Source organism: Pseudorca crassidens, chromosome 9, assembly GCF_039906515.1.
Source record: "Pseudorca crassidens isolate mPseCra1 chromosome 9, mPseCra1.hap1, whole genome shotgun sequence".
Taxonomy (NCBI): domain Eukaryota; kingdom Metazoa; phylum Chordata; class Mammalia; order Artiodactyla; family Delphinidae; genus Pseudorca; species Pseudorca crassidens.
Genome location: NC_090304.1, coordinates 70,853,602 through 70,909,758, shown reverse-complemented (window position 1 = coordinate 70,909,758; position 56,157 = coordinate 70,853,602). Strand labels below are relative to the sequence as shown.

The 56,157-nt window shown below is 44.8% G+C and overlaps 1 protein-coding gene and 1 pseudogene across 2 annotated transcripts; one reads left to right on the top strand and one right to left on the bottom strand.

Annotated features, from left to right (window-relative positions):
- Positions 1-8,113: 8,113 nt before the first annotated feature.
- On the bottom strand, positions 8,114-10,464 carry LOC137231153 (thioredoxin domain-containing protein 3 homolog; annotated as a pseudogene).
- A 9,943-nt stretch (positions 10,465-20,407) lies between these two features.
- On the top strand, positions 20,408-33,258 carry GPR83 (G protein-coupled receptor 83). 2 transcript variants are annotated; one of them, XM_067750726.1, is made up of 4 exons: positions 20,408-20,949; positions 25,573-25,698; positions 28,036-28,169; positions 31,666-33,258. In XM_067750726.1, the coding sequence occupies exons 1-4, from the start codon at positions 20,584-20,586 to the stop codon at positions 32,288-32,290; spliced, it is 1,251 nt and encodes a 416-aa protein (XP_067606827.1). In that variant the 5' UTR covers positions 20,408-20,583; the 3' UTR covers positions 32,291-33,258. The 2 variants fall into 2 exon arrangements, with proteins under 2 accessions (XP_067606827.1, XP_067606828.1); XM_067750727.1 differs by lacking the exon at positions 25,573-25,698.
- Positions 33,259-56,157: the final 22,899 nt, after the last annotated feature.

Sequence of the window (56,157 nt, the reverse complement as noted above, 5' to 3'; positions counted from 1 at the left end):
ATGTGTAAATTGCTTGACATATTTCACCTGGCTCAGCCTGGTGAAATTGCCAGGAAATTGCCCGTAAAATTGATAAATTTTACATGTAAAGGGTCAAGAAGAAAACGTTTTATGTTTTAATAAACAAAGAGGAAAAACTTTATTAGAAAAATGGAATAAAGTCCCCCATTGTAAAAGTTTTCTGTTGAAATGTACTATATTTAAAAATAACGGGACTTCCCTGGTGGCACAGTGGTTAAGAATACGCCTGCCCATGAAGGGGACATGGGTTCGATCCCTGGTCCGCGAAGATCCCACATACTGCGGAGCAACTAAGCCTGTGTGCCACAACTACTGAGCCCACGTGCCACAACTGAAGCCTGCAGTGCCTAGAGCCTGTGCTCCGCAACAAGAGAAGCCACTGCAGTGAGAAGCCCTCGCACCACAGCGAAGAGTAGCCCCCGCTCCACACAACTAGAGAAAGCCCACGCACAGCAACGAAGACCCAACATGGCCAAAAATAAATAAATTAATTAAATTTAATAAAAATAACCATCCCCCAATGTAATCTGATGTCCTCTTTTGTATCTCATACATTTAATTCACAGTATTTTGTGGCTTTTTAAAGCTAACTACCATTAAGGTTATTATAAAAGATTTTATAGAATGAAGAGTTGTTTTTTTGAGTCCAAAGAGCTTCCATATTTTGAATGAAAAATGTCCACATTTCATCATTTGCTTATCTCATTTTCTTTTAATAGTCTGAACTTAATGTTTAATAGCTAGGTCTGAAAATACTAGTGATTTAGCGTAGCCTCTTAAGAAGTCAGTTCACGTAGCTTGCTATTGCCATGACTGATAACTAGATCTGATTTTAACTGTTTAAATTGTAAAGGAAATGCATATTTATTCTTCAAAATTCACACATTGAAATTTTATCAAAACGTGTGTATTTCCCTGTAATCCTCTCCCCAGACACAACCTCTCAACAATGATGTATATATTTCTCCAGTTACTTTCGGCATGACTACTAACAAAAATTGTTGAATTAGAACCCCAAATTGTATAGTCAAATATTTTAGTCTTTGTATCAAGGTATATGTTCACCTTGATACTTTTCTTGACATCCTGATTTTTCCATATCTTCTTTATCAAACTTTTAATTAAACCATCATTGCCTGTTTTAAGAGGTAATTGTACTGCTTTCTGATGTGTAATTTAAATGTTATCACTCAATAATAATTTGGGTCAAATAAAAGAATATTTAATCTGTGTGCCTTGATGTCATAAGTGGTAAAGTGAGATTCAAAGGGCTCTTGGCTGGTGATTGCACATAATAGTTGATTAAATGAAAGAAGCACAATGGATATTAGGCTGGTTGGCCCAGGCCACACTCTTGTGCCTGTCAGAGCCACTAGGCAGTGCTGATGATTCATGTACAGCTACCTAACACTAGTGCTTGAGTACCCTTGATCACAGTGCCTGTTTAATTTCAAGAGTTTCATGTTCGTTTTGTTTAATAATCAGTATTTTCTCCACTGTAAGCTTATAAAACTAACTTCAGCCTACCTATGATTGCATTTGAACTGTTTGCGGGGTGTATCTGGACTTTGCGCAAATGCTGCTAGAGGCAAAAAGCCATTGCCTAATGGAATAAGAGGTGCAATTGCACATCTGTTGGTTTTTTGTGGGGTTTGTTTTGTCTATTGGTCTTAATAGTCCGGAAATAGGACTTGTGAAATGACATGTATCCATTCATCATAGACATATCTGAAAACGCCCAGTGGTTGATCATCCCAGTCTTGATTTCTGAGCTTTTTAGTAGTGCCTTAAAACCAGGTCATGTTTTTTAAACTTTTAATTTTGAAATAATAACAAATTTATGGAAAATGTGTAAGAATAATAGAGTACTTTTTACCTTTTACGCAGATTCACCAATTTTTACCATTTCGTCACTCTATGTGTGTATGTACCACACATATATATTCATATACAAGCATGAACATGCACACTTACATATACTTTTTTTCAATCTTTTGAGAGTAGGTTGCAAGGGGTAATGCTCCTTTACCCCTTATTATTTTCTTCAGTGTATATTCATGTGTCCTCAAATCTTACTCCCTTCCCTGTTGCCCCATCCCTTTCTCCTCTTTCTGCTCTATCCATTGTAGGTAAACAGTTTCATTCTTGTTTATCCTTTCTGCATTTCTTTTTGCTAAAAGTGGATATGTGTATTTTTAATTTCCCCATTTTTCTTATATAAAAATTTGTATGCTATATATATTCTCACTCTGAACAATATATCCTAGAAATTATTCCTTACAATTTTATAAAGGTCTTTTCTGTTTTTCATAGCTACACAGTCCTCCATTGAATTTAAATACCATGGTTTATTCTATCATTCTCCTACATATGGGTATTTAAGTAGTTCCAATATTTACAATATATAAATAACGCTGCAATATTAACCTTATTAGTATTTTCATATTTTTGGAAGTTTATCTTCAGAGTAAATTCCTAGAAGGTGGGATTGCTTAGTAAAAGGGTGAATGCATATGTAGTTTTGCTAAATACTGCCAAATTCCCTCCAGAGAGTTTGCATCGTTTTGTATTTCTGCCAACAATGTGTAAGACTGCCTATTTCTCCATATCCTCACCATCAGAATTTATTGTCAAGCTTTTGATTTTTTGCCAATCTAGTGGATGATAATCTCCATGTAGTTTTAGTTTTCATTTCTGTTATGAATGAAGTTGAACTTGTAAATGTATATGTAAGGGCCATTTTTGGTGCATTGCTTGTTCGTGTATTTTGTCCATTTTTCTAGGATTTTCAGTTCCTTCCCCCCAAATTAATTCTTTAAAAACTTTTATATTAAGGATATTGGCCCCTTGTCTATAATGTATTGCAAAATTTGTTTTCTTGCTTTCCTTTTGTGCTCTTATAGTTTCATTTCTTTCACATTTACATCTCTGATCCATTTAGAGTTTACTCTTGTGTAAAGTTGTGAGAAATGGATTTAATTTTATCTTTTACAAATGACTATCCAGTTGTCTGTGCATCATTTATTAAAGCGGCCTCTTTGCCCCAGCAATGTGCTAGATTTTCATATGTAGTGTGGTCTATTTCTGGACTTTCTGTTCCATTCCATTGGTCTGTCTCTTCATGCACTGATAGCACAAAGTTTAAATATGAAGGCTGTGTAGTATGGTATAATGTCTGATAGGGCTAATCACCCCTCATAGCTTTTCATTTTCAATGTTTTCTTAGCTATTCTTTTATGTTTGTTTTTCCAAATGAATATAAGTATCAATTTTGTAGCTTCAGCAACAAAAAAATTTTTTGGTTCTTTTTTGGAGAAATTGCATTAAGTTTATAAATTAGGAAGAACTGACATCTTGTATGGATGTCAAGTCTATTTTATATATTTCAGAAATGTTCTAAATGTTCTTCATAGAGGTTTTGAACACTTCTAAAATTTAATCTTAAGTATTTTGTCCTTTGCGCTGCTATTGTGATTATAGTTCTTCTCTTCCATTATATCTTTTTTTAAAATTTTATTTATTTTATTTATTTTTGGCTGCATTGAGTCCTCATTGCTGTGCGTGGGCTTTCTCTAATTGCAGTGAGCGGGGGCTACTCTTCGTTGCGGTGGCTTCTCTTGTTGCGGAGCATGGGCTCTAGGCACGCGCATTTCAGTAGTTGTGGCATGCAGGCTCAGTAGTTGTGGCTTGTGGACTCTAGAATGTGGGTTCAGTAGTTGTGGTGCACGGGCTTAGTTGCTCCAGAGCATGTGGAATCTTCCCCGAACAGGGCTTGAAACTGTGTCCCCTGCATTGGCAGGAGGATTCTTAACCACTGTGCCACCAGGAAAGCCCTTCCATTATATCTTATAACTGGTTATTTTTATATATGAAAGCTATTCATTTTTGCATGATAATTTTATATCCTGCTAACTTGCTGAATTCTATCGTTAAAATTTGTTTTATCTTTGATGCGCTAGGATTTTCCAGGTGTAATTTTATGTGACTCACCAATAAAGATATTTTTGCTTCTTGTTTCAATTCTTATGCCTTTAATTTTTTCTCTTATCTAAGTGCATTGGCCTCCACCTCCATGTTAATATATCAAAAAAACTGGCAAACTGCAGACAGGGAATGTAAAGTTTTTTCTATACACTTTGGTGGAATGTTACCGAAGTTAAAAAAACTGTAACTAAAAATAGCTCGGAAAATTCTTCTCCAGGCAAATTTTATAAATTTACCAAATAATAACTTCATTCAAGTGGAATTATACGATGTGTACCTTATTGTGTATGACTTCTTTCTCACAGTGTGGTGTCTGAGATCATTCATGTTACAGCATGACTCTGTACTTTTTCATTGCTTATAGCGGATTCCACTCTCACCAGTCCATATCCTTGCAAAATATTTGGCATTTTCAGCCTTTTTAATTTTAGTCATACTGATGGATATGTAATAGTATATTCTTGTGGTTTTATTTTCATTTCTCTGATGACTAATGATGTTAAGGAACATTTCGTATTTTTTGTGCAAATTTTGATGTCATCTTTTGGGATATAAGTATTCAGATATTTTGCCCATTTTTGAATGGGTTGTCTGCCTTTTTCTTACCGATTTCTGGGAGATATATTTTATACAATTCCTTTGTTGAGTATATGTATTGCAAAATCTTCCCCAGTGGCTTACCTTTTTGTTCTGTAAATGATGTGTTGTTGAACAGAAGTTTTTAATTTCAACAAAGGTCAATTTGTCAATGATTAATGTTTCTGTGTCCTGTTTGAGAAAACCATTCTCTATCCTAAGATCATAAAGAGATTCTTCTGTGTTATGTCCCAGAAACTTATCTGATTTGCCTTTCACATTTAACTCTACAGTCCAGCTGGGAGTTGATTTTTATGTGTGGTCTGAGATAGGAATCATGTTTCATTCTATTCCACATGGAGATTCACTGGCCTCAGCACCATTTGTTGAAATGACAGTCCTTTACCCCTGCTCCGCAGAGCTATCTTAGTCATTAATTAACAGACCATATATATACAGATCAATTTCTGAAATCTTTATTCTGTTCCATTGCTCTATTTGGAATTAACTGCTATAGTTTTATAATGAGTTTTTTTATTTTTTTTATTTTTTATTTTTTTTGCGGTACGCAGGCCTCTCACTGTTGTGGCCTCTCCCGTTGCGGAGCACAGGTTCCAGACGCGCAGGCTCAGCGGCCATGGCTCACAGGCCCAGCTGCTCCGCGGCATGTGGGATCTTCCCGGACCGGGGCACGAACCCGTGTCCCCTGCATCGGCAGGCGGACTCTCAACCGCTGCGCCACCAGGGAAGCCCATGAGTTTTATAATAAGAACAAGTCTTCCATCTTTGTTTTTTTTCCCCAAGGTTTTCTTGGTAATTCTTGGCTCTAAAAATTTTCAAGTAAATTTTGTAATTATATATACTGCTTGTGAGCTAATATAAGGTCTTAACAAAAATACCTGTGTGGTTTCAGTTTGGTTAAAATTTTTTTTTATTGAAGTATAGTTGATTTACAGTGTTGTGTTAATTTCTGCTGTACAGCAAAGTGATTCAGCTATGTATGTGTATGTGTGTGTGTGTATATATATATATATACACACTTTTTTTAATATAAATTTATTTATTTATTTATTTTTGGCTGTGTTGGGTCTTTGTTGCTGTGCGTGGGCTTTCTCTAGTTGCAGCAAGTGAGGGCTACTCTTCATTGCGGTGTGTGGGCTTCTCATTATGGTGGCTTCTCTCGTTGAGGAGCACGGGCTCTAGGCACGGAGGTTTCAGTAGTTGTGGCATGTGGGCTCAGTAGTTGTGGCTCGCGGGCTCTAGAGTGCAAGCTCAGTAGTTGTGGCACACAGGCTTAGTTGCTCCAAGGCATGAGGGATCTTCCTGGACCAGGGCTCAAACCCGTGTCCCCTGCATTGGCAGGCGGATTCTTAACCACTGTGCCACCAGGGAAGTCTCTACATTCTTTTTTAATATTTTTTTCCATTATGGTTTATCTCAAGATATTGAGTATAGTTCCCTGTGCTATATAGTTGGTTATAATTCTTAACTGTTGTTAATTGCAGTTGATTTAATTTAAACCTTGATCTTATTCCCAGGCTTGACTAGATATTTCCTTTGATAGTCAAAGAAACCGATTTTGGTTGCCAAAGCTAAAGTTTGCTGACTGAGATTAGGAAAATACCCTGTTCTTGCTGGTATCTTCCTGTTTCCTACCTGAAATGTTATCAACCTCATTTACCTGGCCTAATGTTCCTTTGCCCAATGGTGGCATAGCCCAGTCAAGAGAGGGTAATAATGTTTCTTATGCCCCCACCTCACCCACCTTCTTTTCCTCCAACTTGTTTAAAGCATGTGCTGTTTTTCCCTCCTCTCCTGAAACGCTTCCTACATTTACAAAACAGTCAATCCGGGCTTTCTTCCAGTTCTGATCTTCACTACCCAAACCCCTCTGCCACTCCACCCACTAGTTTCCTTCCATCTTCATTTCCACCTCCTAATACGCATCTCCTTATATTCTGCAGGGGTCCCTTCTCCTCATCAGATGCAGCAGGTGCTACGAAGGGAAAGAGGAAAGGAAGAAAATGAGGCAGAGAACTGTTTATTGAGTTGCTCTTCCATGCCAGGCCCAGGTGTATATACACATTGTCATTATTTAATTCTCATAACACTACATAGTAGGCATTATTACCCTTTTTTAAATAGCTTAAGATCACACAGCTAATAAATGTAGGGCTGAGATTTAAATCTAATTCTATCTGAATCCAAATCTCGTTCTTTCCACATGATCACACTGCCTCCCATGAACTGAGGCATGTACTGACTTGCAGCTTAAAACAGTCTCAAATCCTAATGCATCTTTGAACAGAGACTATACAGAAAAGAAGGGCAAAGTCCAAAGTAGAATTTGAGCTAGATCTCAAGTTGGTGACTGGCCCAGATGGGGCGAACACCCAGAGGAGAGCTTTCCCTTGGAGAGAGACATTTCAGGTGGTTACAGGGATTCATATTAAACAATGAGCAGTAAATATGGGTGACTCACTGACCAAGTTCTTATGAATATTGAAAAGTAAATGGTTTCCAGTTGGTCCAGATAAAATCTGTAATAGATGATAGACAGAGAGACAGAGAACGGGTGACCTCTGGGATTCTCGGTATTGATTCAGTTAGGTCTAATGTGTCCATCAACTAAAAACTTGTTTAACAGTAATTTCCCACAGGAAGTTTTTCTATTTTGGGGTTTTTTCTCCAAATCATATTTATTATTTTTTCTCTGATTATTTAAAAGAAACTATAGGAAAACTAAAAAGTACTAAACAACACAATGAAAAAAATATATATATATAATTAATATAGTATATGTATTTGTGAATATAGCTGCTTTGTTTCTTTAAGATAAATTCTTAGATGTGAACTTTTTGGACGTAAAGTGTGGGTCATATTTTAAACACTTGGTAAAAACCTACAAATTCCCTTGTTGAATGGCCAGAGGACATGAATTTTAAAATGACAGACTGGAAATGCAAATAGCTAATAAGCCCAGGACTTTATTAGTAATTAAATTAACTTAAGGGACATATCATTTTTAACTATTGAAATAGAAGCTTTTCATTCATGTGATTTTTTTTTTTTTTTGACTTCAGGACAGGTTTAATTGCTCCAGTTAAGGATAGAGAGATAGCACCTAGAGTAGTGCTCCCAGCCTTGAGGTTTCAGTAGAACACTGACTTTCATTAAGGAAAATAGACCAAATATTGCTAATACAGAGCCACTGTGTTTTTCAGGCAAGTCAATTAGGAAAGCTCCTCCTTGAAAACGATTGAATAGTTCTCAGAAAAAAGAGAAGCCGTTGTTCCTCTGAACCACCCATGGACATTCCAGAGAAGAGGCAGATAGAGAGTTAGGTTCTAGAAGAGACGGCAGCAAGGAGCTAGGCCCTTACGCAGGTGGCGGTGGCCAGCAGAGAGGGTGCAATGAGCCCTAGGCCTCCCTGGTCCTAGGAGAACGCTCTGGACCAGAGGTCTGCGAGAAGAGGCTGGGTAATGCCAGCAGTCTTCACAGACAGACAGGCCTCCTCTGGACTGTAGCGCAGCTAAGGCTCCTCTTCCTCATACCAGCACTGTTCACTGAAGTCAAGGGAAAAGGCTGCAATCTCTCTAGTGGCTGAAACCACAGTCTGAGCCATGGGTTGTGTTACAGGTGTTGGTGAGGCCAAAACTCCCACGAATTGAATCTGGGGCCATGTGGCATGCTCAAAACACTCGGGTGGGTCCCATCCCTCTGGGTCCTCCAGATCTGGATGGCATCCTTGTGGGAGAATTTAGGCTCAGACTGGCCCACTGGCCATGAACTCCACCAGCTGCTGAGAGAAGAAATGCCCTCCACGTTCTTGGTACGACTTCAGGCAATCTTCGTTTCTCCACAGAAATTCTCTCATTCGTACAGTGAGGAACTTGTTGCTCTGAATCTGCTGATGAACAGCCTCCAGAATCAGTGGGTGAACAACTGCAGGCTTGATCGGGGCCAGAGTGAGGTGGAGAGCATGACGGCTCCGCAAGATCGAGGTCATCTGTCTCCTGCCATCAGAGAGCCTGATAAGAGACCCATCAGGGCTGCACTCCCCACCCTTCCTACTCTGGAGCCCTCATTCATTCGATATTGAGTGCCAGCGGTGCATCGGACACTGAGCAAAGGCAAAAAACAAAAAACAAAAACAAACAAAAAGCAAAAAAACCCCAAATAAAAACAACCCACCATAGACATGACCTCATGGGACATTTAGTCTAAAATACGTATACCATTTATTGAATTCTGTTTGCCAGGACTGTGCTAAGCACTTTATAAACATTACATCTAATCACCACAAAACTCTGTGGTAGTTATTGTTACCGACTGAATGAGGAAACAGATGTTCAGAGACTGACTCACATGTCACATGGCTACACAGGCTGAGGATTGAATCTCAACCTTGACTGACTCCAAAGAGCTCACCATCAGCTTCTGGATGAAGAGGATTCTTTCAGAATGCATTTCAAAAAATCAGTTCAGGGCTTCCCTGGTGGCGCAGTGGTTGAGAGTCCGCCTGCCGATGCAGGGGACACGAGTTCGTGCCCCGGTCTGGGAAGATCCCACATACCACGGAGCGGCTGGGTCCATGAGCCAAGGCCGCTGAGCCTGCACGTCCGGAGCCTGTGCTCCGCAGCGGGAGAGGCCACAACAGTGAGAGGCCCGTGTACCGCAAAAAAAAAAAAAAAAAATCAATTCAATGACTGGGTGTTGGTTAGGGTGCAGGGAAGTGGTGTTCTCATGTTGCTCGTGGCAATATAAATGGATATATCTTTCCTGCAAAGCAATCTGGCAAGATTATCATAAGCCTTAAAGAGTTTTCATCTTTACCTGAAATTCCATTTTTTGCATTCTACCCCAAGGAGAGAATCAGAAATGTGATCAAAGATTTATGTACAGACATACCTCAGAAACATTGCAGATTCAGCTCCAGACCACTGCAATAAAACTAATATAATAAAGTGAGTCACATGAATTTTTTTGTTTTCCCAGTGCACGTAAAAGTTATGTTTACACTATACTGTGATCTATTAAGTGTGCAATAGCATTATGTCTAAAAAAGAGTACATTCCTTCATTTTAAAATACTTTATTGTTAAAATATGCTAACCATCATCGGCACCTTCAGCAAGTCATTAATCTTTTTTCTGGTGGAGGGTCTTGCCTCGATGTTGAAGGCTGCTGACTGATCAGGTGGTGGTTGCAGAAGGGTGGGGTGACTGTGGTAATTTCTTAAAATAAGACGACAGTGAATTTTGCCCCATCGATTGACTCTTCCTTTCAGGAACAATTTCTTTTTAGCATGCAGTACTGTTTGATAGCATTTAGCCCACATAGAAGTTCTTTCAAAATTAGAGTCAACCTTTTCAAACCCTGATGCTGCTTTATCAGTTAAGCTGATTTAATATTCTAAATCCTTTGTTGTCATTTCAACAATCTTTCCAGCATCCTCACTGGAAGCAGATTCCATCTCAAAACACTTTCTTTGCTCACCCATAGGAAGCAGCTCCTCATCCGTTAAAGTTGTATCATGAGATTGCAGCAGTTCAGTCACATCTTCAGGCTCCACTTCTAGTTGTCTTGCTATTTCCAACACATCTGTGGTTACATCTGCCACCGAAGTCCTGAATCCCTCAAAGTCATCCATGAAGGTTGGAAACAACTTCTTCCAAACTCCTGTTAATGTTGATATTTTGGCTTCTTCCCATGCATCATGAATGTTCTCAATGGCATCTAGGATGGTGTATCCTTTCCAGAAGGTTTTCAACTGACTTTGCCCAGATCCATCAGAGGAATCACTATCTATGCCAGCTGTAGTTTTACAAAATGTGTTTCTTAAGTAATAAGACTTGAAAGTCGAAATTACTCCTTGATCCATGGGCTGCAGAACGGATGTTGTGTTAGCAGCATGAAAACAACACTTATCTCTTTGTACATCTTCGTCAGAGCTCTTGAGTGGCCAGTGTGCATTGTCAATAAGCAGTAATCTTTTTTTCTAAGCAGTAGGTCTCAACAGTAGGCTTAAAACATTCAGTAAACCATGTTGTAAACAAATGTGCTGTCATCCAGGCCTTGTTCTCCCATTTCTAGAGCACAGGCAGAGTAGATTTAGCATAATTCTTAAGGGCTCTAGGATTTTTGGAATGGTAGATGAGCACTGGCTTCGCCTTCAAGTCACCAGCTGCATTAGCGCCTAACAGAGAGTCAGCCTGTCCTTTGAAGCTTTAAAGCCAGGCATTGACTTCTCCTCTCTAGCTATGAAAGCCCTAGATGGCATCTTCTTCCAATATTAGGCTGTTTCATCTCCATTGAAAATCTGCTATTTAGTGGAGCCGCCTTCAGTAATTATCTCAGCTAGATCTTATGGATAACTTGCTGCTGCTTCTACATCAGCACTTGCTGCTTCACCTTGCACTTTTATATTATGGAGATGACTTCTTTCCTTAAACCTCATGAACCAACCTCTGCTATCAAACTTTTCTTCTACAGCTTCCTCACATCTCTCAGCCTTCAGAGAATGGAAAAGAGTTAGACCTTGCTCTGGATTAGGCTTTGGCTTAAGAGAATGTGGGAGCTGGTTTGATCTTCTATCCAGACCACTAAAACATTCTCCATATCAGCAATAGGCTGTTTCTCTTATCATCTGTGTGTTCACTGGAGTAGCACATTTAATTTCCTTCAAGAACTTTTCCTTTGCAGTCGCCACCTAGCTAACAGTTTGGTGCAGGAGGCCTAGCTTTCAGCCTATCTTGGCTTTCAACATGCCTCCCTCACTAAGCTTAATTATTTCTAGCTTTTAATTTAAAGAAAGACGTGTGACTCTTCCCGCACTTGAACACTTAGAGGCCACTTTAGGGTTATTAATTGGCCTAATTTCAATATTGTTGTATCTCAGGAAATAGGGAGGCCTGAGGAGAGGCAGAAAGATGGGGAATGGCTGGTTGGTGGAGCAGTCAGAACATGCATATTTATCAATAAAGTTTGCCATCTTATGTGGGCATGGTTTGAAGCACCCCAAAACAATGACAATAGTAACATCAAAGATCACTGATCACAGATCACCATAACACGTGTAATAACAATGAAAAAGTTTGAAATGTTGTGAGAGTTACCAAAATGTAACACAGAGACAGAAAGTGAGCAAATGTTATTGGAAAAACCGCGCCGATAGACTTGCTTGACACAGCATTGCTACAAACCTTCAGTTTGTAAAAAACACAGTATCTGCAAAGTGCGATAAATGAAATGCAATAAAATGAGGTATGCTTGTATAACAGCTTGAATATTTGATAATAAAAAATGAATATATATATAATATACTCTAACAATACATATTATTATAATTTATAATAATATATGTAAATATATAGAGAGTATATATATACAATTATATATTATTTAATGTATCAAATTAAATGACATAATGATATAATGTCTGGAATTTGCTCCAAAATAATCTGGACCAGGGGAGGAGAAATAGATTGAAGCTGGGTGATGGATACATTTAAGTTTATTATATCATATTTCTGTATAAAAAGGCTTAAGATATTTATAATGAAAGATGATTCCATCAAGCATTATTTATTACAGTGAAAAATATGCCATGAGACAAAATATACAGCCGTTAAAAGGGATGTTTTTGAGAAAAATTTAGTAACATGGAAAATGCTCTCAGAATGATGTAATCAGGGCACAAAACTGATAAAGTTTCATTTCAACTATGTAAAAAATGTAAAGGAAACGCACCAAAATGTTAATAGCAGGATTATGGTGATATTTATTTTCTTATTTATGTTCTTTTGTATTATTTTACGAATACTATTTATACTCAGAAAAAAAAAAGTAATGTACTGAAGAAAAAAGTCATTCTTTACCTCTAACAGGTCCCTTACTATTGTCACTGTCGGAGATGGGTCACTGGTCTGATTAGCCATCTGAGCCCATGTGACCTGTGTGGTAGTTTTTGGTTATATGTAAAGGAGCTTGTTGGAGAGGAAATAAAACAGCTGGCTTTGTCATTTATACCCTATGTTTCTGCAGGACACAGCCAGTTGTGTTTATGAGAGATATTTCCATTGTCAAGGAGTGACGCTCAAATTAAGAGCTCTGCTTAGTTCTATAAGTGTTTTGGAATTTTTTGTCATTAGAAACATTCCATTGATATTTTCATATATACATTCATTAAGTATTTAGTAAGAGCCTGCTCTGTGCCAGGCACCATGCTAGGTTTGGTTTAAAATATGAAAAGAGCAGAGTGCCCGCACTGAAGGAAGTTCAGTCTAATAGGAGAAACTGGTGGAGACAGTTATATCGTATAGAAAAGGCTGAGGTAGAGGTAAGCTCAGGACGAACCGACAAACCCAGAAGTCACTTGCTGCTAAGATCTTTCACTTAGCAATTAAACTTTTGGTATAGTATAAATGGTATGGTCTTTTTCATCACACAATTTAGATTAGATATTATTACTCTGCCCTTAATTTCAGGCTTTTATGATATTCCTAATGTGACTTTTTTAAATTGTCTGACTGGTTGGCCAGGATCTGACCTTTACATTCCAATCTTACATGTTTACTCCACTGCAAATAGTATTTTTTTCCTCAGAGAAGTATGATCATCATATTTCAAACACCACAACCTTCCTTGGTTCCCTTGCCTGCAAGCTGAATTTTTGACTGTAATTTGTCTTTATTATAGCATGAACTTTATAAAATAGAAGTCAGGGTAAAATTAATATGAGAAAATGTGGCGTTTTTTATTCTGGCACTCAAAACCAATGGCTTCAATTTGTAATTCAAAAAAAAAAAAAAAACTCTTACGGAAGCATTTTTCAAAAGAGTGTAAGATCAGCGAAAGCTATTGCTTATATCCTGCGAAAATGAGCTGCAGATCTGGTGATGCTTTCTAGAAATAGCATTAACAAAATTTTTATTTGGTATTGCTATAAAAAAAACCCACTAATCATCATTCCTCCCTCTATAAAATGCAATATTAATCAAATGGCTTAAATATCATGCTTAATTATCCTCTTTCACTTTCTGAGGATCTGATTTGAAACAAAGCACACAGCAGAAACTAAAGAGGAGGAAAAAATCGCTCAAGAGCAATTAAGAGCATAGAATTAGAGCTGGTGCTAAGAAACATGACTCAACCCGTAGGATTACAGAAAATCTCCTTGTAACATTAGTTCCATGGCTGTACCCATAGAACTATATTTTCTTCTCTTTGCCTCCTCAGAGATTGACTGAAGAAATCATTTTAAGTGGTTAACCAGCAATGGAACCAGAAAATACAGTTATTTTCTCAGAAGGCAGATTTTACGTTGAGTTTAGAGGATGCAGTTTGTATAATTTTAAATGATTAAAATGTAGATATGTCCCTGGACCCTACTAGATAGAAAAAGGAGTATTCAGAAAAATTAAGATTTGCATCCTGGGTTGTCTAATTCCATGTTCAAAGCCTCTGTCACAGTCCTGGCCATTTCCCCTGTCTGGGTACTGGGCTAGGCTCTAGGAGGTAAGAAGATAAGAACAAGATCAATCTTAGCCTGGAAGAGCTGACAGTTTATTTGGAAAGACAGATAAATTGCAAACTGACTACCACAAGGGAAAGGTAACCTCAGAGAACAGCTCACATGGTATGGGAGCAGTTTTATTTATTTATTTTTTCAATCAGATTTTTGCTAGTTTATTTTTTTTTGGTCACTGAAATCATTAAAACAATTTTTTAAACATCTTTATTGGAGTATAATTGCTTTACAATGGTGTGTTAGTTTCTGCTCTATAACAAAGTGAATCAGCTATACACATACATATATCCCCATATCTCCTCCCTCTTGTGTCTCCCTCCCACCCTCCCTATCCCACCCCTCTAGGTGGTCACAAAGCACCGAGCTGATCTCCCTGTGCTATGCTGCTGCTTCCCACCAGCTATCTATTTTGCATTTGGTAGTGTATATATGTCCATGCCACTCTCTCACTTCGTCCCAGCTTACCCTTCCCCCTCCCCTTAAATGAGAGATTTGGGGGCACTGACTCTGCTTGTTCTGGGATTGTGGCCACCAAGGGTGTCTGAGAATATTCACAGGAGAGACAGCAATTGAGCTGGGTCTTGAAGAAGGAAGAGGAGCCTTTCTGGCCTGGGGGGTGGGAGAGAGGATGAGTCTAGACAGAGAAATAACAGCATCTTCAAATAGATAGCACCATAAAATTGCTGGGCTGTGACAAGACCCCAAGATTCTAACCCTAGCAAACAGGTGAACAAGAAAAGGGGCTAATATAAGAAAATGAGGGAAGAATGGGATATGGTGAGTTTAGTTTGTAGCTGGTTGAATTTTAAGTATTCCAGGTGGAAATGTCCAACCGACAGTTGAATATATAACGTTGATCTGGAGCATTCAAAGAGGTAGTAAGTAGGGGTACAATTTGGAGTGATTGGTGAGTGATGATGGTTCAACCAGTAGAGACAGCTGAGATCACCCAGGGGAACATTTAATTCAAGAGGAGGAGATAGTGAAGGATGGCACCCTAGATCACCAACACTAACGAGCAGTCCTGTGGGGGTTACAACAAATGCTACTATTTATCTACATCATGGGTTAAATGGGCTGTTATGAGTTGGTCCAATACCCATGCCACCATTTATAAAGATTCCTATGTAAAAGTGCAGAGTGAGTTCAAGCAACTTACAAATAAATTGGACCACAACCTGTAAGTTGCTTGTGTGTACTTCCTTGTACTTATCCTAAATATACCATTTTACCCCATGGCTCCAGTGTCCTGGAACTTGGAAAGGAATTCCAGCCAACCATTTCCTGGAAACTAATGACCTGCCCACATACTTTATGTCTGTATTCCATTTGACACTATCTTCAGCCATAGCTTATATTTTAGCCCTACTTGGTTCATTTGTAGCTCAAGAAAGATGACATCCAACTTTTGCCATTAAAACAATCTCCGTGTGACTGTCATGTACTGGCCGTGGTGCTACGGGCCCTTTTTTCCCTCTGCCACTGTGATTGTCACCAGAGAAGGACTGTGGGAGTGGCGACTTTTTAAATCAAGTAGGGCTTTTCAGGAAACAATATTGGTGTTCAGTGAGCAATTGCTTGTGGTGCCAGGAATCTTGGTGTGGTGAGACTCTCAGAAACACCTTTCTAAGACCTCTGTGTGATACTGTTATTCTATAATTCTTTGTCTAGTTTTTATTAAAAATACTCGTGAAATGATCTGCTTTTTTAATTTTTTGTTTCAAGTCCATTTGAAAGAGTTAAACACTAAACTCTGCTCTCTGGTTTCTTTAACATGTATGACTATTATTAGGGACAGAAATATAATTACTATTGGCACTGAAGGGGTTCAGAATGAGCATCCCTGAGATATGCCACTTTGGCTTATGGACTAGTTTGAGCTGAAGTCAATTCAGGCCCCAAAGATTCAGGAAGAGCTGTTGCTGTTACTGTTGTTTTACCTCCCCCTGAACTGCCTAAAAGAATTTAGATGGAGGGTCTGGTCCAGGAAGAGAATTATCACCAGAGATAACTACAGAGAGTGTGGGCTACACGTGGAAACCTGGGGGAATCCAGCAGGACCTATCTGTTCAAAATCCTCTCTGTTCCACTCTCTCTGCACGGCGTGGTAAACATTTGTTCACCAGACATTGGCTCTTCCCATTTTCCTGTGAATTGTCTTCCTTCCCTTTGAAGCCACAGACCCCTACTGCCTTCTTCTTAGCTCAGAATACGGCATCTCAGCCTCAACTGCCTGACTTTCAGGGAGCCTCTCACTGTCTGTTGGGATCCCATACGTATGTAATTAAATTTGTTTTTCTTTTGTTAATCTGCCTTTTGTTAATTTAGTTACTAGGCCAGCCGAAAGAACCTAAATGGGTAGAAGAAAATTTTTTCTCCCCAACAGCACATACTGACTATACACAGTGTCTTTGGTTCTGTTCAGAAGGCACAAAAGAAGGAGCTGCTTCGTTCTGGAACCTCTGTGTCTTCCCAAATCTCTTTAGTTACTGCAGTAGTAATGCTACAGAACTGAGGAAGCCTCTGAGGGAGGACTTCTCTTAATAAATTAGTCTTAATGTGAGGGGGTGAGGGGTGAGAGATGTTCTTTCATGAAGCACTAGGCTGTTCCAGGAGTTCAGGGTAAGTCGCGGATGGTGGTGCTTGGCTGGAAACTCAGGAGGCCCAGGCCTGGCTGAGCAGAGAGCCAAATGCCTGGAGAAGAAGAAGAAGATTCTAGAATTTATACCTACCTTTGTATACTGTGAGTACCCCTGACCCCTTCAGGGCATACCAGTCCAACTTCCACCTCCAATCTGAGGGCCTTCTCTGGCCTCTGGAGCCCCCTTCAGCTGCCTACTTGGCAAGCAGGAAGTGAAGGAGAATTGCCACATCCCTGGGAGCAGCGTTCAACCAGTGATTGACAGGAGGTGGTATGTAGATAGCCCAGCTCCCTCACCTGGCTTGGACAGCTGACGTGTATGCTTTATACTGGCTTTCCCAGCAGGATTAAGCTCAGTGGCCCACCGTGGTAGCTGGTCTGACAGTACGTTCTTTGTCAGCCACCTTCCCTTCCTTGTCTCACTTTTCCTCTTTCCCCACTCATGTTTGCTTTCACTTCCCCAATAATCCCTTGCACTGGAAACTTTGGCTCAGGATTTACTTCTGTGGAAAGGTGAGAACTAAAATATGTCACCTTGTCTTTCAGAGAGAAAGTTTCAAGCCCCTGGCACAAATGCCCTCACACCTACAAGGTGGGCATGGTGAGCAGGAAATCAACGTGAAGGCATGAGGTGCTCCGGATTAGTGTGATGTCCAGAGCCCCAAGCAGGGTACTTAGACGACAGAGCTTGGAAGGACGCTGCTTACCCTGGGTTTCTTTCTCTGCGCTTGATGCTGAGTAGCCCTCTTCTGCCCATACATTCTTTCTCAACACTGGGATTAGTTCAACTAACAAGGGTTCCGTTTTCTAAATCACCATCACATTCCAGACTTGCTTCCCTGAGATGCTGCCAAGTCACCCTGATGGAGCATCCTGTCCACCCAATGTCTTGAGTTACATGTTCACGGGCAGTATCTTGGTTTCTTTCCTGTAGCTAAATATCTATTATTTCATGCGCCTGGCACCCTTGTCCCTTCTCCTAGGATCAGTCACACAATCCTCTATTCCAACCACATGATTCTGTGAGACCCACCAGGTCCAGCAGTAGAATCGAAGGACATCTGCTCATCACCTTCTCCTCCCAGACACAGCTGTTTAACAAAGGAATGTAAGGTGATGAACTGGAGACAAGAGTGGACGTCTTTGAACTTCTGATAATGGAGAAAGGTAGGCTAAAAGCTCTGGGAGGGGCTGAGGTCCAAGGAGGATCTTGGGTGTTTTTTAGTGTTTGACTTCGAACACACCGAGAACTTGGCAATCATCCCTGCTTCCTCCCTCCAATCTCTGTCACCCTGCTCCTCCCGTTGTCGACACCTGGATCCAAGTCTCCCCTCTGTTCCTGGATCACTTGAACAGCCTTCAAACCTCCTGCCTCAAGCCCCAGAACCTCTATTCTCCCGTTGCTAGACTGTTCTTTCTAAAATGCAGAGCTGATCTTCTCAGTCTCTACTTATAGCCCTTCTGTGAATTCCTGTTGCTCTCTGGAAATCATTCAAATCTTGATGAGGATTTCAAAACGGATGAGACACTTCTTGTTTGTGTCCCTGTCTACCTCCCCAGCCCTCTCTCTCCACTCAACTCTTTGAACAAAAAAACATGTGTTGCCTGCCATTTCCACAAACAAAGACTGTTGCCCGCCATCAAGCCATCTGCCACTGCAGTGCACCCTGAGGAGAATTCAGGATGGAGAAAAACAGGACACTGGCCCTAGATAGTTAAGATGTATGTCAAAGGAATGATTTCAATGAGCCCAGACTCTTGCATCTTCCCATACATAGAAAAACACTAAATTCATTAACTTGAGATGTGTGGTTTTTTTTATTAGCAGTCATCTTTTGGTGTTTGTTTGTTTTTATTTTAACAAAAACTTCTCTATATTGTGGATCCTCCCTTACCTCTCTGGAACAGTTCCTCAGAGCGATCTGAGAGGCTATCTCCTGGGCTACAATCTTCAGTGTGGTCCCTGAATAAAACATAACTGGCAACTTCTAGGGTGTACGTTTTTCTTCAGTTGACAGCTCTTTGCGTAACACGCTCTAGCTCTTTCCACTCCTGTAGTTGTCGAATGAGCTGTACTCACATTCATCTCGGTAACTTTGCATGTGCCATGATTCCCTCCTTATGGAATTCGCCATCTTCTTCCCTCTGCCTCCTCCTCTGGGACCTAATATCTCTTGCTGGTCCCTTAGGACTGAGCTGAAGTGTCACTTTCTCTGGGAAGACTTCCCTGATTCCCTCTCACCTAGATAAGTGCACCTGGTACTTTAGTATGGTGACACTTATCAAACCATTTTCTAATTGCTTATTGACCTGTGTCCCTGGAGCTCAACGGGGTATAGAAGCTGATGTCTAACTTTCCTGGAAAATTTCCAAAGTGAAAGGTGGCTAGGCTTCCCCTCAAGGCCCAGTGAGAAAAGAGGACTTTGGTGGGAGGGGTCTGTTCTCCAGGGTTTAGGTGGGACAAAGGTGCAGGATTTCTCCTGAACCAAGTACCTCAGAAGGTACCTGGGCTTGAGTCATTTGATGGAGTCCCAGTCTAAGGGCACTGCTCAGCAGGGTGTGATGACAAGAAAGAGTCTACATGGGGTTTGCCAATAGGACGGGTGAGGGGGCAGTTATAAGCAGTCGACCAGTTACTGTATATAGCACCTGAGAGTAAAGTGGTGGGAGATCCCTACCCAGGTCTCTGAAAACCTCACTTACAGGAAAAAGGAAAACTTTCCACCAGGGCCAGAAAAGTTAAATAAACTTGCTCAGGATTTCACAGCGAGGATGTGATAAAACTGGAATTTGACTCTGATTCCATGGGATCTGGTGAGACGGATGGCAGGCCAGGGGTGACTGGGAGAGACATCACAGTGGGGAGTGAAAGAACAGGTCAGCAAGATATCAAGATTTCCTGGAGGAGCAGGTGGGGAACAGAAAACAACATGGGTATCATCCCTTACAGATACAGCTTGAAAAACTCCCAGGGCAGAAAACTCAGGTACCCAGGAAGTGGGCACAGAGCTACTGATCTCCTTTGATTCCTGGATCACGTCAGGAGAACTGCTTTGAAGTGTTTCCTTGAAACACTAAGCCCCCACCCCACCCCCCGCAACACACACACATATTGAGTCTTAGTGAAGGGAAGGAAACAAAACCTGGCCAGCCTCCCAGGACATCTGAAGTCTGATCACTGAAGGCGCTTGGAGAAAGCCTACATCGATTGCCTTGTTCACCTTGTGCCAGAACTGCCAGGCCCCAGTGACCCACCTCAACCTGAAACCTGCCAAGCCTGACGCTCAGACTGGACCAGAGTCTCCCCGCGCGGAACAAGGGGTTGCCTGGAGCGGGGCGGCCCCAGTCCCTGCCGCGCGCCCCTCGAAACCCCAACCGCCCCGGGGCGCCTTCCGCCGGCTCCCTTTCCGATGGCGAGGCTTAAGCAGAAAGCAGGCGGATGAGTGTTTTTAGGGAAACAGCCTTGACGCCTGGCTGGAGTTTTATTTCTAGAGCGAGAGCGGGCTGGGGCCGGGGGTGGGGAAGCCCGCCGAGCCGGAGCGCGTCACGGTCGCCCGGAGAGACGCCGCGCCGCCCGATAGGCAGAGGCACTCGCACGCCCGCAGCCGGGTGGCGCAGCGGAGACACAAAAGTGCGGCCGGCGGCCCGGAGCGCGCCGATCGCGGGCGAGAGGCCGGCGGGGAGTGGGCGCCGGCCGGGCGCTGCGAGGCCGGGAGTCCCTGCGCACACAGCCCCGCGCGCTCCTCTCCCCGCGCCCGAGCGCACGTGCGCGGCCTGGCGGGACGTCCCGCCCGCCCCGTCCCGTCCCGGGCGCGGAGGCTTCTGCAAAGATGATCCCTTGGTGCGTGCTGCTCTTCCTCCTCGCAGTGGCGCGAGCCGCGGACGAGCAGAGCCCGCAGGCGGCCCTGGTGGGGCCCAACGCCTCGCACTTCTTCTCCTGGAACAACTATACCTTCTCCGACTGGCAGAACTTCGTGGGCCGGAGGCGCTACGGAGCCGAGTCCCAGAACCCCACGGTGAAAGCCCTGCTCATCACGGCTTACTCCTTCATCATCATCTTCTCTCTCTTTGGCAACGTCCTGGTCTGTCATGTCATCTTCAAGAACCAGCGGATGCACTCGGCCACCAGCCTTTTCATCGTCAACCTGGCCGTCGCCGACATAATGATCACGCTCCTCAACACCCCCTTCACTTTGGTGAGACCGCGAGGGCTGGGTTGGCGCTCCGCTCTCTCCTCTCTCTGTCCTCCTCTCTCTTGCTGTCTCGATGTCTCTCTTATTTCCGTTTCTGTCTCTCTCTGCGTCCCTCTCCCTCTCTCCACCCGATTTCTCTCCTCATTTCCCTGCCGGTCCCCCTCTTCTGCCTGTCTTCCTGTCTTCATCTTTCTTAGTCTCCTCTCTCTTGCCCTCTCATCTCTCATTTCTCATCTCTCAACACTCTCCTCTGTTGGTCTGTCTCTTAGTGTGTCTGTCTCTGTCATTCTTTGTTTGTCTTTCTGCCTGTCTGTCTCTCGGGGGTCTGTCTCTCTTCTCTCTCTCGGTGTCTTCATCTTTTTTTTCCTCTCTGCGACTCTGTCTTTCTCTGTCTCTGTCTCTCATCATCTTCTAAGCCAGCGCTTCTGCAGCTCATGGCATTGGGGTCAATGAATCGAGTGTCTGCAGCCAGCTGTGAACAAATGACCATTTCCTGTTCAGTGTCACTGAGCATGAATCTGCTTGACGATGGTGCAGTAAATCGAAGCCCCTTGAAATTCCAGCATAGATTGTTAGGTCAATTACCCCCCACCACCCCGCCTCCCAGCCGGAGTACAGCCCATTAAATGCCCCAGCATGGGATGCTGCTTTGCACCAAGCTGAAATATCAAACCGTTGCTAGTTGTTAATGGAACCATGAGTGAATTTTCCTAAACCACTTATTTAAATTGCATTTGCTTTCTGTGGTTTGACGGCAAAGTCTGTGTGTGAAGACTGTGTTGTGGAAGAGATGAGGGTTAGGTGGGCTTGGGCCCCAGAGCTGGGGGCATTCGCACAGGGGTGGTGGGTGAGCCCCCCTTCTCGCTCCCATGACCTCCACCGAGCCCTGACTGCTGGGCCTTAGGGGTGTCACTTCTCTCCCTCCGTGACTTGGGACTGTGATACTCATGGATGCTTGAGACTGGGAGGGCTATGACCAAGTAATCATCGTGACAGTTACACCTTGTATTTCTGCAGCATGAGTTACATTTTTCCAATTTCTGGAATAGTCTTTTTGATACTTGAGTTATTACCAAACCATATCTGTTCATATCTCTTTCTCTCTCTCTCTTTCTCTTTCTTACACACACACACCACACACTTGACCAGAAATAACAGACAAGCAAAAAGAAGAGGGTGAACTCCCACAAGCCTATCCACCTGTGAATGTCCTTCCAACCCTTATGTTTAAAAACTACATTTTCTCTCGTCCTCACTATGAGAACTTCACTCACATTTTGCAGATAAGGAAACTAGGGCACAGAGAGGTTCATTGCCTTGTCCAAGGTCATTTGGCTAGTAATTGGCAGAACCAGGATGAGAATTACTTCCCCTGTCTCAAGTGCAGCCAGAGGTCTGTCCACTAAGCCACTCACCTGGGACCTAGCAGGCAGGGCACCCTCGGACCACTAATCCAAACCATGGACTTCTCCTGCTCTCCTTCCTGCCTACATTTAACAGATTCCTGGTCACTCAGGATGTTCTGACTAGCCAAGGACGAAGGGACTTCCAGATACCCCCGCCCCCCCACACACATACACACACGCTCTCCCCCTGCTGCCTTAAAGCACAGGACAATGCATCTCTGGCTCCTCCTGGATCCCCCTTGGCTTCTGACTTGACAATCTGCAGTGCTGGGGTTGGACTGGGCCACCCGGGATGGGAACTGGGAAGCCCCAGGGTATGGCCCTATGCTGCTGCCCAGAACAGGATGCATGGCTGGATCTGCGGCAGACACAGGGCAGGTGGGGAGGGAGGCCAGGCTGCGGCTGAGAGCTGACAGCCCCTACCCGGAGGATGTCCTGCAAGAGAGGGGATGTCAGCGTCCTGAGAACCCAGCCCCCGCTCCCGGTTGATCCAAAGCAGCTTGGCCTTCAACCTGACCCGTGCAACCACCCCAATCCAAATTCCTGTCAGAGCTTCCAAGGCTCTTGCAACCAGGGGCGGGTCTTCTAAGCCCTCAGCCAGGCTCCTTGAAGGGGTAAGATGTCCTGCCCTTGGGCTGGTTGGTGACGATATCCTTCCTCCCTGGTCTCCCTTTCTGTCCACTTTACACTCTACGTCGGCATGAAGTCCAGGTCTGGTCATCGAGAGAAAAGCAAACAGTTATTCACAACTCCCACGGCAGAGCCGTACACAGAATGTGGTGGAGCCTGGAGAAGGTGATCATTTACTTTGACCTGCCAGAGTCCCACGACAGGGTCAAAGGAGACTTTTCAGGGCACGTGGCATTTCGAAGAGGCCAGGATAAGTAGACATTTCCCAGGCCTAGATGAACGTTCATTGCAACAAAGGCAAGGGTGTCCAGGTTCACGGTGTGTTGAGGGAACGCTGAGCGATTCACTGTAGCTGGAGCAGCGGAGGCAAGAAGGCCAGCGGAGGAGGCAGCAGGGCAGGGGGAAGCAGAGGTGGCCGGAAGGGAAGGCTGGGGCAGGGCTGCGAGCGGGCCTGGGCGCTCGTAAGGCATCTGGCTGTCTCTTGAAGGCCATGATGATTCTAAGCAGGCGTCTGATTTTTGATTAAGAAAATGCTGTCAGCAGCGTGAAGGCTGAATTACAGGGGGACAGACTAGAGGACAAGGAAAGCCGTCTGGAGGCTATCATGGTCCAGGTGAGAGATGATGGGGGATTCCACTCGGGCCACGGCCTTGGGACTGAGGAAGAGGGGGGATGGATTTGGAAACCCTTCGAGGTAGCACTGGTCGGCTTTGGTGATTCATTGATTGTGGGAGGCGAGAAGTAGGAGTAGCTAAGGATTTCCTGTTCTGTCATGTTTCTGGGCCGCTCCGCCCTGCCTATTCCAGAGAGAGTAGTGTCCACGGTCTGCTGTCCCAGGGTCATGATCAGACCAGACTTGTCCCTCGTGACTCTCATCCACACATTCCAGCCAAACAGTTCCAACCCTTGTTCCCCAAACAGGTCCTGGGATTTCTGACCTAGTGCCAAGCCCTTTGTTCTTATCTCCCCATGGGCAAATCCTATCTGTTCTTTAACGTTCATCTCAAATGTCTAGTATGTTATAATAATGCAGTTAATAGTGTTAAGTACTTGCTATGTACTAGGCACTGTCGTACCTGCTTTACCTGTGTTATCTGCCTTACATGTGTTTGAGTGTCATAACAATCATGTGAACAAGGGTTAGCCCCATTTTACAGATGAGGAAAATGAGGCTCATTGGGCCTAAGTGCCTTGCCCAAGGTGGCAGCTATCACTAGCAAATACTCTGCTGTAAATCACTACGCAATATTCTTCCTCTCGAGCTGACCTGCTCTATTTCTTTCGGTGTCTTCTCTCGTTCTCTCTGCCTCAGCGCACTCCCACCCCACCTGGTGGCCCTTTGTCTGGGCCTTCTGTAGGGCACTGACTACTTTCTGTCTTGCATCTGAGATACCCGAATCCTCCTCTGCCCACATTGGAAGCTTCTTGATCAGAATCAAGGCCTGATCTCTCTTGGGCGTGGGGCATTACTCACGGGAGCTCAGGAGCTGAGTGAGTGAGCAAATAGCCATGGAGGATGTGGGGCGAGGCCTAAGTCTGCTCCCTGGACCCCACATGCCCTGGGAGCTTTTCTTCTCTCCCTGCCCAGACCCTGGTCCCTGCTCCCAGCTCTGCAGGCCCCTGGGACTCCTTTCCAGATGACGTGTTGCAGGACTGCTTAGCTAGGGTTCCAGAGCACAGCCCACGTGCTGTGTTGTGACTCTTCAGATGTGTCTCCTCCATGAGTCTGAACTCATATGAGCCTAAAATGAATTTTACTATTACCATAAAAATGCTATTTCTAATCATATCTTTCTAGCAATCTGCCAGACGTGTTACACACTTTGTAGCCTTTTTAAAGTTATTTCATTTTTAAATTTACTTATTTTTTATTAAGTAGTTTTTGTTTTGTTTTGTTTTTTTGTCTTTTGGCTGCGTTGAGTCTTCGTTGCTGCGTGCAGGCTTTCTCTAGTTGGCGGTGAGCCCGGGCTACCCTTTGTTGCTGTGCGCAGGCTTCTCAATGCAGTGGCTTCTCTTTGTTGCACAGCACCGGCTCTAGAGTGCAGGCTCAGTAGTTGTGGCGCACAGGCTTAGTTGCTCCGCGACATGTGGGATCTTCCTGGACCAGGGCTCGAACCCGTGTCCCCTGCATTGGCAGGCGGATTCTTGACCACTGCGCCACCAGGGAAGTCCCTGTAGCCATTTTTTTTTTAAGTTGATTCCTACAATAAGATACAAGGTAGAGATTTTTAAGCCTTTTTTTTTTTTGTAAATGAGTAAACTGAGGTTCAGAGAGGTTACCTACCTTGCCAAAGGTCACACAGCCAGAAAAGATTAGAGGTGGGAAATCTAACTCCAGAGCCCATGTCCTTCCCACACTGTCCTGGCACTGAACAGGGCCCAGCCATAACAGCAGGGTCAGGGTTTGTTGAACTGAATGATAGAGAATGAGTCATGCTGGAGATAAGCACGCGTGACCCACAGTCCAGCAGCACAGAGGAAGAAGGAGGAGGGGGAGAAGGCTCCTGTGGGATGCTCCTCAGAGACCACAGGGAGCGAGGGTCAGTGGCAAGGCCTGTCTGTCTCCTGACTTTTCTGGGCTCGTCTCCAGGTCCGCTTTGTGAACAGCACGTGGGTGTTCGGGAAAGGCATGTGCCATGTCAGCCGCTTCGCCCAGTACTGTTCCCTGCACGTCTCAGCCCTGACGCTGACAGCCATCGCCGTGGACCGCCACCAGGTGAGGGCACCCACCCCCCGATGCCCTGTCCTTCCCTCCGGCTTTGCTCTCCAGGGGGCTGAAGGCAGTGTTTTAGCCCACGTTTCAGTGAGCGTATTTGTCTTCTTATTGACCGCTATGAGCATTAAATTAGGCATATAGCCCCTAAAGTGGGGCTAAAATAGGCATATAGCTCCCTTTGTGCTACGGGCTGCAAAACATTATTCCACGTTTGTTGCTCCAGTGAAGACTCGCTGCTGGCATTTTGTGTGTCAGAAATGAACGAGTTTGTTTTGGGGGGATTGAAAAGCAGATCTGGAAAATCACAGATGAAAAGAGAGTGGCAAATGCAGGTCCGAGGCAAGGCTCCTGGCCGGGATATGAGATGGATATTTCTGGACCCAGGTTGTTGAAGAGGTAAACAAGCTGAAGGGGGATGGGCAGGTGGCAGGCGCAGGTGTCGGGTGGGGTAGGGAGTCCCAGCTCACTGTCCTGCTCCATCGGATTCACATGGGTCGATATGGTGAGGGGAGCTGGAAAGGACCTGAGGGCGCCCATGGCCTCTGACTGAGGCTTATACTCCCTTTATCAACCTGAACCACGATGGCGTGTGAGGGGCAAGGATGGCAAAGTCCAGAATGGAGATGTGCTGGGCAGCTTCTAAAGCCTAGTCCATTCCTCCCATAAAACCTTAAAAAATTGGGAGAAGACTTTGGGAGGACACAGCAGAATGTCCAGTGTGTCCTGGGATGGCATCCTGAGACAATGGTAGCTCTTTATGACCTCTCTTTCTGACCCGACTCACCTATCCCCAAACGGCTTTTTCAAGAAATAATGACTCTAATCTTGCAAGCTAAAAGTGTTCATCAACAGATGAATAGATAAAGAAGATGTGGTATATATGTATAATGGAATACTACTCAGCCATAAAAAAGAATGAAATTTTGCCATGGATGGATTTGGAAGGCATTATACTAAGTGAAATAAATCAGCCGGAGAAAGACAAATACTGTGTGCTACCACTTATATGTGGAATCTAAAAAAATACAGCAGACTAGTGAATATCACAAAAAAGAAGGAGACCCGCAGATACAGGGAACAAACCAGTGGTTACTAGTGGGGAGGGAATGGGGGAGGGGCAATATAGGGGTAGGAGATTAAGAGGTACAAACTATAGCTTATTATAAAATAAGCTACAAGGATATGTTGTCCAACATGGGGAATATAGCCAATATTTTATAACTATAAATGGAGTATAACCTTTAAAATTGTGAATCACTATATTGTACACCTGAAATTTATACATTATACGTCAACTATACTTCAATTTAAAAAAAGAGGAATAATGATTCTAATCTTAAAATCAGGATGCTGTTAAATTCCCAAGTCTTTATTTAAACCTTGTAGGAGAATTGATTGGCATACAGTAGCAATCAATTCCAAGATGCTTTTCAGCCCAAAGCCTCTAACAATGGTTTAATTTGGGGCTTGGGAAAGCTGAAATTGCCCCACTGCAATTTTAGAAATGGCTTTCAGAGACAATGTGGTGAACCCCCAAATAAAGGGCAATGCAGCTTCCCATGATAAGTGGTGAGAGTCTCCTCCCGACCTGTGTCGCCTTCAGACCCCTCGGAGCCCTTTGTAACTTAAAGGATCTGGAATCATGGGCAGATGAGATGAGATCCTGAGGTGCCACGGCTGCTCCTGTGCCAGCCTCGCTGTGGGTGTCATGGGAACAGACCTCCCTCTTCACTGCTCCCCCATCCTCTCACTGCACCCGGCTTCTGCCACGCATGACCTGCAAGAGGCATTTTTTAAAAATTAATTAATTTATTTATTTTTGGCTGCATTGGGTCTTCCTTGCTGCGTGCGGGCTTTCTCTAGTTGCGGCGAGCGGGGGCTTCTTTTCGTTACGGTACACGGGCTCTAGTTGCGCGGGCTTCAGTAGTTGCAGCACGCGGCCTCAGTAGTTGTGGCTCGCAGGCTCTAGAGTGCAGGCTCAGTAGTTGTGGCGCACGGGCTTCGTTGCTCCGCGGCACGTGGGATCTTCCAAGACCAGGGCTCAAACCCGCATCCCCTGCATTGGCAGGTAGATTCTTAACCACTGCGCCACCAGGGAAGTCCTGCAAGGGGCATTTGAACTGCCTGGAGTCTCTGAGTCCAGATGACACCCTCTCTGTACCCCCGTGGGCTGGACAGTGTGGTGGTGCAGCTCAGGGGCTCGAAAATGAGTTAAGGGGTACTTGACTCTAAGTAGGACCTACCTGCCTCATTGTGACAAGTGAGCTGCATCGTCTGTATTTCTTAGTTGCTTCAAACTGTCTTCAGCCAGTGATGCCCAGTTTGCTTGTCTTCCAGGTCATCATGCATCCGTTAAAACCCCGGATCTCAATCACAAAAGGTGTCATCTACATCGCAGTCATCTGGACCATGGCGACCTTCTTTTCACTTCCACACGCTATCTGCCAGAAATTATTTACCTTCAAGTACAGGTGAGATAAACTAGTGGGGAGCAGCCTGGGGATCCGGAGAACCTTGACGGAGGGAAATCTGAGCCCCCTCTGAATCTCAGAGTTACCAGTACCTGCTGCGCTGAGCTGTTCTCTGTCTCCTTCCCATCCTGTTGCTTCTAGGCCCGTGCGTATCCTCTGCACTTTTTCTGCTTTTTCTCATCTTTTCCTCGCAACACTTTTAGCTTCCTCTTTAGTCTCTGTCCCTTTGTCTGTAAGGTCAAGGCGATAGCAATCAGCTTCTGCCACTGAGGACAGGTACTAACCCAGACTGAGATTCAGAATCACCCAGGCCCTGTTTAAAATGGTGATGTTTAAATTCTCTCCCACAGCCTACAAACATGTATATCTCTAAGTGTCTCAGGCAGGATGCTCTACCCCCCTCCCCACTACCTCCCTTCTATCATATGCTTTGTCCTGTGCTCTCACAGAATGGAAAGCACTCAGTGTCTTGAAACTTAAACACTCATGCGTGCTGCCAGTCAGTTAAAGGTGATCTCCCCTGTTAGACTGTGAGGTTGGGGGGAGCTGGCGCCATTTCTGATTTTGCCATCTTGGTGTCCCTAGCGTCTATATTACTGTCTCACATCATGAGCTCTCTGTACGTAGTTACTGAATGAATGAATGAGCTTAGAGTGATCTTCATCAGTTCATTGTTGTTTCAGCTGAAGTTCCATAGAAACAGATCCTGAGATAAAGGAAGGTACATGTGCCTGGGAATTTTAAGAAAGTGCTCCCGGGGTAATGGGTAAGGCAGTGGAGAAGCTGGACAGCAAATGGGGAGAGACCAAGGGAGGGTGTGGTTTGCAGGGGGAGCTCTGGAGCAGACTGCTAACACAGAGTTTGCCTGCTTTGAGCCAAGGGGGCTGGGCTTTTGTATTCCAGGCCTTCCTGGGGGAAATGGAGACACGTGGCCACTTCTGGCTCGTAATGGATCTGTGGAAAGTATCGGGTAGTCCTAGGCCCCTAGAAGATCACGGCTGACAGCTGTGTCTTGTCAGGTGGGCCGGAGCTGGGGGGCCTGGTGCTCCAGACCAGTAAAGGGGATCTAGGGGGTGCACTGCCGGCAGGTCTTACCACGTGCTGCCTCACCTGAGACATACGTTTACGTACACTCCTGTGACATAGCGGGATCCAGAGAACAAGCTCTGAAGGCCAATTTCAACTAATTTATAAAGTCTCTGTCCCCGAATTCTAGGCTATCGAATGAATCACATACCCACCCCTTCCCAGCATTCAGACTCCCCAACTGCCTTCATATATGGAAGGCTATTTCTTTTTTCTGCTAACAAAAGCGAAGAGAGTTTTCTTTCTTTCACTAGTGATGGCCAGCTGCACCTATAACAACATCAACAAGCTACATGGTATGATGGAAAAAAAAGTAGCAATTTTGAGTTGCTGCTCAGAGATGTTACAGTATGAAAACCCTGCTCGCACCCAGAGTCTGGACATTTAGATAAAGACCAGAGCTTAGGATTCCTGCCACAAGTCCCCACCTTGCTTTTCCCGGGGCATCTTTTTTTTTTTTTTAATTATTTTTATTTATTTATTTATTTGGCTGCGTTGGGTCTTCGTTGTGGTGCGCGGGCTTCTCATTGAGGTGGCTTCTCTTGTTGCGGAGCACGGGCTCTAGGCACGCAGGCTTCAGTAGTTGTGGCACGCGGGCTCAGTAGTTGTGACTCACGGACTCTAGAGCGCAGGCTCAGCAGTTGTGGCGCTCGGGCTTAGTTGCTCCGCGGCATGTGGGATCTTCCCAGACCAGGGCTCGAACCTGTGTCCCCTGCATTGGCAGGCGGATTCTCAACCACTGCGCCACCAGGGAAGCCCATCGGGGCATCTTTTAAAATGACCACTTGTGAAAAATTAGTGACCTCTGCCCCAACCACCTTATAAGTAACAGGTGTTTGCTACCCTGGTCTCTCTCTCCTGCTCACCTGTGACCTGGGAGGGAGGACTGCCCTTCTCCTGGCTCATAGTGCCCCCATTCTGGGATGTAAGAAATAGTCTTGTGACTTCCTTTGTGTGAGTGTATTGAAACTGCGCCTTCAATCAAAACAGCCCCTGGGTTTTCGCTTCCCCAAAGTGGAAGGAAGCTGCTGAGGGAGCTCCCTGCCACCTCATTCAGCAAATGATAATCTTCATATTCTTAACCCACCAGCTCTGGGTTTTCCAACATACACAGATGTCCCTAAAAAATTTCAAGAGGACTGGGTACATTCCATAGAAAATAAGTACCTTTTGTCTGAGTGGCTGAAGGTGTATGAGTTCAGGCATTGCCACTCACATTCTCAAGATGCATTTCTTTGCCCCATTCCTTGGATCCGCTCTGGAATGGGAGTAGGTAGTACAATGGGAAATTCCAAGATTTCCTGAATCCATCATGCTCCCAGGATGAGTTAATTCTAAGACTAGGAACACCAGTGTTGCATTCATTCATTGAACAAATATTTATTGGGTGTCTATTCTGGGCTAGGAATAATACAAAGTAAAGAGGACACAGAGTGATCTAGGTGTATTTCTCTTTTTTAAAAATTGAAGTACAGTTGATTTACAATGTTGTGTTAGTTTCAGGTGTACAGCGAAGTGATTCAGTTATATATATATATATATATATATATATATATGAGTGTGTGTGTGTGTGTATATATATATAAATTCTTTTTCAGATTCCTGTTGATTATCTATTTTATATATTGTAGGGTGTATATATTAATCCCAAACTCCCAGCTTATCCCTCCCCCCCGACCTTTCCCCTTTGGTAACCATAAGTTCGTTTTCTATGTCTGCGGGTCTATTTCTATTTTGTATATAAGTTCGTTTGTATCATTTTTTTTTAGATTCTACGTGGAAAGCAATATCATATGATATTTGTCTTTCTCTGTCTGGCTTTCTTCATTTAGTATGATCATCTCTAGGTCCATCCGTGCTGCAAATGGCATTATTTCTTTTTTTTTTTTTTTTTTTTTTTTGCGGTACGTGGGCCTCTCACTGCTGTGGCCTCTCCCGTTGCGGAGCACAGGCTCCGGACACGCAGGCTCAGCGGCCATGGCTCACGGGCCCAGCCGCTCCGTGGCATGTGGGATCTTCCCGGACCGGGGCACGAACCCGTGTCCTCTGCTTCAGCAGGCGGACTCTCAACCACTGCGCCACCAGGGAAGCCCATTATTTCATTTTTTATGGCTAAGTAATATTCCATTGTATATATGTACCATGTCTTCTTTATCCATTCATTTGTCGATGGACATTTAGGTGTATTTCTTACCTATGTAGAACGCCCAGCCTAGTGGGAGAGCTGAAAATGTAATCAGATAATTAGGCTGCTCATCACATGTGCTGTAACAGACGGATGTACCAGGAGCCCAGTGGAGGGAGAGGCCAGTGGTTCCTGGGATGGGGCTTTTCCACGCTGATTTCACACCCTCCTTCTCTATCCCTCTCCCTCTCCCTCTCTCTCTGTCTCTCTCTCCCCTGCCCCCAGTGAGGACACTGTCCGCTCCCTGTGCCTGCCAGACTTCCCTGAGCCAGCTGATCTCTTCTGGAAGTACCTGGACTTGGCCACATTCATCCTGCTTTACATTCTCCCCCTCCTCCTCATCTCCGTGGCCTACGCCCGTGTGGCCAAGAAGCTGTGGTTGTGCAACACCATTGGGGATGTGACCACGGAGCAATACCTGGCCCTGCGACGCAAGAAGAAGAAAACCATCAAGATGCTGATGCTGGTGGTGGTCCTGTTTGCCCTCTGCTGGTTCCCCCTCAACTGCTACGTCCTCCTCCTGTCCAGCAAGGTCATCCACACCAGTAATGCCCTCTACTTTGCCTTCCACTGGATCGCCATGAGCAGCACCTGTTACAACCCCTTCATCTACTGCTGGCTCAACGAGAACTTCAGGGTCGCGCTGAAGGCATTACTGCGCGTGTGCCAGAGGTCGCCCAAGCCTCGGGAGGAGCGGCCACCCTCCCCAGTCCCCTCCTTCAGGGTGGCCTGGACAGAGAAAAGCAGCGGCCGCAGCGCTCCACTAGCCAACAGCCTCCTGCCGTCCTCCCAGCTGCAGTCTGGGAAGACAGACCTGTTGTCCGTGGAGCCTGTCGTGGCAGTGACCTAGAGGAGGAGAGCAGGAAGGGGCGGGGGGCAGGGCTCTGTCTCCAGATGAGGCTGGGAAAGGGCCTGAGGGAGGACAAAGCCTGGAAAACAGCCTGTCCTCACACCCCTTCACATGCTGGAAGCAGTTCCTGAAGAAGCCCAAGGACGTTTGAGTGCCTAGGCAACGCTGCCCAGGCTCCTCGACCCGATAGATGGGAAAACGAAAAGACAGCACCCAGCTTGACACGTGTTTGTGAACTCCTGTCTGAGACATGCTGGTACCCTGAGCCAGGGGACCCAGGACGGCTTCAGCCCCCATGGGGGCTGAGTCGGTCAACTGCCTACACCTGTCAGGCAGCTGCCTTACAGCCCTCCCACCACTGAGCACCCACGAAGGACCCTGGAGTCAGACGTGCGGAGTGGCTGACCCAGATGCACAGCTGTGCTTGAGAGAGGCCCGTCAGCCAGTGAAAGGTCAGTGAACCAGAGCCGGCGTGGAGGTGTGTATGCCTCGCTTTCTGAAGTCGCTGGAGCTGGCTGAGTCCCGGTTCTGTGGCGGCCCAACACGTGACAAGAAAATACCGCGACTGGGTTCCTTAATATAAAGAGGAATTACTGAGTTTCCTTAAAACAAAGAAACACTATTATGGAAACTTTGGAACATTCAGAGAAGCACGAAGAAGAAAATAAAAATCACCCCCTTCTCCCTCCAACTTCTGATAAGTTCTGTCAAAATACTGTGGCTTTCTTTGCAGCTTCTTTTCGTGTGTGTGTGTGTGTGTGTGTGTGTGTGTGTGTGTGTGTCTATGATTTTCATTTCATGCTGAATTACACTTCTCCATTTAGAAGTAAGCAAGAAACTGGGCATAGCCGAGAACTCCTGAACCCCTCTCCCGGGAATAGTGTCCACCAGAAGATTTCGAAGATGAGGTGTGAGAAGAGCCCAAGGGGAACACCGTCCCAGAGCGGACAGACTGCCTTCATCCCGCAGCCAGTGGTGGCAAGGGCCCGGCTGAAGGACCTCTCCTCGGAGGGTGGCCATTGTGATGAACCGGGAATAAAACTCATCCAGGAGGCATAATTCCTCCTCTCCTGCAAGCACACAGAACAAGAGGTGGTGAAATACTGCCCTGCTTTTGCAGGAGATGAGGGAGCAGGCTTTCCAACATGCTGGAAATACCCGTGCTTAGACACCTCATCCTCCCAAGCTGTCTGGTCAGGCCACTTCTCCTCCATGTCATCTGAATAATAAGGCTTCTTCACGCCAGTTCTCATAAGACGACTCACTGTCAACATCACTCTCTCACGTGTCACTTATCAAACCCTATGGCATCGTGATGGTCCTTACTGACTCAACTTGCCAGAGAAATCTCATTCCAGAGACAATGAGTGTTTTCATCACCTTCCATCTGGCCCTGAGTGACTCACTGTGTCATCCAGCAGAGAGACGCATCAGGCAGGAGAGAGCTTCCTTCACCAGCCCTAAACAACTGCCGCTCTCACACTGGTTTGAGGTTTCTTTCTAGCACCAGAGAGATCCTGAAAGCAAAGCATGGTCATGGAGCTAAGAGGGAAACTGAGGCTCAGGGAGAAGGGGTTTGTCTAAGGTTCACTTAGATCTCTTAGCTGTTAATTGAACCTGAACTTGGTCATATCATCTGCTTCTCTGGAAGGAACCATGGGGGTTCATTATCCTATTCTCTCTATTTACGAGGATGTTTGAAAATTTTCAAGACGTAAAGTTTAAAAAATAATCTTCTGAACAGTGGATAGAAAAGTGACTTTCATGGGACACAGAGAGCCTTTTAAGCCCATAGGGATCCCCAGGTGGATTTTTTTTCAGACCAAGTGGCTCCCAGGCCTGTGTGTATTGTCTCTTAATGCTGCCATGGAAATTCTTACCAGAAAGAGAACAGGCGACAGGGTTACAGAAAATTTGTCCTGCTCTGAAATCACGGGGAAGGCTTCACTTTGTTCCTTCCTCTCTGAGGGCATCTAGAAATTCTGCCAAGTTCCAGAGAAGGCTCTTCTCTGGTGGAAGACCCTCCCCACTGATGGCTCATTAAGTCTGGGTCTCCTGTCAGCTCCCTGTCTCCCCCCACCCCACGTTCCCTGTGTGCCTCAGAGCAGAAGTGATTCGTGTTTGTGAATGTGACGTGTGTAAAACTGGAATCTTTCCACTGTGCTGTCATGAGGACTTGACTGTAAATTGCTCCCGTCTCAATAAAACACATAGTGGGTGTGTGGCCTGTGCTTCCCGGATTTGTGATGAGGCCACAGCTGCTGACCTTTCAAATGGGGATCCACGAGGATTAGATGAAGAGAGCGTGGAGAGCCTCGGCCCTCACCTCTACATTTCACAGCTGCGCAAAAGCCCAAACACTGAGCGGGTTGAAAACCTCTGGTTAGTGCCTTCTTCCACAGAGCTGGCTGCCGAGGCCCCTCTTTTGTGAAATCTGTGAAATGAATCTGTGCTGAGTGATTTAAGCCGGGACTCCAGCTGTTCCTTGGTGATTCAGGAGGAGGCGAAGCTGCCGCTCCCACGGGCAGGGGTACCACGTGCCTGTTCACAGGGTTTCTGCCCCCCTGGACCTGGGCTCCCCTTGTCCGACCAGCTAAGCTGGGTAGGAGCCTCTGTAAGCGGCTCCTTGCAGGAAACCGCCCTCAACAGGAAGCCCCTTTTCTTGTCACGTTAGCAAAGCTATATTGTAACTGACTCTTAGACCAGGCATCCGCATGCTCCGCTCATCTCTGGCCCAAGCACGCCTTTCACATCTTTTGATCACACAGTACCTTGCCTAACGTGTGGGTTCTTTTTGTAGATCAGAGAAGTAGAAACGAAGAACAAGTACTTAACAGATGACCAGATCTCTTCCCTAGCTTCCCCTTCAGTAATCTCGTGAACAAGATAACATCTAGAGGAAGGTCAGGAGGAGCTGATGAGCCCGCACGCAGCGGGGAATGTCCACGACTCTGACCCCCTATCTCAATGATTAACTGAGATTACTTCCCTGTTCCCCTTTAAATCTTTCATGGCCAAGCAGAGTCTTTGGAGGTGGTTTCTGGGGACACCGAGTGTACCATCTCCCCAGATTGCCGGCATTCTGATTAAAAGCATCTTTCCTTTCTACCAACAGTTGTCTCTCTCCCTCTCTCTCTCTCTCTCATATTGACTTTTTTTTTTTCTTTTTTGGCGGTATGCGGGCCTCTCGCTGTTGTGGCCTCTCCCGTTGCGGAGCACAGGCTCCGGACGCGCAGGCTCAGTGGCCATGGCTCACGGGCCCAGCCGCTCCGCGGCATGTGGGATCTTCCCGGACCGGGGCACGAACCCGTGTCCCCTGCATCGGCAGGCGGACTCTCAACCACTGCGCCACCAGGGAAGCCCTCATATTGACTTTTGAGTGGTGAGCAGACAGACCTGATTCGGTAACACCTCCACTGCATACATAATTACCCCGATGCCCTCCAGAGCCCAGGAAATCAATGTTAAATAATTACACAGTAGGGAATTTACTGTGCCTTGGGGAACATTTGGAAGAAAATGAAAGGAGATGGAGAAAAGAGGGGAACTAGGATTTGCTGACGTCTCCTACGTGAGACACTGTGCTAAATGTCTCTGAGTCCGTGAGCTCATTCTCCCTCAGTATTTCTCCAAGGTAAGCGTTATTATTTCTACACTGCAGATGAGGAAACTGAGGCTCAGGTAAAGATCCCAGAGCCTAATCTTGAGATTAGGTTCTGAGAAGCCTTGTAGGAAAGAACCTTAATTTGTTTTTAATCTGATGTTCTATGAATTTCCTCGATTATGGGGCACTTTTGGAGGTAAAACCCGTTAACTGTCCCCAGACCAGTGCTTGAGTTACGTGCTTAGGGAAATGCGTGACTACATGGGTTCCAGGGCCCCTCGCAGCTGCATGGTCAGTGAATCCATGCTTCTAGAACAAGTAGAATCTCATGCTGCCTTGTGGGCTCACCTCTGGCTAGAAGCGTCTTCCCAACAAGCTGGTAGCGATGCCTGAGTGGCCAGTGCCCTGCTTGACCAACTATGTCAGGTTGCCAAGGTTAACAGCTGTCTCACAGCTGGCCAGGGCCTCAGGGTCCCCAGACAGCACAGGCAGAACTTGGCTTAACCCTCTGCTCCAAGCTGGTTGGGATGTGCCTCCAGGGCCCCTAGGGAAGCTATGCCAGGGTGCCTGGGGCCAGGAAAGCCTGGCGGTCTTGCAGCATCCACTGGGGAAACATGCTTGTCCTAGAGTGTTGCCCAAAGACGGTAGAAGATGCTCCCAGTGCTGTGGGATCAGGTCGTCAGCATCTTGCTTTGGCATCTCTGTGTACACTCCCCACACCCTCACCCCGGTGCCTCGCCCCTGCCATTCTCTCTCCTTTCAAGGCGTAGTTAGGGAAAGAACAAATACAATACGTGCAATGCTGGAGGCATTTGGGGAAAAGAATAACCAGTGATATTTAATGCGAGAAAGCCCTGGGGTTCAGGTTTTAGAGCCTCTCTTGCTGAGAAAAAGCTATTTGCTGCTTCATGGTGACAAAGTGCTTGATGTTAACAGCTCCTCCTGGCCTCCTGTTTTTAACCTAGCAGGGACCCTGTCCCAGTCCTCAGACTGGTCATGAATTTAAGTTGCTCAGCGTCAATATGAGGAAGGCAAAAGAATCATGAACACAGGGTTCAGGATGTTGATTACGTCATGTGGAGAAGGGGTAGGGGTTGGCACGTAGGGCGATGGGAACTGTTACCACGTCCAAGCTCTCTCTGCTCGCCGCACAACAGACCGATGAATCGGGAGACAAGGTGCTGAGGCAAGGAATACGGCTTTATTTGGAAAGATGGCGGGACTAAAGTCTCAAAATAACCATCTTATCGGGATTTGGATGCCAACTTCTTTTATAGCACAGAGAGGGGGAGGAGATGAGGAAGTAAAGTAAAAAGGCCATACTTTTTGCAAATATCCCCTGGAATGGCCAGCCTCCGGGAGGGGATGTGTTAATTTCTTCTTTCTTGCAGCCATCCACAGGTGGAACAGGGTGGGGATGTTTTCCTGAACAAAGGCACTTTGGTTTGACCTTCAGGCAGAGGGGCAGCGTTCCCTGAGGCAGGCCATTATGTACAGACAGTATCCTTTTAGTGAACAAAAGCAATGGGAAGCAAAGGTTAAAGCAAAAGAAACAGATCCAACATGTAGTCGGATGTGGCTTTTCCCGGTTACAGAACCACTTGGCTGTAAATAATTGTCAAGGTTCTAGCTTTCGTTTTGGGCAGTGGGTTCTTACTACCTGATTAAAAATCATGAATCACATCACTAACCAAATAGCTAAAAGCAGATGGACCAACATTAAGCGTGTGCCACACGCCAAGGATTGTAATTCATCCAATCCTGTGCCTCTGCAGTCTATACACAAACAAGCAGTAAGCCAACAGGAATGGAACCTAGAGGTCCAAGGCTTCACTTTTCTTCCCTGCATCCTTCCAATCTAGTTACATCTGTATTTGTATTATTAGAATATGCAAATGGAGTTCACAGCTGAGACAAGTAGGATATGACAATTATATTTCTTTTTTAAAAACAATCTTTTTTTTTTGGATTTAAAACTTGCCTCTATTTCTTTGCTTTTGCTTTCTATATCACAATCACTACTTCTGTCCCAATTTTTCAAAATAGTTAAAACCCCTTCGTGAGGTGACCACACACATCCTGGTCTGCCAGTACCCCTCTCCCATGCCTCCTGGGCCATCTGAGCTGCTTCTCCTTGGCTAGCTGATCTCTATGTTTACATATCTCTATGGCAGCAGAGGACCTGCTTTCCCAGGACTCCTCTTCTCCTCTCCCTAGTGGTTAGATGTTCCAATTTCCTAGATCCATTTCTTCCTCTTTCTTCGTTTACTCCTTTGGAAGAGCACACCTTCCGGCCATTGCCCAAGAAAAGAAAAATTTCTTTTGAGACCTTTGTACGTCCCGAGATGTTTTTAATTCACATGTAATTAGAACTGCATCTGACTGAATATAGGGTAATAGATTGAAAATCACTTTCTCTCAGAATTTTGAAGGCATTTTTATTAGTTTTCTGTTGCTGCCATGACAAATTATGTCCGCCTTAGTGGGTTAAACAGCACAAGCGTATTATCTTACACTTCCGTGGGTAAGTCAGAAGTCTGACACAGGTCTCATGGGGCTGAAATTAAGGCATCAATCAGCATGGCTGCATTCCTTTCTGTAGGCTCCGGGTCTGATCCGTTTCCTTACCTTTTCCAGCCTCCAGAGGCCACCCATATTCCTGGGCTCGTGGCCCCTTTCCTCCAGCTTCAAAGGCAGCAACATGGCATCTCTCTGACCTTCTTTAGCTTCGTTTCTCCATCTCTTCTGTGCCTCCCCTCCACTTTCAGGACCCTTGTGATGACACTGGGTCCACCTGAGTAATACAGGTTACTGTCCCATCTTAAAGTCAGCTGATTAGCAGCCCCAATTCCATCTGCAACCTTCATTCTCCTTTGCCTGAATATGTTCACAGGTTCTGGGATTAGGAGACAGACGTCCTTGGGAGGCCATTATTCTGCCAACCAGCATTGCTCACCTACCTTCTTACACTTCTGCTGAGAAATTGGATGCTTTTCTGATTCCCAGTTCTATGCATGCAACCCAAGTTTACCTACCTTAGGTAGAGGCCAAACAGGTGAGTCAAAAGACTCTAATAAGAATCACTACTTCTGGGACTTCCCTGGTGGCGCACTGATTAAGAATCCATCGGCCAGTGCAGGGGACACGGGTTCGAGCCCTGGTCCGGGAAGATCCCACATGCCGCGGAGCCACTAAGCCCGTGCGCCACAACTGCTGAGCCCACATGCCCCAACTACTGAAGCCCACGCACCTAGAGCCCGTGCTCCACAAGAGAAGCCACTGCAATGAGAAGCCCGAGCACTGCAATGAAGAGTAGCCCCTGTTTGCTGCAACTAGAGAAAGCCCGCGTGCAGCAATGAAAACCCAAAGCAGGCAAAAATTTTTTAAATGTTTAAAAAAGAATAAGTCTCTTTAAAAAAACAAAAGAACCACTACTGCTGCATCTGTCAAATATTTAATATTGGCACCAACCTGTGTGATTCCCCCAGGGAGGTGATATTGCTTTGAGCTGATATTTTCACTGCAAGGAGGAGCTTCAGGTGCTTCCACTGACACCGCTGTAACTGTCCTCGTGTGTTGATTCTGCCAGTTGCTAAGTATTCTGACTGTTTCTTAGGAACTCAGGATTTAGCCACAGAATAAACTCATGGACCCGGTATGAGTGGGACACAAGCCACAATTCCATTTATCACTGACCTCCACGAGTCCCCACTCTCATCTATGAACCACAGTGTCTTTTTTCATCTCTAAGAATTGATATGACCAAAAAGTCAGTGTCCGGTTATCTCCAAATGTGTACATTGGCCATTGCATAAGCCCCTTTGGAGAAGGGCCAGATAATTGATTAATGAGCTGAACCTGCTGATTGTTATAGTAACCATACTTTCTGTGCCACTAAGAGTGAGTGCTACTGCGTGGCTTCTGCCACCCCAGAATCCAATCCCATGAACCTCACTGGAATCAGGAAGCATCCTCATATTCACTTCTGATGCATGGAAGAAATCCACTCTAGCACTTTTACATATGCCTGCATTTCCCTGGCTGTTGTGTTTCTCTATGTCAAGGATAGGTCTGGGCCCTCTCAGAGGACATATTTAGGGGTGAATGCATGGGTCACACCTGCCAAATCCACTTCAATATTACCATCTCTCACAGTCTCTGCTTTACCCTTTCTAACTTATGTTTTATAATATCTCAAATTCTTTTGGCATAGAACACGATGGAGCCCAGAGACAATAGAAACCTAACAAACAATGAAAACCATTCTCAAGACTCCAAATAGCTAAAATTAGCTTGAAAAATAAGAACAGTTTTGGAGCTCTCACACTTCCTGATTTTAAAACTTATTATAAAGTTACAGAAATCAAAAAAACTGTGATACTGGCATAAAGATAGTCATATAGATCAGTGGAATAGAATAAACCCTCACATATATGGTCAAGCGATTTTCAACCAGGGTGCCAAGACCGAAGAAGGAAAGGAGTCTTTTCAACAAATGGTGTTAAGAAAACTGGATATCCATATGCAAAAGAAAGAAGTTGGACCCTTTCCTCATACAATATGCAAAAATCAATGCAAAATGGATCAATTACCGAAAGAGCTAAAGCTATAAAACTCTTAGAAGAAAAGATAGGGAAAAAATCTTCACAGCATTGGATTTGGCATTGATTTCTTGGATTTGGCACCAAAAGCACAGATGAAAAAAGTTAAAATAGATAAATTAGACTATATCAAAATTAAAAATTTCTGTGTATCAAAGGAAACAACAGAGTAAAAAGGCAACCTTTAGAATGGAAAAATACTTGCAAATCATATATTTGATAAGGCATTAATATCTAGAATATACAAAGAACTTCTACAACTCAACCACAACAATAACAACAAAATCCAATTTAAAAATGGGCAAAGGACTTAAATAGACATAACTCCAAAGAAGATGTACAAATGGCCAAAAAGCATATGAAAAGATTTTCAACATCATTTATCATGAGGGAAATGCAAATCAAAATCACAAAGAGATACCACTGCACACCCATTAGGATGGCTACTATCAAACAAAACAAAACGAAAAACAGTGTTGGTGAGAATGTGGGGATATTGTAACCGTTGGACATGGTTGGTGGGAATGTAAAATGGAACAGCTGTTGTGGAAAACAGTATGGCAATTCCTCAAAAAATTAAAAATAGAATGCCATATGATCCAGCAATTCCACTTCTCGTTATATACCCAAAAGAATTGAAAGTAGGCTTTCAAAGAGATATTTGTACATCCATGTTCATAGCAGCATTTTTCACAAAAGCCAAAAGGTAGAAGCAACCCAAGTGTCCATCAATTGATGACTAGTAAACAAAATGTGGTATATACACACAAAGAAATATTATTCAGCCTTAAAAAGGAAGGAAAGGGCTTCCCTGGTGGCGCAGTGGTTGGGAGTCCGCCTGCCGATGCAGAGGGTGTGGGTTCGTGCCCTGGTCCAGGAGGATCCCACGTCCCATGGAGCGGCTGGACCTGTGAGCCATGGCCGCTGAGCCTGCGCGTCCGGAGCCTGTGCTTCGCAGCGGGAGAGGCCACGGCGGTGAGAGGCCCACATACCACAAAAAAAAAAAAAAAAAAAAAGAAGGAAATTCTGCCACATGCTACAACATGGATGAAACTTGAGGACATTATGCTCTGTGAAATAAGTCAGTAACAAAAAGACAAATCATGTATGATTTCACTTCTATGAGCTATACAGAGTAGTCAAATTCATAGAGACAGAAAGGGCAAAGGAGGTAACCAGAGGCTGGGAAGAGGAGAGAATGTGGAGTTGTTTAACAGGTACAGAGTTTCAGTTTTGCAAGATGGAAAAAAGTTCTGGAGGTTGGTTGTACAACAATATAAATGTATTTAACACGACTTAACTGTATACTTAAAAGTAGTTAAGGCGGTAAATACTATGTTATATGTATTTTAACCACAATTAAAAAAAAAATGTAAGTTGCACATGAAAAACAAAAAGCCATTCTCAGTAGCCCAAGCTTAATCCACTGACTCTAGAATCTCTGGTGTGTGTTCCCATGTTGATAAAGTCAGCCTAATCTACATTTTTATTTCTCCCTACCTCTTCTAGCACTCTGGATTTCAATTATTTAAATCATGCAATTTGTTTGCCATGAAATATTTCCTCTGGGTTTGATGATGTCAGTGGCCCCTTATGGCCCCCTGGGATCTACAGGCAAATGGGAGGTAGTAGGTTTGGGTCTTGAAGAAGCTTGACATTTCATTTCAAGGAATCCTCTGATGAGATTAGTATCGGTCTGTAAGCAGGGGGGACCAGCCTCATAAGATGGAGAGGAGGAACTGCTTCTTCATGCACGAGAGGCTCAGTGAAGTTTGGTGTTATTGGAGTCATCTTAATCCCCCACAAACATTCCTATTCCAATTTCAGGTGCTGCCTTTCCCCAGTAAGCGCCTTAACTTTCACATTAGAGAGCAGATGAGGCTGTGAATTCAATCTATATTGAATTCAACTTACGTTCAACCTATGTCTGATTAACCACTGAATTAGCTACACGAGCTCTGCAGTTTTGAGATATAGGAAATTCTTTTAGGGCAAGCATGGACTATTCCTCATTCTCTGATGTAAAATCTTCATCCTGTCATTTTCTTTTTAAAACTATTATAGCTGAGTTAGAAGCAGCCATACCATCTCACAACTTGTCTATTTCTTATGTCCATTATAATGGTCAATCACTGTGGCCACCAAAGCTTTGCCTTCCATAGGCAATTCATTCCAAGTGACTATGGTGGATTGTTAGACCTCCGCGGTCTCCTAGGAGTTTCGACTCGCCCAGGAAACAACAAGAGTCGGAAGTCGATGCAAAACGCAAGAGGTTTATTGAAGGCCGGTGCACCGGGGTTCCTTGGTCCTCATGCAGGAGGTCGAAGAAGAAACCCTTTTGGGCGCGAATATGTCAGTTTTATAGGTTCCCACTTCCCCGTATGTAAATTAAAGATTTGGTTGTGTTCTCCTGCTGATTGGTCCCGGCTTAGGCTCGGACCAGAGAGGGAACTTGTCCCCAGCTGCCTGATTGGTCTTTGACAGACACCCTTTTTTACATTTTGTTATCTCCCTCCTTCTCGGAAGGGGGCCGGACATCCTGGAAATTCACCCATTGTCTAAGAAGCCCCTATTGTCTGGAGGGTTCTTAATCATTAGCTGGAACAATGTCCCTCGAGTCCCACATTCCCCCCTTTTTCTTGTGACTATTGATTCCAATCATGGAATCTCAACCTTCTGTTCGTAAACTTTGGTACTGTTGTCTTAACATTAGAACTTGTACAGTACTGATACGTTCTCTAATAAATGCTATCAAGCGATTTAGAACACATGGTCCAAAAGTTAAAATCAACAATAAAACAATAAGAGGTCCCAACAGAGTAGAGATTAAGGTGGTAAACCAGGGGGACTTATCAAACCATGATTGAAACCATCCTTTTTCGTTTTCTCTCTCCTTTTGCCTTTTATCTAAGCGTTCCCTTAGTTTATCCATGGTTTTGGTAATGGTTCCTGAATGATCAATATAAAAGCAACATTCTTCTTTTAGAGCGGCGCATAATCCCCCTTCTTTAAGAAACAGCAAATCTAGGCCTCTTCTATTCTGCAACACCATTTCTGAAAGTGAGGTGAGTGATTCCTTTAGTTGAGTTATGGAACTTTCTAATGCTCGAAGGTCGATGTCTACAGCCTGTCTTAAACTTGCATAATACTGGGGTTGTTGTATGAGGGCTGTGGTTCCTGTTCCTATCCCGGCAGATATTCCTAGTCCTAGAAGGACAGCCAATGTGAGGGTTACAGGCTCTCTCTTCCTTCTCGTTTTTCCCTCGTATTCATCTAAGAAGGACGAATCTGAATGATAGATAAGTCTAGGAACTAATTGCACTAGCACACAAAAATCAGCTGAATTGTTGAGAACCTCTAGAGAGACACAAGGGGTTAGCCCCGTGTTACATGCCCACCATCCATCTTGGGGAGGTACAAGATATCCCGAGCCTGAAGGGAGGCTGAAATCATGACAAAGGTGTCGATGGGACTGGGGAGGTGTTCCTATACAAGTACCATTTCCAGAAACCGAGGACAGAGTTAATTTACTGTTCCCTTTCTGTTTCCATCGACAATGGTCCGGGGAGCTGACATTAGTATAATTAGAACTATATCCTACAGCATCATAATAAGGGGGAGGGGCAGCATAACAGAGCCAACATGATTTTGTAGCCTCCGGGTTTGTAGCATTAAGGACCGTAAAGGCTGCCTGCACCAAAGAAAGCATCCTATCCTGAGGAGTCCCAGGCTTAACTGTGGGTTCTTTGGATCCAGAGGTTTCATTAGTCTCATTCTTTGTTGACGTAGTTGAAGGGGCCGGGGGAAGCAAAGGGGGGCCAAGTACGGGATTTGGGCCTATTGATATAGGAGCAGGAGTCTCAATCTTTAGCTTAAGGGTCATTAATATTCCCAAATCATATCCATTCTTGTAAAATCTAATGCCCCATGAGTGGCCATTTACCCATTTTTTATCTCTTTTTCCAGGATTACTAAAGGAAATTTTGAGGGGGTGGCACCATCCTGAACATTCGGGGGCGACGGGTCGGGGACCCCTATAAGAAGTATGAGTGTAGTTGGCTGTTACTGTAATAAAATCCCAAGTTGAGGTGGGTCTCCAATAAGTATCTCCTGTGGTTTCACATCCCCAGTTTTGGCAATATAAATTTTCAGTTCCCCCACATTTATAATTCAGGGATCGGGGGCGATGGAACCCAGGGCATACATAGAAGGAGAGGGTTCTGAGCCAACTTCTTCGGACCTGGTTTTTACAACCCTCTCCGGAGTAATCAGCTTTAGTTAGAAGTTGGGACGGAGCATTATGCTGATCATAATAACTCTCTAGATCCCAATAGGGAGCTCCTATGGCCAGTTTACAGACATCAGGAAAAAGGTCTGGCCACCAGGTCCAGGGAGGGGCAGTATGGCTAATGGACCAGGTTATATCTCCAGTTTGAGAAATTACCTGCCAAGTTAGACGTTGGGGCAGGTGAGGGCTAAAATCACTTACAGTCAGTAAAGGCAGTAAAACCAAAATTATAAGTCTTAGGTTCGTAGAAGCTTGAGTTTGAGCGGGTTGTCGGTTCTTTGGGCCTGCCATCCTGATGATGCCGCCGCTGGTGCAGCTTTCACGTGTGAAGCATGGATCCAGGCAGCGATGCCGTCCACTTTTATGGCCGTTGGGGTGGTTAGGAGGACGGTGTATGGTCCTTTCCATCGAGGTTCCAACGTCTGGGTTCGATGCCGACGGACGTATACGGAGTCTCCGACTTGGAAAGGATGAGTTTCTCTCAGTGTTCCCGGTTGGTAGGCCTCGGCGAGTTGGGACCATATCTCCTTTTGGACCAGTTGGAGTCCCAATAGCCTAGCATACAAGTCAGTGTTATTTTGACAGTCTGGTTTTATTTCTTCTCCTAAGGTGAGAAGGGGAGGTGGGGCCCCGTATAGCACCTCAAAAGGAGTAAGATGGTACCGGGAAGGTGTATTCCTAACCCGGAACAGGGCTAAAGGAAGGAGCACCGTCCAATCTGTACCGCCAGTCTCCAAGGACAATTTGGTTAGGGTCTCTTTTAGAGTTCTATTCATTCTTTCTACCTGACCTGAACTCTGGGGTCTATATGCACAATGTAATTTCCAATCAGTCCCCAAATATCTGGCCACATCCTGACTTACCTGGGCGACGAAGGCTGGACCATTATCAGACCCTATTACCTTTGGTGCTCCAAATCGAGGAAAAATTTCTTCTAAAATCTTCTTGGCTACTACAGCAGCTGTTTCTTTCTTTGTTGGGAAAGCCTCTATCCATCCTGAAAAAGTGTCTACAAAAACTAAAAGGTATTTATTACCGTACCTTCCAGGACGCACTTCGGTAAAGTCCACCTCCCAGTAAGTTCCTGGGCGGTCCCCCCTGAGTCTCTTTCCAGTTTCAAGTTTCCCTTTGTGAGCATTTACCTGTTGACATGGGACGCATTCCTGCACAATTTGTTCAGCTAATTTTGTCATTCCAGGGGTTTCGTACCCAGCTTTTTGTAACAAGGCTACCATCTTTTTAGTCCCCAAATGTGTCCATCTGTGCATCTGTTGTAACATGGATTCTGCTTGCTGAGGGGACAAAGTTCCTTTTGTTGTGGCCGGGATGATTTCTTCGTCGCGGCCTGATTTTTCAGGAACTTTATCTGACAGTCCTAGAATGACTTCTCCCGATGCTATTTCTCGGGCCACTTGGTCAGCCATATTATTTCCCCTAATTATTGGGGTATTTCCTTTTTGATGTCCAGGGCAGTGGATGATACTGACTTTAGTAGGAAGCATAAGTGCAGTCAACAAAGCCATGATTTCGTCTTTGTTTTTAATTTCTTTGCCACCTGAAGTTAGTAGCCCTCTCTGTTGGTAAATGGCACCGTGGATATGAGCGGTAGCAAACGCATATTTACTGTCTGTGTAGATGTTTACTTTTTTATTCTCTGCCATCTCTAATGCCCTCGTCAGGGCAATTAATTCAGCTCGTTGGGCTGAGGTCCCTTGTGGTAGCGCCGCTGCCCATATGACTTGTTTTCCGTCTACCACGGCTGCCCCAGTTCGACGCTTACCTTCCTCCAGGAAACTGCTCCCATCCGTGAACCAGGTGAAATCAGCATCAGGGAGGGGCAGGTCCATCAGATCTGGCCTACTGCCGTGTGCTGCGGCCAGTACTTCCTGACAATCATGTATGATGGTGGAGCCTTCCAAGTCAGGATCAGGTAGCAAGGTGGCTGGATTGAGTCCTGTGGCTGGAGCAAACTTGATGCGATCTGAGTTTAGCAACAGGGTTTGGTAATGGGTCATCCTGGCATTAGTTAGCCACCTATCCGGTGGTTGACGGACTACATTTTCCAGGGCATGAGGAGCTGTTATCGTTAGATTTTGTCCTAAAGTTAGTTTGTCAGCATCTTTGACTAGAACAGCCACTGCAGCGATTATCTTTAAACAGGTGGGCCATCCTGATGCCACAGGGTCCAATTTTTTTGACAAATAAGCAACTGGGCGATTCCAGGGACCCAATTTCTGAGTCAATACTCCTTTTGCAATGCCCTTATTTTCGGCCACATATAAATGAAAAGGTTTGGTTACATCTGGCAGTCCTAGGGCTGGAGCTGAAAGTAAAGCTCGTTTGATTTGGTCAAAAGCCCGTTGTTCCTTATCGCCCCAAACGAAAGGAGTGCTGTTTTTGGTTAGGGGGTACAATGGGGCTGCCAGCTCAGCAAACCCTGGAATCCATAGCCTACAGAATCCGGCCGTCCCCAAAAATTCTCTAACCTGCCTGGCGTTTTTGGGAGCCAGAATTTGGGCCACCGTATCCTTTCTGCTCTCCGTGAGCCATCTTTGCCCCCCTTTTAATAGATACCCCAGGTAACTGACCTGTTGTTGGCATATTTGTGCTTTCTTGGCTGAGGCTCTATATCCCAGGGTTCCAAGTTCCGTTAACAGTTTTTCAGTACCCTTGATACAATCTTCTTGGGTCTCAGCAGCTAATAAAATATCATCAACGTATTGGAGTAATGTTACCTGGGGATTTGATTCTCTATATAATGCCAAATCCTGATGGAGGGCTTCATCAAAGATGGTCGGGGAGTTCTTAAATCCCTGAGGTAGCCGTGTCCATGTCAGCTGACCAGACGTTCCCGATGTTGGATCTTTCCATTCGAAGGCAAAGTAGGGTTGGCTCAGGGGAGAGAGTCTTAAACAAAAAAAAGCATCTTTAAGGTCCAAAACAGTATACCACGTATGTTGAGGTGGAAGAGTGCTCAGGAGGTTGTAAGGGTTTGGAACTGTGGGGTGGAGGTCTGCCACCCGTTTGTTTACCTCTCGTAGATCCTGCACCGGCCGATAATCATTTGTTCCTGGTTTCTTTACCGGCAGGAGAGGGGTGTTCCATGCTGATTGACATCTTATTAAGATGCCCAAGTCTAGTAGCCTCTGTATATGGGGACGGATACCGTCTTTGGCTTCTCTACTCATGGGGTATTGACGTACTGTTATTGGGGTGGCAGTTGCCTTGAGTTCCACTAGCACCGGGGGCCGATTTTTGGCCATCCCCATTCCGGCAGTTTCTGCCCAGGCTTGAGGGAACCGAGTTACCCAATCTGTAACATTAACTCGTGAGGATGAAGGCTGCTCGTATAATTTATATTCATCTTCTAATTTCATAGTCAATATTTGAAGTAACCTTCCTTTATTATCAGTTATGGTGGGACCTTCTGGCTGAAAGTGGATTTGAGCCCCTACTTTGGAGAGTAAATCTCTTCCCAGCAAAGGATAGGGGCATTCCGGAATAATCAAAAATGAATGGGTTACTCGTCCAATCCCAAGATCTACTGTCCTTCGTGTGGTCCATGAATATTGTTTATTCCCAGTGGCTCCTTGTACCCATGACCTTTTAGCTGAGATAGGACCTTTTGAGTGGAGAAGGACGGAGTGCTGGGCTCCGGTATCTACCAAAAATTGAACAGGTTCCCCCTCCACTTTAAGAGTTACCCGGGGCTCAGGGAGAGGGTTCGAGCCCTGACTTTCCTAGTCTTCTTCTTCCAAGGTTAAGATTTTGTTTCTGGTTGGCCTTCCTCCATTCTTTTTCTTAGGGCATTCTCTCGCCCAATGTCCTTTTTCTTTACAGTAGGCACATTGGTCCTTGTCTAATGGTCGCCTTCTGTCTGCCGTTCGCCCTTCCTGCCCATTTCTATCCCCTATATTTCTTCCTCCAACCACAGTGGCCAGTATCTTACTTAAATTCCTCTCTTGTCTCTTATCTCGTCTTCTTTCATGGGCTGCCTGCTCTTTCTGCTTTCTTTCTTCCTTCTCTTCCTCTGTTTCTCTTTTGTTATATACTTTATCTGCCTCTTTTACTAACTCCTGAAGCGAAAATCCCTGCAAGCCATCTAGCCTCTGTAATTTCTTCCTAATATCAGGGGCCGCTTGATCAATGAAAGCCATTGCTACAGTAGCCCTATGTTCCTCCGAAGTTGGATCATAAGGGGTAAAGCGTCTAAAGGCTTCCATTAAACGTTCCAGGAACACAGTTGGCGATTCCTGGGGCCCCTGAGTTACTTCCCTTACCTTAGCCAAATTAGTGGGCCGTCTGGCCGCTCCATGGAGACCCGCCACCAGAGCCTGGCGATACATTTTCAGGCGCTCCCTACCTTCCGGGGCATTGAAATCCCAGTTTGGCCTGACGAGTGGGAAACCAACATCAATCTCATTAGGCAGCTGGGTAGGTTGCCCATTGGCGCCTAATACATTTTTTCTGGCTTCTAAAAGAACCCGTTGCCTCTCCTCAGTCGTTAGGAGAGTCTGAAGCAGCTGCTGACAATCATCCCATGTGGGCTGGTGGGAGAAAACAAGAGATTCTATTAAAGCGGTAAGGGCCTGTGGATTTTCGGAAAAAGTTGGGTTATGCATTTTCCAATTATAAAGATCTGCAGAGGAAAAGGGCCAATATTGGAGAGGTCTATTCCCTTGGCCGTCGGGGGGGCCATACTCTCTAAGAGGTAGGGCAGTGGAGTCCGGGGAGATAGCCCTCCGGCCCCTAGTGCCCGCTGAGGGACCCCTTTCTTCTTCCATCATGGATGGTTCCCTTTGTGCCGAGAGCAGTGGAGCTGGGGGTCCTCTAGGTGGTAGGGGATTTGGGGCCGGAGGATAAGGGGGTGGGGAATCCAAAAGAAGCAAATCGGACTGCGGGTCAGGATAAATCGCCTTCGGTGGATCCGGGGCGTCAGGTAGCTTTTCCGTGTTGGGGTTTTTCTTTAAGGCTAATATCTCCGACGCTGCTGATGTGTGCGCGGACGTACCTGTTGAGGAAACAAAGGGCCGGACCCACGGAGGTGGGGAGAGAATTAAATCTTCCCAGACCAAGACATATGGTACTTGGTCTGGGTGTCCGTGGGGATCTATATTAAATATTTTAGACTTCAGCAGCTTAATCTTGTCTAATAAAAAGGATCCTTCGGGGGGCCATCCTATCTGAAATGTTGGCCATTCAGAGGCACACAAAGTCTGCCACTTTCCTTTCTTCACCTCTACCGAAAAATTATGGGCTCTGGCCCGAACTTCGGTCCAATGGCTTAGGGTAAGGGAAAGAGGAGTCGTCACAGTTTGTCCCATTGTCGTCCGTCAGAGAAGAAGAATAGACCACAATACAGAAACAGTTAAAACTCCATGAAACACATATACGCATGGGCCACCGCGAGCTCGCTTCAAAACCGAAACTTCTTCAGATGGCAGTTATCACCAAGGGAACTGCCGAAACCGAGTGAAGGGGAGACAGAGTTTGCCTCTCCTTCCAGATGAGCCACCAGGGCGTCCCCTAGGGCTCATGGACGCCGGCTATTAGCACGTCTGCCTAGCCAGAGGTCCGATACAGATTCCATAATAAGCCGATTCTTACGGCTTTCCTCCGATAATGGCCCACAAAGAACAAGGGACAAACAGACAATCAAGCTCGAGCTTACCTGGTACCTCCAACTCCCGATGTTCTTGTGGTCCGGGGCGAGTGGAATCCCGGACGAGCCCCCAAATGTTAGACCTGCGCGGTCTCCTAGGAGTTTCGACTCGCCCAGGAAACAACAAGAGTCGGAAGTCGATGCAAAACGCAAGAGGTTTATTGAAGGCCGGTGCACCGGGGTTCCTTGGTCCTCATGCAGGAGGTCGAAGAAGAAACCCTTTTGGGCGCGAATATGTCAGTTTTATAGGTTCCCACTTCCCCGTATGTAAATTATAGATTTGGTTGTGTTCTCCTGCTGATTGGTCCCGGCTTAGGCTCGGACCAGAGAGGGAACTTGTCCCCAGCTGCCTGATTGGTCTTTGACAGACACCCTTTTTTACATTTTGTTATCTCCCTCCTTCTCCCCAGCTGCCTGATTGGTCTTTGACAGACACCTTTTTTACATTTTGTTATCTCCCTCCTTCTCGGAAGGGGGCCGGACATCCTGGAAATTCACCCATTGTCTAAGAAGCCCCTATTGTCTGGAGAGTTCTTAATCATTAGCTGGAACAATGTCCCTCGAGTCCCACACTATATCCTTGATTTAGCTGAGGGATTCAAGAAGAGAAGGTATGGTTTGAGCTCTGTCTCACATTCACTTTGGCATCCATCTGATAGCCATAGAATTGGTTCCTCAGTGAAACTAAAACCAGAAGAGTCCAGCTTTAACAACTTCTCATGTAACATAAGAATCAGAGATTCTAGGAATCAGAGGCTTCTGGCCTTGACAGAGCACAGGTACTCAACCCAGACATAGTCGCTTCAAAGAACGCTCTGTCTAGCGCTAAACCTCAAAAATGCTATATGCGTGTTTAGATCTTACACACTCAAAGTAATTTTACCAGCCAGAGGCTTGGTTTTCTTTCTGAGGGGAGCTGAAATCTCTTCACTCCCTTATTATACAAAGTTTTGCTGATGTGCTTTTTCTCACCTAAATTTTTGTTTTATTAAATTTCCTTACCTCTCCCAGGCCCTAAGGGTATTTGTTAGGTCATCACTTTAGAACTTCTTGTTCCTTCTTGCAGATCCAGGCTATAGAAAACAATTTTTTTAAAACTGAAGTCTCATCCTGCAACCATGTTAAATCAGTAATTCATTCTAGTAGATATTTATATATATGTGTGTGCATGTGTGTGTGTGTATGTGAATATATATATATATTAGATGCTTTAGAATTGTCTATGTACATGATCATGTCACCTGCAAAAAAAGACAGTTTGACTTCTTTCTAATCTATATAACTTTTATATTTTTTCCTTGTCTTATTGTACTAACTAGATTTTCCTGTACAATAGTGAATAGAAGTGGTGAGCATGGATTTCAGATGTTGTATTTTCCAGTTTTCAAATGTTCACTTCTGGATTTTGGCCATCCAAATAGGTGTGTAGTGGTAACTCTCATTGTTGTTTGGATTTGCATTTCCCTGATGACAAATGATTTGGAGCACCTTTTCATATGCTTATTTTCCATCTGCATATCTTCTTCCGTCAGGTGTCTGTTGAGGTCTTTGGCCCAGTTTTTAATCGGGTTGTTTGTTTTCTTATTGTTGAGTTTTAAGAGTTTTAGCAGTCCTTTATCAGATGTCCTTTTCAAATATTTTCTCCCAGTCTGTGGCTTGTCTTCTTATTCTCTTGACATTATCTTTTGCAGAGCAGAAGTTGTTTTAAATAATTTAGTCCCATTTTAATAATTTTTATCTTCAGGAGCAATTGCCTGAACTTTTTATACCACCAGTACAGATATCCCATCCTTCTCCTATTTGATTTTTTTTTCTAATTTCTATTTGTTTGCTGAGATTATCAATATGTTCATTCATTTTGAGTATATTTTCGTATAAAATAATTGAGTAATTATAATAGTGGTGGCTTTAAAGTTCCTTGTCTGCTAATTGGAACATCTAGGTCATCTCAGAACTGGTTTCTATCGCCTGATGTTTCTCTAGCATATGGGTTATATTTTTCTGTTTCTTTGCATTCCTATTGATTTTAGATTGATTGCACACTGGATACCCTGATGCTATGTTGAAAAGACTCTGATTTTATGTTTCTCTGAAGGATATTATTTTTCTTATTTTGGTCTAGCAGGCAGTTAACTTGATATACCCTGTGGTGGGCAGCAGCTGAAATCTTTTCTCAATCCCCCCAACTCCCACCCACTGCTTATCAGCTGAGTTCTCTGGGGCCTCCCTAACACGTGTATAGTTTAGTGGTCTGCCAAGAATTTTGGCTCAGTTTATTTTAAGATTTTGTGGCTCATGCCTTCTGCAGCTTCTTCTCCACAGTTTCTCCCCCTAGCTTTCCAGGCACTCCACAAGCTCTGAGCTTTGTCTTGTGCTATCTCAAGGAGTAAGGCTCTGGCTTTCTGCCACCCCGAGCTTCCTGCATATTGGGGAATTTCTGTAGACAAAAAGCCTCAAGTTTCCAAATCACACCATTTGTAATTGTTGTATTTTAAGAGTGGACCCTTGTCCAGTTTGTACATGCTTTTTGTCCCTTTCCAATGCTTTCATATAGATGTTTCAAAATATTTTCCCAGATTTTTAGTTGTTGCTAAGAGAGATTAATCTAAGCAAGCTATTACTGCCATAGCCAGTCTGAATGAGTCTCTAATGTTGTTTCTCAGCCTAGGCTTTCCATACCCCAAGAGCAGTATGAATGTGGCCCCGTATCCAGGTATAGAGCTGGGTTCGATTTCTAATTTCTTGTAACTCTATTTTCCACCCATGGTCCATAAGTGGGAAGCTTCTATAGCACTTCCCCTGGCCAATCAGTATTCTAGTTCCACTTCTACCATTCAACCTGATAGCAGCCACTTACAGGCTTGCAGCTTTAGGCAGAAAGTTCCAGCCCTGAGCCACCCTCTCCCCTGCTCCATGAATGCGGCCTTCATATTCACAAAGGCAATACAACCTCAGCATTTAAAATGTCTATTCAATCTTTTTCTTTTACTTTTATTTATTTTTTGGTTGCATCGGGTCTTAGTTGCGGCATGCGGGATCTTTCCTTATGGCGCACAGGCTCTTTGTTGTGGCGCGCAGACTTCTCTCTAGTCGTGGCATGTGGGCTTTCTCTCTGTAGTTGCAGAGCGTGGTGCGCAGGCTCCAGGGTGCATGGGCTCTGTAGTTTGAGGCACACGGGCTCAGTAGTTGTGGTGCGCGGGCTTCTCTCTAGTTGTGACACGGGCTTAGTTGCCCGGGGCATATGGGATCTTAGTTCCCGACCAGGGATCGAACCAGCGTCCCCTGCATCGAAAGGTGGATTCTTTACCACTGGACCACCAAGGAAGTCCCTGTAAAATGTATATTCAATCTTGATGTCCCTGTGGGCAGTTCTAAATCAACTCCTACTTACCAGTTTATCTGTTCATTTACCCCTTATTTATGGAATTTAGATTTTTTTCATTTCTCAGTTTTAAGCAACATTCCTATGTGTTGGTAGTAGGCATGGAGCATCTTGCATAAGCCCGGTCACACATTTTCAACAAAAGCCCAATAATTCACTTCGCATAAGGATGTCTTAACGTATTTTTTAAAAATTCAGCTTCTATTATGCATTAACTACTTGAGGGATAGTGTGCAATTTAGTCAACTTCAAGTTAAAAGCTGACTTGAGTCACCAGAAACAGAAAATGCTATGCATGTTTCCAATGAGAATTCTGAGGGAAATTGCAATTTTATAGACAAATGAAAACATTCAGAAATTCTTCAAGTATTTATTGATACAGGCACTATAAGTGCTAGAAATACAGTAGTGCATTCTCACTGCAAACACTGTACTGTGAAGTGTTACTAGCCCTCTTTTATAAATGAGGAAACAGAGACTCAGAAAGGTGAGGCTGAAGTGATTTGTCCAGGTTCACACAGTTGGTAAGAAGTTTTTACTGGCTGTTAGACCCAAGTGTTTCTAGCTGGTGTGGTCATGCTTTTGATCACTATTCTGTGCAGCTGTGGGTCTTGCCAAGAATTACCTAGTAGCATCTTGAAGACCTGGAGTAGATAGCCCAAGGAGGTAGCTGACTTGGGCCTTAAATACCTATCTATGAGACTCTTGGGGCTACTAAATGAATTTGGAGCTACCCGAGGAAGCCCCACATCAAGTAGATTCGTGGCAGTCAGTGAGTTAAATCTGTGTGGTTTCAACAACTCACTAAGGACCCCAGAAGTCCATGATGTGTAGTAACTTACAAGTATGAGGCATCAATTTTTTTCATCCTTCAAAGTTTTTCAATATTATGTTTATAGTTTTAAAAATTATTGAGCATGGAAAATATAAAAATAGGAACAAAAGTCTCTGGACCAACTACCTTTATACATTGTCTCACACCTTAGAAGCAGGTACATTTACCCATCTCAGTAACAGACCTGTACGTGAGGTTAAACAGAATACCATATCCCCTTATCCCTTGCAGCTAAGAGTGACCAGGTTATGACCGTTATGGCCAAAAATATAAGCTAGTCTTCTGGTGCTATCCCTTCTCCCTTACTTTTTATTCCTGCCTAGAATGAGGAATTAATGCCCAGAGCTGCAACATCCAATTTGTGACCATGAAGAAAAGGCCGAGAGAACTGCAGTGATGTTGGCCCTGACAGTGGGTATTTCTGAGCCAATGCCAGCAGCTGTTTACACCTGCACTTCTTGTTGTGGGTGATGGGGCTGGAGGGGAGAAACAACTCTATTTCTTCAAACTACAGCAGTCAGATTTTCTATTAATTGAAGCCTAGAGCATTCTTAAATGGTTCACCTTTTTAACTTTGAATAATGTATTTTAAATTCCCCTTTCTTGAATTAGCAATTCTCTCCAATATCTATTGATTCCCTGCTATAAAGCATGAGTAATTGGGACTTCCTTGGTGGTCCAGTGGTTAAGAGTCCGTCTTCCAATGCAGGGGATGCGGGCTTGGTCCCTGGTTGGGGAACTAAGATCCCACATGCCACAGAGCAACTGAGCCTGCACACCACAGCTACTAAGCCCACGTGCTCTAGAGCCCACATGCCACAACTAGAGTCTGTGTGCTGCAACTACTGAGCCCACACACCACAACTAGAGAGAAGCCCGTGCACCACAATGAAGATCTCGCAGGCCGCAGCTAAGACCCGACAGCCAAATAAATAAAGAAATATTTTAAAAAAATGAGTAACTAGTTCACTTGCAATCTACCACTTCTTTACTTCTCTTGGACTCTGTCCCAGACCCTTACCGATTCCTACTTTTGTTGGTTAAATAATCATTTTAAATCTATCTAGGGGTATTATATTAGTTTGCTAGGGCTGCCACAGAAAATAAATCCAATAAACTACCACAGACTGGGTGGATTAAACATTAGAAGTTTACTTTCTGACAGTCGTGGAGGCTGCAAGTCCAAGGTCAAGTTGCCATCAGGGTTGGTTTCTAGTGAGGCCCATCTTCCTGGCTTGCAAATGGCACCTTCCCACTGTGTCGTCACATGGCCCTTCCTCTGTACAGACTTGGTGGGGTTGGGGAGTGGAGAGTCAGAGAGACCTCTGGTATCTTGTCCTCTCCTTATAGGGACACCAGGCCTATTTCCTTGGGGCTCTGCCCTCGTGACCTCACTTAACCTTAATTATGTCCTTAAATGCCCTGTTTCCAAATATAGTCACACTGGGGCTTAGGGCTTCAACATATGAATTTAGGGGGACACAATTCAGTCCCT

Coding starts and splice junctions, on each gene's coding strand:
- GPR83 (XM_067750726.1), top strand. CDS start 20,584: ATGATCCCTTGGTGCGTGCTGCTCTTCCTCCTCGCAGTGGCGCGAGCC. Junction 25,699..28,035: donor TCGCCGTGGACCGCCACCAG/GTGAGGGCACCC, acceptor CTTGTCTTCCAG/GTCATCATGCATCCGTTAAA. Junction 28,170..31,665: donor TTATTTACCTTCAAGTACAG/GTGAGATAAACT, acceptor CCCTGCCCCCAG/TGAGGACACTGTCCGCTCCC.